At 40.0% G+C, this 64,756-nt stretch overlaps 3 protein-coding genes across 5 annotated transcripts; 1 reads left to right on the top strand and 2 right to left on the bottom strand.

The window, feature by feature from the left end:
- Nucleotides 1-5,569: 5,569 nt before the first annotated feature.
- gak (cyclin G associated kinase) lies at nt 5,570-37,741 on the top strand. Of its 2 annotated transcripts, none has more exons than XM_085426127.1 (29): nt 5,570-5,903; nt 10,235-10,296; nt 11,176-11,235; nt 11,657-11,771; nt 12,193-12,335; nt 12,549-12,674; nt 15,686-15,775; nt 15,942-16,077; nt 16,530-16,642; nt 18,402-18,480; nt 20,465-20,582; nt 29,156-29,205; nt 29,345-29,493; nt 29,725-29,847; nt 29,957-30,090; nt 30,196-30,390; nt 30,502-30,619; nt 30,710-30,789; nt 30,964-31,157; nt 31,343-31,504; nt 31,627-31,793; nt 31,936-32,197; nt 32,294-32,488; nt 32,607-32,744; nt 32,860-32,946; nt 33,047-33,313; nt 33,705-33,853; nt 35,027-35,203; nt 35,388-37,741. In XM_085426127.1, exons 1-29 carry the CDS (start codon nt 5,762-5,764, stop codon nt 35,487-35,489), a joined length of 3,933 nt encoding a protein of 1,310 aa, XP_085282253.1. In that variant the 5' UTR covers nt 5,570-5,761; the 3' UTR covers nt 35,490-37,741. The 2 variants fall into 2 exon arrangements, with proteins under 2 accessions (XP_085282253.1, XP_085282252.1); XM_085426126.1 differs by having other exon boundaries at nt 32,860-32,958.
- Nucleotides 37,742-38,466: 725 nt separating this feature from the next.
- Nucleotides 38,467-51,484, bottom strand: LOC146657799 (uncharacterized). 2 transcript variants are annotated; one of them, XM_085426129.1, is made up of 12 exons: nt 51,210-51,484; nt 48,483-48,914; nt 43,150-43,197; nt 42,126-42,170; nt 41,554-41,928; nt 41,277-41,309; nt 41,075-41,125; nt 40,848-40,952; nt 39,902-40,000; nt 39,677-39,790; nt 39,409-39,508; nt 38,467-39,321 (listed from the first exon to the last, which is right to left on the bottom strand). In XM_085426129.1, the coding sequence occupies exons 1-11, from the start codon at nt 51,252-51,254 to the stop codon at nt 39,446-39,448; spliced, it is 1,410 nt and encodes a 469-aa protein (XP_085282255.1). In that variant the 5' UTR covers nt 51,255-51,484; the 3' UTR covers nt 38,467-39,321; nt 39,409-39,445. The 2 variants fall into 2 exon arrangements, with proteins under 2 accessions (XP_085282255.1, XP_085282254.1); XM_085426128.1 differs by having other exon boundaries at nt 38,467-39,309; nt 51,210-51,483.
- A 9,468-nt stretch (nt 51,485-60,952) lies between these two features.
- Nucleotides 60,953-64,251, bottom strand: LOC146657798 (uncharacterized). Its single transcript, XM_085427043.1, has 4 exons — nt 64,209-64,251; nt 62,721-62,817; nt 62,215-62,479; nt 60,953-62,101 (listed from the first exon to the last, which is right to left on the bottom strand). Exons 2-4 carry the CDS (start codon nt 62,747-62,749, stop codon nt 61,988-61,990), a joined length of 408 nt encoding a protein of 135 aa, XP_085283169.1. The 5' UTR covers nt 62,750-62,817; nt 64,209-64,251; the 3' UTR covers nt 60,953-61,987.
- Between the last annotated feature and the right edge of the window lie 505 nt (nt 64,252-64,756).

Genomic DNA, 64,756 nt, shown 5'->3' with positions numbered 1-64,756 from the left:
GATCACCTGTAACACATCATCATTGACTGACTGTATTTATCAGATTGCCACGGTCCTTCTGCTGTTGTTCATGCTTAATCATTTACATTATTGTGTTGATATTTTTTAATGATGTTTGCAGACAAAATGTTGATACTTAATGAGATGATCAAGGAGGCCGAAGAAAACCATGAGAGGTGGAGGTATGCACTGGAGAGGAGAGGAATTTAAGTCACCTTTAGACAGCCAGTCAAAGATCCAAGGATTAAAATTGGTAGAAAAATTATCTTAAAGCCATTAATTCCACCATTCAAAGCAATAGACAGCGCTGAAGAGGGATACTGAAGAGACAATGGACAGGGTGGAAGATGAGTGTCAAGGGGGATTTGTGATAGAAGGATAGCACCAAGGGTGAAATGGAAAGTTAACAAGACAGTACTGAGACCTGCTATGGTGTATTGTTTGGAGAAAGTGTCGCTAACAAAACGACAGGAGGTAGAGCTGGAGGTGGCAGAGATGAAGATGTTAAAATTTTGTTGGCTGTGTGCAAGACTGAGAGAATTGAGTATGTTAGAGGGACAGCTCGGGTTGAGCAGTTTGGAGTTGGAGAGGTAAAGCTGACCACCACCACTGGCCCTTTATGCCTCTTTTCATTAAAAGTTATCATTCTTTAACCCGCGCACAAAAGCTGCAGTTGCAGAAATCTTGAACATCTCCCGCACGCAAAGCGAAGGCTTTCGATTGGTCCTCAGGGCACTGGCTCCACATCAGCCGACAGATCGCTCTATGTGGGAGGCGCATAGCTGTCAACGGACTGGCTTCTAGGCGTCAAGGGAAGGCTGTCTTTTAGGTTCACGATGTGGTTTCAAAAGCATTTGAACCAGTCAAAGAGCAAGAATGTTGGGGTCCGGTTTGAGGGGTGTGCCCAATTAGAATCGAGAAATAACGACACTCCTTATTGCGTGGTGGTGTCATCCAACCTTGTTTTCATTAAGTGATGGAAAAGCTACTATATAGTTGTATCATGTCCTGACTGTTCTAGTCTAGATTACATAATATACCAATAGTTTTTTTTCTGTTACTATATTAATACTAATTTGTATATTGATATTAATCCCCAAGCCCAAAATGAATTGTAATCCACTGATGTCAATCTATAGCCTTAAAATATCCATGTACACATGATAGTAAGCATGAAGTGAAAATCTCTAGTTTCCTAGCTTTGGAGTCCAGATTATAATACCAAAGGCCTCATGGCCATTCTACCTGGAGCCAACAAAGACAATAAAATACTTGAGGAGCTCTGAATAGCCCCAGTGTGTCTTTTGATTTGTTGCATTTATATCTCAGTCTCTTAGCAACATGCCTTGAGTATACCTTGATAAAAGGCAAAAACAAATAGGGAAGGACAACGAATGTGTCCTTGTGTGTGTGTGAATACATATGTGTTTATAAGTCTGGTTAAAGGACGTGTTGCTGAATTTACACATTTTGAGAAGCATGGATATTCATTTTTTCCATGGCAGTTTACAATTAGCAAATGGAAATTTTCACATACTTTGTCCATGCAGGCCTGGTTAGGTTTGGATAGATGTGCGCTTTAAAACTGCATCTTGTATTTACTTGGGTTGTCTTTGTCTAATATTGAAATTTGTTTATTGATCTGAAACATGTAAGTGTGACAAATATGCAAAACAAAAAACCAAAAGAAAAATTCTTTTAAAAATCAGGAAGGAGGGAAACTTTTCACAGAACTGTATAAGACTTAGATTCAGCTTGCATTGTGGTTGTATAGAAATGTATTCGTAAACCTACAAAGTGCTTTATTCACATGGGGAAAGTACATGAATCAAAGCAACAGCATAACTTATACAAACATTCTGTGATCAGGGGTTGCTATTCAGTTGAACATATTACTGGTTTGGGAGCTTGACTGTAGTAGAATTAAATGCATAAATGTCACTGCATTTGGAGACGGTTGTATTTAGATGTAACTTTTTCAATATTTTCCTAATAGATTGAAAAACTGATGTCTAAAAACCCATATGAAACATATACAGTGGGGCAAAAAAGTATTTAGTCAGCCACCAATTGTGCAAGTTCCCCCACTTAAAATGATGACAGGGGTCAGTAATTTGCACCAGAGGTACACTTCAACTGTGAGAGACAGAATGTGAAAAAAAAATCCATGAATTCACATGGTAGGATTTGTAAAGAATTTATTCGTAAATTAGGGTGGAAAATAAGTATTTGGTCACCTCAAACAAGGAAAATCTCTGGCTCTCACAGACCTGTAACGTCTTCTGTAAGAAGCTTTTCTGTCCCCCACTCGTTACCTGTATGAATGGCACCTGTTTGAACTCATCATCTGTATGAAAGACACCTGTCCACAGCCTCAAACAGTCAGACTCCAAACTCCGCCATGGCCAAGACCAAAGAGCTTTCGAAGGACACCAGGAAAAGTATTGTAGACCTGCACCAGACTGGGAAGAGTGAATCTACAATAGGCAAGCAGCTTGGTGTGAAAAAATCAACTGTGGGAGCAATCATCAGAAAATGGAAGACATACAAGACCACTGATAATCTCCCTCGATCTGGGGCTCCACGCAAGATCTCATCCCGTGGGGTCAAAATGATCATGAGAACGGTGAGCAAAGATCCCAGAACCACACGGGGTGACCTGGTGAATGACCTGCAGAGAGCTGGCACCAAAGTAACAAAGGTCACCATCAGTAACACACTACAACGGCAGGGAATCAAATCCCGCAGTGCCAGACGTGTTCCGCTGCTGAAGCCAGTGCATGTCCAGGCCCGTCTGAAGTTTGCCAGAGAGCACATGGATGATACAGCAGAGGATTGGGAGAATGTCATGTGGTCAGATGAAACCAAAGTAGAACTTTTTGGTATAAACTCAACTCGTCGTGTTTGGAGGAAGAAGAATACTGAGTTGCATCCCAAGAACACCATACCTACTGTGAAGCATGGGGGTGGAAACATCATGCTATGGGGCTGTTTTTCTGCCAAGGGGACAAGACGACTGATCCGTGTTAAGGACAGAATGAATGGGGCCATGTATCGTGAGATTTTGAGCCAAAACCTCCTTCCATCAGTGAGAACTTTGAAGATGAAACGAGGCTGGGTCTTCCAACATGACAATGATCCAAAACACACCGCCCGGGCAACAAAGGAGTGGCTCCGTAAGAAGCATTTGAAAGTCCTGGAGTGGCCTAGCCAGTCTCCAGACCTCAACCCCATAGAAAATCTGTGGCGGGAGTTGAAAGTCCGTGTTGCTCGGCGACAGCCCCAAAACATCACTGCTCTCGAGAAGATCTGCATGGAGGAATGGGCCAAAATACCAGCTACTGTGTGTGCAAACCTGGTAAAGACCTATAGTAAACGTTTGACCTCTGTTATTGCCAACAAAGGTTATGTTACAAAGTATTGAGTTGTATTTTTGTTATTGACCAAATACTTATTTTCCACCCTGATTTACGAATAAATTCTTTACAAATCCTACCATGTGGATTCATGGATTTTTTTTTCACATTCTGTCTCTCACAGTTGAAGTGTACCTCTGGTGCAAATTACTGACCTCTGTCATCATTTTAGGTGGGGGAACTTGCACAATCGGTGGCTGACTAAATACTTTTTTGCCCCACTGTATGTTCCATAAAATCTGTAATATCCCTCATTCATTTTTTTAAATAAATGATATCAAATCATGACCAATGACGAACATTTTCATTCAGACTTAAGAAAAGTCTCCCAACTTCTATGTAGTTTTTCTTTTCTTCTTTTCTATTTTTTTGTTTGTTTTTGTTTAAATTGCTTGTTTTAAAGGTCAAAATCCACGATCAAGTGGATTTTGGCTTTGAAAAGGATTTTGTCCAGTTGTAAAATATTGTGCCAAGATATGAGATTGCCTTAAAGACTTGAAAGAGTTGACCTTTAGGTAGCTTGCTTCATTGTTAGTCAGACAAACCTTCTGTCACTGAATTTGACCCGAAATGGACTCCTGTCATCACGCCACAGTCAGTGTTTCCTTTATCTACGTAATCACATTTTGGCTCTGTATGTCTAACATGGTCCAGCCATATTTTGTAACAAGCTATGACCACATCTGTAATTTTATTTTTAATTATTTCACAATGACTGGTCTTTGGATTGTGCAACATAAAATTTACAAGTAACACATTCCATATAGTTATAGTTAACTACAGCATAACCAACCCTAATTTTGAAAATATTTTTTGTCAAGTTAACCAGCTTAGACTGACATAGGATGACATAGTGTATGTAGAGCTTTTACAATGAATTTTCTTAGAGTGAAGTACAAAAAAATTGTTTGCTTTTTTCATGTGTAATCTTCAGGTTTAGCCATGTGATTTGGCTGGTTTGAGTTGCATTATGCATGTCAAGTGAATATATTATGATAAAACACCTTGAGCATTTAGCTTTTGGATTTCAAACTGTTAGGTCTTAAATTTGAGTTTATAAGCCTCCTTTTAATGAATATCACGTTCCAAAGTCCACTTGGATTACAAGACCTTGGACAAACTGAGCAGCATTTAGTATGCTGCCAAAGGGCAGTTTGAGGTTTGTTACATTGATTTAAAGTTCAATTTGAAATCATTTTATAAGGATTAGAACAAATGTTTGAGACTTGTAGTCAGAGATAAGAGCTATAGGAGTGCATCATATCAGTGAGAGTCATATGAAAGAGAGAAATGTCCAAATTTTCATTCTTTAGCTATTACAAAGGTAAAGAAATATCTGCACAATGCAAATTGCACGTTCAAGAAAGTGCCCCTCTAACTGGAAGCATCAAATTCTCCCACCTTATTCTAAAATGGAATATAAATGCAAAGAAGTGCCACCTATTGGCCAGAAATAACACGATGACAAAACAACAATTGTCCAAATTACATACAGAAACCAATGGGCAGTAAAAAATAAAAAATAAAAAAAGCCTTTTAATAAGCCTGTTTCACGTAAGGTTGATTTCCCATAAACTGTGAACGAATACAAAATACTTTATTATCTTAAAAGACATTGCTCCAGTAGATGGCAGACTAATATCATGAAGTTGTATCCAGTGATAATCCTATTATTGTTTGTGTGAATAATATTTATATATTCCTTCATATTCATTTATTTATACATTTTCCCCCGAAAATAAATGAACTTAACAAAGGCCTGTTGTGCATACAAGAAGAAACATTCTAAATGGTTTGCTTACAACGAGCGTAAATAAGATTACTAATAGTTTTGTTTGTAATAATTTTTTGTTTAACTTTTACAGTTCCCCCCCTCATTTTGGAGAAAGCTACGTCTTTTTATATGGCCGCTTCATTTAGCCTACTCAAAATTGTAATTCCATTCATGCAGAACGTTTAGGGACAGTTTTTTTTTTAAACTGATTTATATGGGGATCTCAAAACAAGATAATATAAATATTTTTTCCATTAAAAATTAAACAAATGTTAATTTTACCAGTTCTTAAAGGTTTCTTACGACCCTTAAAAGTCAAACCTACCTTTATTTTCCTTCTACGTCATATGACTGAATCGTGTCACGACGTCATCACCCTTCACGGAAGTCGGTGCGGTGATGATGGTGTCCCCGTTTATGTAGCAGCAGGAAGAGGATGTTTGCTTCCATTGAAAGAATAATATCACCTGCTTATACATCTTTGTAACGTAGTGAACTGCTGTAGAGTCTTTCTGCGGACCCGGTGAAGATTTAGACAGCTCACTCCCTCTCCCGGAGGCGGCCCGAAAACATGTCTCTATTCCAGTCGGCACTAGATTTCTTAGCCGGGCCCGGCTCCTCCGGAGCGGCCAGTCGGGACCAAAATGATTTCGTCGGACAAGTCGTTGAACTCGGTGACATGAAGCTGAGAATCAGGAGGGTGATCGCGGAAGGTGAGATACGTGCGCATCACAACAATAAATTTTGGTCACGTCTTCAGCGGCTAGTTATGCTAGTTAGCTGAATTTGCTAACATGTTAGCATTTGTGAAATACCTCTAGTGGAGTAAGTGATAATATAGTTAGCAAGTGCAGGACAGTGAGCCACCGAGCAAACGCCAGGTGATAATTTGGTTTGGACTGTATCTAACAAGCGCTAAATCAATTTCCAGAATTAGGTACTTCAAGGAGACGGAATAGACATTTCAAAGTTAAACTTGACGTGTCTGCTTTGTGTTACCGCTTTACACCTCACTGAATGCTGTGTGTGTGCAGGCAGAGCTGCGCTTTACGTGTCCACCTTTACCGTCTGTCTTTCTTGGAAACACGGCACTTTTTGCTTCATGAGAAAGACTTGATAAAAGTGTGAGTCAGGCCTGCCGGGCCCGAAGATATGAGTGATGACGGTGTTGTTGATTACCAAACCAATTGATTATCTGTAACAGGGCAGGCTGGAAACTCTTTACAAGTTTCAGTCGAAACAGAGCACTTGAAAAATTCTGCTGGATTGTTTCTTCTGACGTCAACAAGAGCGGCATTCCTGTGCCAGCACTGGTGCCTGCTTATTGAATTTTTTTTTGTTAAGTATAAAAATATCGTCCCACGTTTGTGGTTAGGGCTGCAGTAGAAACAAGTGAATATCACAGATGCCATAAGGAGAAACCTACTGGTAGGTTTGTGACAGCAAGGAAGGGTCTTGCTGCCTGGATTACTGCTTTTTGAGCGTGTAATAAATATATCAGAGTAGACCAATTATGTACCAATTTGGACTGATAGTTTAGCATTACAAAGCACTTAATTTGGTAATTGTCAACAGTTTAGTGTGATCTGATTAGTCGATTAGTTTGGTTTTTTTATTTCACAAACTAAATAGAAATTGTCTTCCGAGGCAAAAAGGAAAACGCTGATCTGGTGTTCCTGATTTTTAGAGGTATCACTGATTATTTGTTTTTGCTGTGTCTGGAAGTGGTATATTCTGCTTCTTGAGAGCAGGTGAGAAGAGAACATGGCATACCCTGTCAGGTTACACAACATGATCTACTCCAACATTTCACACAAACAGTCAAATAATATATTTAGATCCATGATTACTGATGTGATCTCCACCTGGTGTCTTGCAGAAAAGTGCTTAAAATTTTGGCTGATTATAGCTTCAATCTCCCAACTGTATAACTATAACCTCCAGTTGGAAAGCCAGCATATCATTTCTTCCATAGCAATTTCCCAGACATCCAAAAACCCTTAAATCTACATAGGGCATCTTTTTATTTATATTGAATACACTTTTATATTCTTAAAAGTGTCTTGGAACACATCTCTATATATCTGTTTTAAAAACCTACTCTTTGACCTACTCTAGTAGAGTGGTCATGGTATATTATTTTATTTTGTATGATGCTCCCTGAAAGCTGCTATAAATTTAGAAACTGTGGAAAGCAGTTCACTCTGAGGGTTAAGGGTGGGCTTCAAATAAACATGCTCCACTTTTCCTTTAATTATCTTTTTCTTTTTTTGTCTTGCCTCCTGTATGGTGTGCACCAGCAAACATGACTATGTTGGCAAATAAGATGGCATTTACTATTGTCTACGGCTGATTTCTACGTGTTTTGTCACATCGATTTAAAGTTGACTGAATATGCAAAGCTAGTGTGATAAAAGACTTTAGTTAAGTCGTAGTTTGTCTTGTTTTTTAATAGAGAACATGCAAAATTCACACAACCAGGAGTCCTCTGGCTGTGAGGCATCATTGCTAACCACTGTACTACTGTTCTTCAGATATACTATCAACTTTCTCTCTTTATTAGTATAATTAGTATTGTGATTTCACTTCCTGGTCCACAATAGTTCGATTCAAACAGGTTAAAGGAAACGCACAAGACCTTCCAAATGAAAGCAAATGGAGTGGAGATCATTTTACACTAAAGCGCTGCCTGTTTCAAACTCCCGTCATGCAATTTCAAAGGTGTCTTTGTTGGGACCTTTTGCTGAGACAAAAACAATGGATTGCTGTAACCAGATGGTTCTGTTTTTTTGTTTTTGTCTACTACACCAGTTATAGTCCTACAATTGTATAACCCAGGCACACATATTGTTTCAGAGTGAGATTGAATAAATTAGTGTTTGATAAAGAAGGATTTAAGGTATTTTTAAATACCTTTCTGTATTTTTTTCTTAGACTCGTTTGGAAATTGGAGCAGAGAAAATGGAGCTTTTCAGCTTTCAGTCTCTTACCTTCTGTTTTACAAAATTGTGTAAGACATTTAATCTCCGCAGGGAGGTTATCAAAATGAGTTGCATAACACAACATAACCTGTAAGGAACAACACGCTTTGTTGCGGTATTTTGTGTGAGTTGAGAGTTGAAGCACAGGCAAATAAATAAATAAATGTAGGCAGGCACGAGGTCCCTGGTGAGAGTCCCAGAAAAAGAGGTTTTATGAGAACTGGGGAAGTGACCACCATACGCGCATGGACCTATGCAAAGCAACCTGTTAAAGATTAGAAGGCTGGTAGTTGATTTACTCATGTCTGTGGTAATCTTGGCATTTCCTTGTTTGGCTGAGGCTTGGTAAGTAGAAGTATTTGAGACACACACACCCAGACTGAAGTTTCTCCTTTACTAGTCACAGTGACTCGGGGAAAAGAAAATCAAAATAATGCAAAAATCCCCCCCCCCCCCCCCCCCCAAAAAAAAAAAAAAAAACATTGTTCCACAAGTGCATCTGCTGTTTAGACAGTTAGCTTTTATTAATCCCAGATTGATAATGTTATGTCAGTTTAAGTGACTGGCTTTAAGCAGCACAGAAGTTTTTTGTAAAATATATTATGATGAGAATGGTGTTGTTCCCTATGACAGTAGTGTCTACAGAGCGGTATACTACGAAGGAAGTTCAACACCGTCAGGCTTTCTTAGCATTAGCTGGCTCAACAAAACCTTAAGCCATAGCTGGAGATAACGGGTCTCACAACAGTGGTTATCAACTTTCTCTTTTAAGCATGCTTTCCATTTCAGGCTCTGTGTGTGCTCACATAAAAAGGAGTGTTTTCATAGGTCACAACTCCTCCACACAGGCAGAGATCCTATCAGATAAAATGATAATCTAAAAAGAACAGCAATAGGCGAACAGTAAATTGATAGGATAAGATAAAATAAGATAAACCTTTATTAAGTCCCACACATGGGAAACTTTAAATTGCAACACTCTTGAAAATAAGACAAAGTATTGCTACTGAAAATCATTAATCTGGTGACTTTGCCGATTGTTTCTAACATGAAAGGTGCTCTTTAGAGCTCTGATAGTTTAAATTCGATACTTTTAAACATTAAATTAGGTTATTTGACAAAATCAATTTGTCAGCACATCAGATTAAAATACATTTTCTTGATTGAATACGTATTCTTGGTGTGTTCTCTGTTTTATAATTGCTGCAATTCTAGCAGTGTAAAAGAGAGTTAGCAACAGATTAGAATCAAGGATAACAAGGTTTAAACATTTCTTGCATCACCAAATGAATACATGTTCCAGTGAGAATGCAGGTGTCCAGTTTGCATTGCTTTAACTTTACAGCTGGGCTTCATTTGTGATCTTACTAAGTTGCAGCTTAACAAGCTGCAGAAATGACACATATTCCCATAGGAGAAAATCTATATTACAGTTAAAACTTGCTGTAAATAAAAGAATAAGTAAAAACTTTAGACCAAAACTCTGAATGTAACCTGTGCCACTTTTTGTAACACAGAAAACTCATAGCTGTTAATGTTTTATTAATTGTAATTTATAAAACAGCCCTCTACTGTGTATATATGGAGAGCGATTATTATAGAAAAATGGATTTGACGACATTATAAGCAGTCAAGGTTTTAGCTGCATCTTCAATGAACAGGATACCCAGTAGGGCTTACAGTCAGTCAGTATTGCATGAAATCAAGTGGTGCATGTTGTAATGGTTCCATTCCCAAGTTAAAAAGGAAAACAAGCACTTGAACACAGCATTAATACAAAAACTAATAATGAATTTAAATATTAAACATGTCTTCCCACGTGGTTTATTAATTAATTATTAAGTGATTTTGTCATTTTAATTTCAGAATAATTTAAACATAGACGTTTGATAATAATCCAGGACATCAACTAGACAGTGTTAGAATATATCCTGGTCAGTATCACAAAACTCTTTCAGTATCCTGAACATTTGAGAATCGTCAACCCAACACTAAATCATAAAAAACTGTAAATTAAATCCTCATCTTCTTCTTTTTTTTTTTTTTTTTTTTTTCTTTTTAAGGTGGATTTGCTTTTGTATATGAAGCCCAGGACATGAGCAGTGGTAAAGACTACGCCCTCAAGGTAAGATGAGGTGTACTGACCCATACCCTCATTGTTAAAAATGTTCCACTGTTACGTTTTGGCTGTGTTGCTCATCACTGAGCATGTATTCGTTAATGTGCGTGTCATTGTGTGCACTGTATTACCCAATGCATCAAATCAGGCACATTAGCTCTCCTTACATTGATTTTTACATTCTTCAGCACCTGCTTTTAATATGCAAAACAGACAAAGTACTGCAGGTTATTAGTACATGCACTTGTCAGCTTGTGTAATGCATTATTGTCTGCATTACACTGCTGAATCAAAACATGCCATTGGACGCGTCCCTTAACAGAAAGATTTTCCCTTTTTATCTATACAGCTGTACTAATGAGACAGTAACTTAAAAAAAATGTAGGCTTAGCAATGTGGACGGCCGCTTACCAGGTAGTTTGTTGTTCATATGCAATATGCAATTATTGCAAGTCATTTTGTACAGAATGATGAAGCTCCAAACAATTATGTTTGCACCGTTTCCTACTTACTCAATTCTGTTCATGCTCTATCATATATATATATATATATATATATATATATATATATATATATATATATATATATATATATATATATATATATATATATATATATATATATATATATATTTATATTTATTAGCTTCTCATTTAAGTATAAAAACCTCAAATGCTGAACAATTAAATTGTCCTTTGAGTGTATTTATCAGATAACCACATAAATTATCTTTAAAGTAATTGTAATTTTACTATTATTAATATTTATTTTGTTTGAAGCTAATGCTTTATAGGCCGTCTATTGCAGTATGCTAGTTCAGTCCTGTTAGGCATGTATTATGTTGATCACAGAACAAAGCAATGGTCTGTATGCATTTTTTTCCAGAGACTGCTGTCTAATGAAGAAGAGAAGAACAAAGAAATCATACAAGAAGTCTGCTTCATGGTATCCTTTAATTATTAATGAGTAAAGCACAAAAGTGTTTCTGTAAAAAGTTTTTTTTTTTTTTTTTTTTTTTTTTTTTTTTTTACTTCACACCTAATGTTAATATATAGCTGACACTAAACACCCATAGATCATCTGCCATATCTCTCTATTCAGGATTTCCTTCGTCATCACATCTCTCTTAAAATGCATCTGGTTAATTTTTTTCAGCTTTTGAGTAGTTTGCTTTTTGGACACCTGCTGTAATCTAAAACTGCGGATAGCTTAAACAAAGTAGGCTGACATGCGACAGGTGAAAACCAGCAGCTTCTGCCACTAGAAACTGGTTATGATTGTGATTTATGAAATGGCAAATTTAAGGCGAGGCTTGTCACAGCAGCAGTGTTTATTCTGTATGTTCCTTCACCTGCTGGCTCTATAGAAAAAGCTGTCCGGTCATCCAAATACGGTTCAGTTCTGCTCTGCAGCCTCCATCAGTAAAGAGGAGTCAGACACCGGGCAGGCTGAGTTTCTGATCCTCACTGAGCTGTGTAAAGGTAAAAACACACACTGCTACACACAGAAACGCACTTTTCCCAGTTTTGTTTCTTTAGTGCTGAATCAGTTCTTACTCATTCATGAAATGCACATGCAGTAATTCAGGGGTGCTGGAACTGTTTCTGAGTAACTCCCACTGAAAGGCATTCATGATGAAAGTTTCCTGTCTGTAGCCTTCGTTTCCTGCTCTGCTTCCTTTTTGTGTAGTTACAGCAGACAAGGTTTTTTTCATTCAGCAGTTTTTCAGCTTTCTGAGCAAATACCTTACTGCTTACCACAATAAGTATGTTAACAGAAATAAATCACTTGTAGGATGTGTGCAAAGCACTTTTTCTTTAATTTTGTAATTTTATTACTAAATACAAGACTTTTATCTACAGTTTCACATTCTTTTGTGTTTTTGTACCTCTTTCACCTCAGGTCAGCTGGTGGACTTTATTAAGAGGGTAGAGCAGAAGGCTCCTCTATCATGTGACACTGTGCTAAAAATCTTCTATCAGGCGTGCCGCGCTGTTCAGCATATGCACAAACAGAAGCCTCCCGTGATACACAGAGACCTTAAGGTTTGTCTGCCTCTGGTATTTAAAGGATGACTGATGTGTCAGAGAGGAGAATAAAGAAAAATGCACAATATACAGTGCAGTTATTTAGTTGGTGCTTTTACTTATGACCACGTTTTCATCATATCATGTGCTGCTGCCCTTGTTCTGTCTCAGAAGTCTTACTTATGGCAATTAAATGAAATGCTAACTCACTGCTTGGTTGATGTGTTGCAGATTGAGAACCTCTTGATTAGTAACCAGGGCACCATCAAGCTGTGTGACTTTGGCAGCGCCACCACAGTGTCACATTATCCAGACTACAGCTGGTCCGCACAGAAGAGGTCAATGGTGGAGGATGAGGTACCTAAGCATGCAGACAGTTCTTGGTGATCTTAACAGTGACCTGCTTATACACAGTGTCGGGAAGGTTACTTTTAAAATGTATTCCACTACAGATTACAGAATACATGCCCCAAAATGTATTCTGTAACGTATTCCGTTACGTTACCCAATGACAGTAACGTATTCTAAATACTTTGGATTACTTAATATATTATCATGCTTTTTACAACTACGTGAATGTACTATTGCTGTGTGATTTATTACTATTACCGAAGGTCCGCGGCTCCGAACCGCAGTAAAGGGACCTCTGACTAATACGGCAGGTTCCATGTCGGGCTTGTAGCCGAAAAATAGCTTTACTTTGTTGTGTGGGTCAACTTTGCTTGCGAGAGACAGAGAGAGGCGTTGAAAGACTGCTCCAGCGGAACTTATTGTTTTCGGAGGAAAACACAAACACAGTGTACAGTCGAGTCTTAATAGGTGCAGTGGTTATTATTATATTTACATGCTTCCAGCTCCCGTTTTTGCTCGGTGACAGCTCGTACTTTTCCACTATCCTTTTTTTTTTTTCCCTCCTCTTGCTCACAGACACATAATGTGTATGGCGGTCCATTCTCCCTGTAGCACGGACTACACTGCCCATGAGGCTACGTTCTTTAGAGCTATGCCCGTAGCATTCTGCCTATTAGCTTAGCACAACAACAACAACAACAAAAAGGCGCTCTCTCACCCAGGAGGCACATAGTCGCAGAGAGAGAGCCTCGTCCTGTAACCATGGCAACCGTAACGCTGCCGCCTGGAACAACAGAACGTAGCTGTCAAACAAACCCAAACAATCCTGACCCACCACCGCAGTGTAATCCATTTATTTCAACAAAGTAACTGTATTCTAAATACCACCTTTTTAAACTGTAACTGTAACGGAATACAGTTACTCATATTTTGTGTTTTAAATACGTAACGGCGATACATGTATTCCGTTACTCCCCAATACTGCTTATACAGTACATGCGGTGTTAAGCTGTATTGGGTATTATATGAGATGATATTTTCTGAGTTTCATTAATATTGAAGTCTTATCTAAGATTTTGAACATATAGATGGATTAATATATGAATTCTAAAGTTATTTGATTTAAGTCACTTATTATAAAGCAGATTTAAAACAACAGGAGGAGGAGTCACCTCTCATTTCCTGAAATTTTGTTTCCATGGTGCCAGACTTTCTTTTAATTTTTTTAAGTGATCTTTAGCAATAGTTCTCTACAATAGTTTTCCAGGCTTTCTGAAGGTCTGTCTTTGGGCATTGGCTCCTTTCAATCGGAAATATATTTTTAAGCCACTTAACACTGATCTACAAGTCATTCATGCTTAAAAAAATTACTTAAATATAACATAACTGACAACTTAGCAAAGAATCAACTTAGGCAATTTGTTACCAGCAGCCTGTCTCAATAGCACATCATTTGTTCTCATTTCTTTCGTTGACAAAAAAAAGTAAGAAAAAACCAAAAAGCTATCTTCAGGAGATGAACAGTATCTCAAAGTTGTGTCCTTGAGAAATAAGAAAAGCCCTTGCACAGAACCTGAGAGATGCATCTGTCTCCTCAGTTGATCTCTCTACTGTTCGGTCTCAGTGGAAGGGTGTCTGTCAAGAAGCCATTCTTAAGAAAACCAGGAGAAAATGGCAAATTAAACAAGAGCTAGATTGAAAATCAGTTATGGAATGAAAAGGCCAGAAGAAAGGTACAGCAATGAGTGTCTACAGTCGTGTGTAAAACAGTGCAGACTGTAGGGGTCTTTTATAAATTGATGGAATTATGAAGGAATAAAAGTATGGTCAGATTTAGATTCACCATGTAATACCATCTGAAAAAAACATGCACTATAACTGGAACACTATCAGTCATAGCTTGGCCTCCCCAGAGCCCGAACCTTAACATTATTGAGGCAGTGTGGGATCTTTTTGACAGAGAACAGAACAAAAGGCAGCAAACATCTAAAGAACTTTGGTTTTCCAGGTTTCATGAAGGAGATTCCAATCTTGAAGATTTCCTAATGAAATTGCAAGAAAACTTGATAGCATAAATAAAGGTGGTCATAATGGGAAATGCACGTTTCAATAAATTGCTATTCAAACGTGCATTTCCCATTTTCTTAGCAATGCAAAGAAATGAGGGAAGCTCAAAATATTTGCACAGTACTGTAAATAAGGAAAGGAATCAAAAGTATCCATAAAGTTTAAAATTAAAAAAAAAACATGACAGACAAAGAAAAATGCTATTAAAGATCCTCAGAGTGAACTAAAAGCAAGAGATAAGCAGCGAATGAAAACGGTAAATAGTAATTTCATCACTGATCACAAGATTGTGTTGATACCCTTGAATATGTGATTAGAGATTAAAGGTTGAAATCTGCTTCACAGGTAGACATTTTATATGGTTTTAATTTTTTAAAGAAAACATAAAAGGAAAACCGCAGCCACTTTGATTTCATTTTGTTTCCTTTAGTTGCTTTGTAAAAAGTAGGATGATTAATTGAGAAGACAAAAATACACGTACAAAGACAGAGTGGGTCAGTGGCAGTATTGATATGGTGTTGAGCATAAACCAGAAACCTTTAATTGGATTAATAGCCAGAGGTCCAGGAAGCCCTAAACAATCATGTAAATTATATTTGTACCATAACCACACAGCTGCCCACTTACACACTGGAGCTTTGCCACAGATGAATTTCGAATGCAGAACACCAGAGGTCTTGGCTTGTAAATCTAATAGACTTCTTGTTTACCAGGCACATGTTGCACATAATAGAATAGCATAGAATAGCCCTTTATTGTCGTTGTACATCTACAACGAAATTATGGAGATGTGAGTAATGTACTCATCTTGTGCACTTCTTGTACAGCGCACATGGCTTTTTCAGTTCTGTCTAATCGGGAGAAAGAATTTTACAAAGATTTACAAACATATGACTTAAGCTTGATATTTGCTTTCATGTCAATTCATTTTAAAAAATGTTTTTCTGTAGATAACAAGGAACACCACTCCTGCGTACCGAACGCCAGAGATGATCGATCTCTACTCCAACTTTCCCATCAATGAGAAGCAAGACATCTGGGTCAGTCATTTTCAGACATTAGTGTACCTCCATTTATAATTTAGACACAACTGACTTTCTCTTCTTCTGCCTTTGTTTTGATTGTCTTTTGATGCATGTTTTTGTGTTTTTGCTGTAAACAAAGGAGTTTGATTATTGTACTGATCATGTGTCGTCTCACATGCAGGCTCTGGGATGCATCCTCTACCTGTTGTGTTTTAAGCAGCATCCATTTGAGGATGGAGCCAAGCTACAAATTGTCAACGGAAAGTACTCCATGCCTCAGAACGACATGAAATACACTGTGTATCACGACCTCATACGTATGTACTGCCCGTCAGGCACCAGTCCATTTATTAATCGATACCAGCTAAATGCCTACAAGATAAATCTGATGCCTTAAGCCACATTATACCTTTACCAGACTGCCAGATGTTTAGCACAATAGCATTCATGTAGAAATGTCATGCAATTCAATGCAGTACAAAAATGCATTAGTGATTTAAAAACTTTTAACAATGTTAGTTTGGTTAAACAGTATACAGTTTAAAGTAAAAGTCGGATTCTTTTTCTTTGTTCACCTTAATTTCTGTGTATGTGATTGATGACCAATCGGTTATTAATTAATTTTAATCAGCTTTCTGCCATTTTTATTAATATTTTTACAATTGTGTTGTCCACAAACATCAGTTATGCTATCATAAATTTTTATTTGTATCTTTTTTATAATCATACTAACTTCAACCCACATTCTACCCATTCTCCTCCTCTTCAGGTTCCATGTTGAAGGTGAACCCAGAGGAGCGTCTGTCTATTACAGAGTTGGTCAACCAGCTCCAGGAGATAGCAGCAGCACGCAACGTCAACCCCAAGTCCCCCATTACTGAGGTAAATGCGTGTTCTAAAAGTACCCTCGTCATTGATGTAAGATGTGATAATACGGAAAAAAACACTGCACATTTACAGTAGTTATGGTAAGGCTTGCATGTCTAATCCTTTAATACGTGTAAAGTAGCTCTTGAATCTTCATCTTGAGTTCATCAGACGAGTTGGTAGCAGTTAAAACGTTTCTGCTCCAGGTATCGGTTTTGAATTGTTGACAGCTTTCACAAGTATTTTAGAGTAAACAACATGATTGGTTAAGGGCACTGAGTCTCATCCTCAGTGTGTGCCAGCCTGTGAAGAGGCTATTGACAGGCCAACCACACGGCTTCTTCCTCTGTGTGTGTTTGTGTAAATGTGCACATGTACACACACAACTTGAACACTCTCAAATTGCTGATGCGGTTACATTTGCTAAGCCTCACATACACCACACACAGACGCACAAACACACAAGCACAAAGGAGTCTGTATTCTCTTTCCCAGCGGCCTCTCTTGCCAGCTGGTAAGGTCTTAATGGGCCAAAAAAGAGGGAGAGAGACACACAGAGGTGAAGACTGAGAGAACTGAAATTTAAAGCAAACATGAAGTGATACCAACAGTTCAGTGGTAACACTGTGTTTTCATTGGCATGGTCGGTGTTGCTTTTTGTCACCTGCACCACAGTAGCTAATTGAGCACAATCAGATTTAAGATTTAATCAGGGTTTTGGAATAGAAATCGTTTTACGCTGCATGATGGCTGACCATATTCAACCTATCAGCCCCAACTCATTATGATTCTTACCGCAAATCCTTAAAAATCCAGGTACTTATCACTAAATCCTCGGTCATTGTTGTGATTGACATAAAGCTGCTTTCAGTTTCAACATTTGCCAGGTTTACACTGATTTCATTGCATTTTCCTTGTTTTGTGCTGAGTTGGTCAGTGTCAGTATCCTGAACTAAATTTATATTAAAGTACCGTTTAATCATTAGGAAATTAGCAAATCAAGGCAGATAGACTTTTTTTTACATTTCTACAAATTTCTCTCTAAACTGAATCCTGATAAGGCTGGTAAGTGTGTGCAGAGTGAAGGCAGATTTGGCGATTGCTGATCTGATTAGGGTTAAGAAGGGGTTTCCCTGCTGGATGTAAGGAGATTATAATCCTCGGACTTCTACTCCTCCTCTTCCTCCTCTCCCTGCTGCAGTTCAGCACAGACATATGGAGAGGCTGAGAGGAGGGAAAGGAGAAAACTTGTGAGGGAAGTGAGACACTGAGATGGAAATAAACAAGACAGTTACGCAGAGGCTATTTGGCTGTTGAACACAAACCCCAGATCGACAGCGATCATCTGGCACAGCCTGTTTTTAATTTGTTGTAATTTATCGACTTTTTGGAGTTACAGATTTGTATTTTATTGTTTTGTTTTGTTTTTCATTCAGGGACCTGACGTGTGCTTAACACATTTTTTTTCCTCCTCCTTTGTTTAAGGCGCTCTGACTGTTCATTTTCTATCAAGTTCCATTTTTATTTTATATATTTAAAAATTGTATATTTTTGGATTTTTTTTTTTTCTTTTTTTGGATATTTTCGATGATGTTTTTCTTTCCCGGGGTGGTTTAGCCATTGTGGGTATTTTTTTTTTTAAACACAGACAGTCCAGGTCACAGAACATCTTTCTTTCATCATAACTTTTTAAAATATTGTTGACCTGCTCGTTGCAATGTTAAGTACGTATTACTGTTGGCGTCCAGTGTATGATGGATATGAATGTCTGCAGCTGCTGGAGCAGAACGGAGGTTTTGGCAACAATGGAGCACAGCCATCAATGCAGATCCACAACAGCCATAACAATGCAGGTAAATTGTTTTTTACATTTATTTTTCTTGTTGTTGTTGTTGTTGTTGTTGTTGTTGTTGTTGTTGTATGACAGGGTTTGGGGTCAGTGTTTGTTAGTTTGTGTTTTTATTGTGTTTATTTGTTTCAGGTGTTAACACTAAAGTATAGGAGACTAATACTGAAGTTCTTGAAAACACTATTATCGATATTTTTATATTATTGATATTTCATTCTTTCCTAAATGGAAATGTCACAACATCTTTATTTGCACATTTCATATTCATGATCTGTATAACCAGCTGTGCAGTGCATTTTAGTAGAGTTGCATTATGTTTCGAGAAACTGCCTACTGCTCATTTACTTAAAGTTGAGTTCTGTACCACATAATGCAAATCAGTAATGACCTACATACGTCAACATCTAGGCAATCCTCTAAACTACCTGTTGCTGATTTTAAAACAAACACAGATTGAGCACCTGCGGGGTTTCTATAAGTCCTTTTTTTAAAAATTAGTTTAAAAAACAACTCTGGCTGGTTTGTTTTTCGGATAGACGTTCACAGGCAAGCCAGTTTATTGGTTTCTGTTTAAAATCCCTGCACAAACAGCCCTAGCACAAATGTACTCAGGTCTCAGGCCTGATTGTAGAAGGCTGAGAGAAAGAGAGAGCACCTGTCAGTCGCTGTTTGGTAGAACACCAGTCAAATGTCTATTGGTGAGAAAATGCGTGACTCCTTTTGTTGAAAAATGCCCCTGTGGGCAGGTACCATTAGAAACTGCTAAATCCACATCTTTCCTATAAAGTTTATCATTGAGCTGTGATTGAACATGACATTTAATTTCTCAACCGTATCCCTGAAAGTCACGCAATAAACACGGTAAGCTGGTATGTTAGTCACCATCCAGCTGTTGACACATTTCATACACATGCCAGGTCTTGCATATACAAAGTCCTGTGAGATCAGTAAAGGGTTCCTCTTTGTCTGAACGAGGGCCCAGTATGATGTACTGTCAGGAAACCAGCTATTTTTAATGGTAGAACAAATCCTCTTACTTGTTACAATATCTGTTCAGGTTCCTGGCATAATGAGTCAGACAGTCACTATAAATGTTTCTCAACAATATTTTTTTCAATCTGTAACACACTAATTTTGATGTATCATTAGCCTTAACCTGCTAAGAGCCTCTTGTGTAGTATAATTAGCAATGTTTATATCACGGCTGATAGTGGTGTGCTCAGATTTCAAGTTGTTTTTTTGTTTTTTTTGTATGTGAATCTGTTGCAAAAGATAATTTGATTCAAATGCACCTTAGGAAAAAAATAAACATTACATATAGAGACCATGCATTAGTATGCAACAGTGTGACTGTCCCACCATACAATAACGTCTCATTTAAATGAAGTAAATCATGAAGGATATAAAAATAACTAATTTACGTGTTGTTTTTTTTGGAAGAAGATTTAGATTATTTATAGCATAAGCTCTAAGTGCTCGTTGGGAAAATTATATTTGTGTCTGTCTGTTTATCTCAGTGAGCATAATAGGCTTATTTTTCACATAAATATCCACACAGACTTGTACGCACACAGACACACACACAGACCTGCAAGCTGTCTCCTGTCCACTCACTAAGAGGATTTCTGCACTGCCTGTCAACCATCTGTCGAAAGGCAGAATATGTTTGCTCTTTCCTGTGAGGAGTGGCTCCAACTGCCTGTTGTTGCACCTCGGCATCAGGCAGCTGCATTGCAGCTAAAATAAACTGATTTTATCTGAAATATTAATTGGTAAAACGCTTCCTTTTGAGCCCTTTTGATGAAGCCCAGAATGTAATTAAGTATTTATATGTGCATGATCATTTGTCACAAGTGTCATTCCTCTTGCAGCTAATAGGTGCTGGGTGTGCTTTCACCAGCCAAACCGATTGTAAGTGCTTAATCTCAGGCATCGCTCTAAAGTCATTATATTTACCATATTCTTCTTTTCCTCACCATTTCTTATAGGTGTATATGACCCCGATCAGTCTGGCAGTGGCCTGTTTGATATCTTAAAGGGAGGAACAGAACGCTTTTTGACAAACATAAAGGATACTTCCTCCAAGGTCATCCAGTCAGTAGCTAGGTAAGAAGCCTCTCGTTATCGGGAGTATTATTGCTACATTTATTTATTTTGCACTTTTGTCATATGTCTTTCAGTTAATCTTCATCATTATGTATGTATTTTTTATTTTGGGAGTTAACATACATTTCAGTTAAACTTTTCACATTTGACATTGGTTATGTTACGGGGTCCCCTTCCAGACCTCTCCCGGACAAACACAGGCGTAGTCGGTAAGGTATTAGTGTGGATACTTTATTTGAAACGGCCTCCCCAGTGCATAAAAAGATGGTTACAAAGACATAAAACTGAGATCCGCGCTACACAGCCTGTATGTTACAACACACTCCCCTTCATATCCGGCTCGCCGTCTCTTATATCCCGTAACCCCTCCCCCTTGGCGTCACCACCAATTCTTTATTCTAACTTTAATCCCCGTCTCCCTCCCCCAGAATTTCTTTTTCATTATACACTCACAAAACATATACATTGATACAGGCTCTCAACTATTTCCCGGAAGTCTACCCGACTTCATATACACATTAACGGCCCACGTAATGAGGCCATTCTCATGACGGTCCAGACCCACGTGAACTCATTATTTAAACCCCACACCCCCATACCATCGGCTTGCGTCACCCTGCACGATTGGCGATCTAATGGTGGCGGTGCCATACTCAGCGGACTCTGCCTTGAGACGGGTCACTCCGTCACATCATCCCCTTCCCCCTGGAGGTTGGCGATGTGCGGCAACCTAGAGAGGTAATCCGCCACCACATTGAGTGTACCTGGTCTGTGCCGGATGGCGAACCTGAAAGGTTGCAGTGAGAGGTACCAGCGTGTAAGTCGGCTATTATGATCCTTCATGGACTGGATCCAGGTAAGCGCCCGATGATCAGTCTCCAACACAAACTCTCTTCCCAGTAAGTAATACCGGAGTTTCTCCAGCGCCCACTTAATCGCCAGAGCCTCCTTCTCCACCGTCGAGTAATTGGTCTCCCGCGGCAGCAGCTTGCGGCTCAGATATAGGATCGGGTGCTCCTCGCCCGGGTCCCCTTGAACCAACACGGCTCCCAGGCCGCTCTTGGAGGCATCCACCTGGACCAAAAACTGCTTCTTAAAGTCCGGACTCCAGAGCACGGGGGTCGAACACAGGCAAGTTTTCAGTCCCTGGAACGCCTGTTCACATGCTGCGGTCCATATGACCGGATTTCGTTGGTTCTTCCCCAGTAATGTCGTCAGCGGCGCCGCCATTGTCGCAAACTGGGGCACAAACCTTCGGTACCAACCAACCAGTCCCAGGAAAGCCCGCACCTCCTTCTTGGTGCGAGGCCGAGGACAATTCTGGATAGCTTCCACCTTATCCAGCTGCGGTCGCACCTCTCCTCGTCCCACCTGGTAGCCCAAGTAGCGAGTCTCCTGCCGCGCCCATTCACACTTCGAGGGGTTCAGAGTCAGCCCGGCCTTATGAATTCTTCCCAAGACCTCCGACAGCTGCTGCATATGCTCCTCCCACGTGTGGCTGAAGATGACGACATCATCCAGGTAGGCGGCGCTATAACCGTCACAGCCCTGTAACAACTTGTCCATCAGCCTTTGGAAGGTAGCCGGTGCCCCATGTAGGCCAAAGGGCATCACGGTAAACTGGAAGAGCCCGGCAGGGGTCCTGAAAGCAGTGTACGGCCTCGACGTCTCCTCCAGTGGCACCTGCCAGTAGCCTTTGCACAAGTCCAAAGTGGTGATATACTGGGCAGCCCCAATCTTCTCCAGTAAATCCTCAATTCGCGGCATGGGGTACGCATCAAACTCGGAGATGGCATTTAGCTTTCGAAAGTCGATGCAGATGCGTAAAGAGCCATCCTTTTTGAAGATAATGACCACCGGGCTGCACCATTCGGAGCAGGACGGCTCGATCACTCCAAGCTCCAGTATCTTCTCCACCTCCTGTCGCAGCTTCTCCACCAAGTGTTGCGGAACCCGATAGGGCCGTTGCCGGATGGGCTGTCCCTCTTTTAGCCGGATCACGGGTTCAACCAAGGTAGTCCGACCTGGGTTAACGGAACACAGCGAAGGCGTCTCCTGCAGAATTTTCAGTAGCTCCGCAGCCTGCTGTGAGGTCAGATGAGTCAATACCGGAGACCTTGGATCCGTAGCCTGCTCAGGTTCACTCTGTCCTCCTCCTTGCACCACCCTGGCCATCAGTGCCTCCCTCGGAGCCGGACGGGGCTGCTCCACCCATTCCTTCAGGAGGTTCACATGGTAGGTTTGTTTCGGTTTCTTTTTTCCCGGATGATGGATCTCATATGTCACTGGTCCCATTCGGCGAAGCACGATATAGGGCCCTTGCCATTTCTCCAGCAGTTTACTGTTGGAAGAAGGGAGAAGTAACAGCACCTTTTGTCCGGGCTGAAACTCACGTTGCCGGGCCTGTTGGTCATACCAGATCTTCTGGCTTCGTTGAGCATCCCGCAGATTGGCTTCGGCCTCGGCCTGGTACCGCTCCAACCGCTCTCTCATCTCCAGCACAAACTGCACCACCCCTTTCTCATTTGGAGCCACGGTCGAAGACTCCCACCCCTTTCGAACGAGATCAAGCGGCCCCTGTACCTCCCACCCATAGAGTAACTCAAAGGGGGAGAACCCCGTGGACGCCTGTGGAACCTCTCTATACGCGAACAAAAGAAAGGGTAACCACTGGTCCCAATCTTTTCCCGTGTCTGACACAAACTTCTGTAACATCCGTTTGAGAGTCTGATTAAACCTCTCCACCAACCCATCTGTCTGTGGATGGTACGGTGACGTCTTGATGGCCGAAACGCCTAACTGAGTGTGGAAGAGCTGCATTAACTTCGACGTAAAGTTAGTCCCTTGGTCGGTCAAAATCTCATCAGGTATCCCCACCCGAGAAAACAACTGTATCAGTGCGCGCAGAACATTAGGGGCTGTGATTGCTCGCAACGGAAACGCCTCTGGGAAACGGGTCGCGTAATCACACACCACCAATATGTACTGATAACCCCGACCACTTTTTACTAACGGACCCACAATGTCCATAGCTACCCTACGGAAGGGGATAGAGATGACCGGCAAGGGTTGTAGCAGAGCCCGATCCGATTTGCGCGCTGGGCAAGTTTTCTGACACACCGGGCATGCACGACAGTACTTCTGTACATCCGTATACATTGACGGCCAAAAGAAACGCGTACTAACCCGTAAATAGGTTTTTTGGCGACCCAAATGGCCTGCCCAGGGGAGGGTATGAGCTAAATGCAGAATGAGAGGTCTACAACTAGCAGGGATCACAAGCCGCTGGTGGTCCCCATCAACTGCATACAACACATTTTTCTCAACCACAAACTTCTCTTTTCCTCCCCATTTCCCTGTTCCCCCTTCAGGCACATTAGCAAACAACACTTCCAACGTCTCATCCTCCCTTTGCAACACAGAAATATTTTCAGGTACATCCCATTTCATGTTCTTATTGCCCGGTCCCTGGGACCATAGCTGCTTCTCAAAGCGGCGTTGGCGACGAGATTTTCTCGGCCCTTTCGTGCCACCCTCGCACAGACTACTGTCCAAGTCTGGCAGGGGTTGGCATCCCGCCTTCGCCTGGGCCCTAGTGACCACTGGGCCTAACACCTTCATTTGAACATTCCCCGTTTCCCTCCCTTTTGTCTCTGTGTCCCGCTCTTCTTTTTCTTGCAACAAATCCATCAGCACAGGCACATCCATCCCCAGAATAACCTCTACTGGCAAATTCTGTACCACCCCAACAGACAATAAATATGGCTGGTCATTAATAGTCACTGTTATTTCCACCTTTGGGTAGGGATGTTTGTCACCATGCACACATAACACTTCTTCTTGTCGACTATAGTCCACACAGTTCACTGGTACCAAGCTTTGCTTAATTAATGACATAAAACTACCAGTGTCCAGCAGCAGTAACCCGCTGCCCATTTACCATTACAGTTTTATAGCGTTGCCCCTCAGCTGGCTGGACCTTTGTTGGTTCCGCCTCCAGCCGAGGTGCATAGCAGGCCCCAGTGACTTTGGCCTTCCGGATGGGGCACACCGAGGCTTTATGGCCTGGCTGCTGGCAGTAATAACAAAGAAAGTCCTTACCCGCTCCTCGTAGAGTGGATACCTTGGGGGCCCCGGATGGCTCGGGGTTACTCTCCCGCTTCAGCAGACCCGCGGATTGCGGGGACGATCGCTGTGGCGTCCCAGCTGAGCGGACCGGGGCCGCTCCTCTCCGCGCATTGAAATACTGCGTCACCAACTTGGCTGCGGCCAGTCCGTCCGCGGGCTCATGCTCCCTCACCCAGGTCCTCACCTCCCCTGGAAGAACTCGAATTAGCTGCTCCAAAATAATCGCTTCTCCCATCTCGTCCTTCGTATGCTGCTCTGGTCGAAGCCAGCGCCGGTACAGTCCTTTCAGCCGGTAGTAAGTCTCGGTGGGGCTCTCCCCAGGTGGAATAATATTAGAGCGAAACCGCTGCCGATACGTCTCCGGGGAAATGTCAAATTTAACTAACAAGGCAGCTTTTAAATCCTCATAACAATGGGCTCTTTCTTCATCCATTGCGGTATAGGCCTCCAACGCCTTCCCCACTAGCAACGGAACTAGCCGACAGGCCCATTCATTCTCTGGCCATCTCCAGGTTCTGGCCACCCACTCAAAGCGCAACAAATAGTTCTCAATATCTTCCCCCATCTGGTACGGTGGAATCTTTGGCCCCTCCGATCGCCTCCACTCTCCGCCCGTCTGGTCGAGGCTGCTTGTCGTTGCCAGGGACTGGCGAGCCGGTTCCTCCAGTAACGACGGCCGGTATTCTCGCTGCCGGGCCGGGGTAGGCAGCACCATCCTGGGGCTACTCGCTGTTACCGTGCTCTGTGTAGCCGTAGCGGCCGTAGTGCTAGCTCCCGCTAACACTTGCCCTGAGCTTTGCTGACTAGCTGAATCCGCAGGCAACAGCGCATTAGGAGAGGGAACGGTCCTCAGCCCCCTGAGTTCAGCCAGGAAATCCACCTCTCTCCTTTGCTGTCCCGCCAGGAAGTCCCTCATCATCTGAAGCAGCTCCCCATTAGGGTCCCGTGCCGCGGTCGACCCCGTGGCCACCTCGGGGCCACCCCGGGGCCACCCCGGACGGAAACCACCTCCTCCTCCGCTGACGACGACGACGCCGGCACCGTTTCCCAAGCCTCCTCCTCTACTGTCCGCTCCGTCAGAACCTCAGGCTGCTGGGACCGCAGCCCTGTGCGCTTAGCGGGGAGACGCGATTTCTTCTTCCGACTAGCCATCCCACTTCTGACACCATATGTCACGGGGTCCCCTTCCAGACCTCTCCCGGACAAACACAGGCGTAGTCGGTAAGGTATTAGTGTGGATACTTTATTTGAAACGGCCTCCCCAGTGCATAAAAAGATGGTTACAAAGACATAAAACTGAGATCCGCGCTACACAGCCTGTATGTTACAACACACTCCCCTTCATATCCGGCTCGCCGTCTCTTATATCCCGTAACCCCTCCCCCTTGGCGTCACCACCAATTCTTTATTCTAACTTTAATCCCCGTCTCCCTCCCCCAGAATTTCTTTTTCATTATACACTCACAAAACATATACATTGATACAGGCTCTCAACTATTTCCCGGAAGTCTACCCGACTTCATATACACATTAACGGCCCACGTAATGAGGCCATTCTCATGACGGTCCAGACCCACGTGAACTCATTATTTAAACCCCACACCCCCATACCATCGGCTTGCGTCACCCTGCACGATTGGCGATCTAATGGTGGCGGTGCCATACTCAGCGGACTCTGCCTTGAGACGGGTCACTCCGTCACAGTTATTATAACTTAAAATAGTTCCACTACGGTATTTACTTTGGCACTGACAAATTTGAATTTCCCGTAATGAAAGTATGCACTTTTGGTCCTATAACAAATTTTTAATTCAGACATCCAGCAAATGGCAACCATTTTTAAGCAATACTGTTTCTCAGTCATGTCATCATCTGTTATCATGTTTCATCATAGTTGCAAAGGCCTAATGTGAAAGCAGTTGTCTGCGTATGTCTCATTCTCACTCATACCCTGATCCCAGATTTACCTTTAAAAGGAACATTTTGTTGTCTGCTGGTCAAAAATGTGGTTCTACACTCAGATTTCATGTGTAAGGTCCCAGGAAATGACACACCGTTCATCTGTCCTCCCTTTATTGACCATTGCTATACAAGCAAGTCACTGGATTTTCTGGGCTGCTACACTTGGCTGCACTGGCCAGTGAAAATGGTAATGATTGCTGAAGGTATAGAAAGATTAAACAGCAAAGTGTTCCTTTCATAGTCCCATTATCCGCATCTTTAAAGATTTGCCGTCTCATTTGGTTTTGCCATTGACTTTTTTTGATGATTTTGTTTTGTTTTTTTGTTTTGTTTTTGTTTGTTTTTTCTTCCTCTCTGTCTCAAACCCTCATGGTCCCACTATGTGTCCATCTCCTAGCAACCCAAGGTAAATATGGGTCAGCGGAATGCGTCAGTCCATGCGTTACTCTGTGTTCTGTAGTGTGTGCTTGATTTAGTAGGAAAGAAATGTTGCACATCTTCTGTTGCTCAGTGCCCACCATCCTAGCTTTCTGATCCTAACATCACACATTCAGTAATTCAACTGAGTGAATGCAGAGCATGATGTGAATGGACAAATTCCCATATATATTGGTGAAATAACTGGAAAATTATATCAGCGAATGACACAGTAGGGCAGACTCACTGTCCGTGAGTTTTCCAGGAAACTATTTTCTGCAAATGTAAACTCATTTTATGAGAACTTTGTTTAAAGATAACTAGAATTGGTAGCATAGCAGTGATGGCCTTCGATTAAAAGGGTAAAGTACTCATTAACTTCAATTAAATGGCCCTTAATATAGCAATCATATTTCTTGCTATAAAATTTAAAAAATATGCATTTTTCTTTTCTGTCTGAGGGAAACAACAACAACCTTTTGATTTTTGCTTGTTATTTTTGTCAAATCAAGTGTGATAGCTCATTTAGTTCAATTGATTTCTTACTTTTAGATAACTTTTATCTTATAACTCCACTAACATATCCATAAAAAAATTCACATGTTAAAAATAATTTAATTTTTACATATCTGTATAAAACTGATGTCATGGACTTAACATTAAGCAGTAATTAAACAAACAATATAGAGCTTAAATGACTTGTTAAGCCTGAGCCTTCGTCTCTGATTCTTCAAACCATGTGACAACACTTAACTATGGACTTGCTGAGTAACTATGTCTGGAACTGAAGATAATGAATCCATACAAAAGTAGGCCAAAAGAAGCATCCAGCTTGAAATATTCAATTTACTGAAATGTAATGAAGAAATGACAGTTACAAGGAAGGTAAAGAAAACCATCCAATACAACTGCATATTTGCTGGAGAACAAATGCAAAGTCACATGACTGCAGGAAGCTGTCGTTTTGACACTGGAGTTTTGGTGCAGCTTGACTCAGCTGTGCTTTTATGATCTACATGGAGAATCCCATGATATCCAGTATTACTTTTAATTTAACTTCAGCTCAAAAATCAAAAAGGCTATTTAATTTACATTTGACTGTTTTCATCTGTTTCACCTTTTTATTACATTTCTCTTTTCAAACCCGTTTTATCTGCTATCTGAATCATCACATTTAATTAAGTTGTCATTCAGTTGCATGTTTTGCTATTGCTTTTGTTTTTTGGCTGTCTTTTTCCTTTTAGGGTTTACCTTAACTCAGAATGTCCATATTGTTTTAATTAAAGTAGCTTCGGCATGGGTTGCAAATGTATAATTGCAATCGCAACTTTATATGTAGGCTGTGGTATACAAGTATGAGTGACTGTTTGACTGAATGTTGGAAGTTTTATTATGGTTCCACTACTTACCTAATATCATTTTCACTTATGTCTTAATTTGCATCATCTATTTATCCTAATACTGATTAATACAGATGAATTTAATCATCATAGATGGGCTAAGCAAAGAAACTGAGCTATGGTTTGTTTGTCTGTCCTAAACTGTGCAGTAGAAATCAGGCTGTGTTCTTTTACCTGTTGTCATTGTTCCAGTATGATTGCATGTGCAGTAAGATCCAATGAAACCTAACTACATAAGTTTTTACTGCCAGTATTACTTAATACTCACTATTTGTAGTAATGAAAGTTGCTGTAATGAATGCTGACAACAAGCATCTGCCAAATGCTTGTGCTATAATAAAGACTCAGCGGAAGGATAAACTGGGGACTGTCTTAATCGATTTTGCATAATTATTGAGGCAATATTCATTAAAACTGTTTAAAACTTTGTACTGAATGGCTGCTCTGGCAGAGATTAATATTTTCAGTTAATAATATTTCAACATCTGAGATTCAAAACCAGAGTTGAAAAGTTTTTGTCCAGCTTGCATCCGTTGGATTTTTTTTTCCAGTCTCCCAGACATTAATCACCAGTTTAATTTCCTCTATTTTCTTAAATGTATCATTTATGCTTCTAACTTTGTTTACATACTGCTTTTATAACGGCACTTGTCATTTCTGTTACAGCTATGCCAAAGGGGACCTGGATATTTCTTACATCACCTCCAGAATTGCAGGTAGGTAAAGTGCCCGAACACTTTAGCATTCAGTGACTATTATTTGATTGTCAAGTAATTTAATATTACAGAACAAGCATAGCATCACTGGTTACCCGATTCATACATGCCTGTAATGAACGTGTGTGTGCGCGTGCAGTCATGTCTTTCCCAGCAGAAGGGGTGGAGTCTGCGATAAAGAACAACATTGAGGATGTCCGTCTGTTCCTCGATTCACGTCATGCTGGCCACTACGCTGTGTACAACCTCTCCAAACGATCATACAGGCCTTCTCGATTCCACAACAGGGTATGCACTTTGTGATACAAGGTTGTGTTGGTGTGGGAAATAACTTAAACCAAGGCTAAATTATAGCTTTGTGTTATACTTTGTTTACTCTCAATGATCACAGGTATAGTAGTGTTTCTCTGTGCTTTTGTCATGCATAAGCTTATTATTGCCACAACAGTAGCTATTGTTGAAGCATGTGTCCTTGTTGCGTCACTATTTCAGTAATTTGTATTATTTGTGCACGCGCAGGTTTCAGAGTGTAATTGGCAGCTGCGTCGTGCCCCTAACCTCCGCAGTCTCTACAGCGTATGTAAGAACATGCATCTATGGCTCAAACAGGACCAGAGGAACATCTGTGTGGTACACTGTCTGGTAAGTAAGTCAGTCCTTTGAGCCTGCGCTTGTAGAGAGGAGTACATGGTGTCAAATTGAATGGAGTGTCACCTGTCATAAATTTAATGTGTACCCTTTCTGTGTGCAGGATGGCAGAGCAGCATCAGCAGTGGCAGTTTGCTCCTTCCTGTGTTTTTGCCGCCTTTTCACCACTGCTGAGGCAGCAGTCTACATGTTCTCAATGAAACGCTGTCCACCAGGCATAGCACCTTCACACAAGAGGTATTGAAAAATATTCAAGTTAAAATGTGTAGAAAAGAGGACTGGTGTGTGTTGGTCATCCTTAGTAGGTCATGTATCAAATACTACATGATCTCAATTTTGCAGGTATATAGAGTATATGTGTGACATGATGGCAGAGGAGCCCATCATCCCTCACAGCAAGCCTGTAGTTATTCGCTCCATCATCATGACACCAGTGCCACTGTTCAACAAGCAGCGTAATGGGTGCCGGCCATTCTGCGAAGTCTACGTTGGGGACGAGAGGGTGCTCACCACATCACAGGAGTATGACAGGATGCAGTAAGTTTTTTTTTTTTTTTGGTTTGTACAAGGATGGCCTGACAAGTTTCCCTTTATTTTAACAATCTAACATGTATATTACTCTTTTCCTCTCACAATCTCATGTTTCAGGGATTTTAAGATGGAAGATGGGAAAGCGGAGATTCCTCTCAATGTTACCGTTCAAGGAGACGTGCTGGTGGTGATCTATCATGCAAGATCTACGCTGGGAGGACGTCTGCAGGCAAAGGTATAAATACAGACACCCTTGCTTAAAGCCTCGAGGTGGCAATGAATATGAAGAAATGCACTTTTCAGAGCATTTATAATTGTCTTTCAGATGGCGTCCATGAAAATGTTCCAGATCCAGTTCCACACAGGCTTTGTACCAAGAAATGCAACGACTGTCAAGTTTGCCAAGTACGTATGTTGTCTTGATCCATAACATACTGCTGCAGGTTATATTTTCTTATTATTTATTAACAGCTGAATGTGGTCTTCATTGTTAAACTTTTACAGCTGCACTGCTTGTAACAAGTAATTTAAACTATACTTTCTTCATTATTTCTTTTTTATCTGCTTGTTGTTTTTCAGGTATGATTTGGATGCCTGTGACATCCAGGAGAAGTACCCAGACTTGTTCCAGGTCAACTTGGACATTGAGGTTGAACCCAGGGACAGGCCCAGCACCAAGACTCCTCCATGGGAGGGCTTTCAAACCAAAGGCCTCAACCCCAAGATCCTTTTCTCCTCTCGTGATGAGCAGCAAGAGATCCTCAGCAAATTTGGTACATGGCTTTACTTGGCCTGAATGTTAGTTTAGTAGTGGAGAAGCATTGGTAAAAAGTGTTGTCATCTGTTTATTTTATTTGTATATTAGATGTTTTACTTCTTACGTGGCTTTAAGGTGCTTTTAAGTTCTTCTAAGTTTGCTTCTACAGATGAAATAAACTTGGATCCTTTATCACTGCAGGTAAGCCCGAGTTGCCTCGTCAGCCAGGTTCTTCAGCGTTTTATGACTCAGAGTCGGCCCAGCCAGCTCAAACCCCAGACAGCTCCAGTGCAACAGAACCAGAGTCTCCGATGAGCAATGATACTAATTCCAGCAACTTTTTCCAGACCCTAGACTGGGAAGGTAATGTACTGTCATATTCTGTTCTGTTAATCTGTAATGTGTAATTCTATTAATCCGTGTAGCATTTTCTTACAAACCTTTCTCTCTGGAAAATCTCACTGACTAGCTTCCTGTGATTATAGATGTACGTAGCGCTCAGGATGCCTCAGACAGTCAAGAAGGAGGATATATGAATGACCAGGAGGATCTGAGTGATCAGTCAGAAGGAGAGTCCTATTCTTACTCTGCCACCAGTGGAGAGCCAATGTCACGTGACCACAGCGAGCCGCTGTTTGATTCTGACTTTCAGGTGCAGAAAATCTTTGGCTGGCTTGTATTATTTTATCAATAAACTATTACCCCGTTTATCACACTGTTAATTACTACCAAAATTCTTTATTTCTTGCATCCATGCATTTCTTTATTTTCTTGGTTTCCTTGTCTCCTCTCAGACGGCTTCTCCTGCAACACAGGAGGCTCCTCCTGAAGACACAGCTGACCTCTTGGGGTTGAACTGTGACCCTCAACCTCCAACCATGTCCTCAACTTCGTCCTCTGCTCCACAACACGGAGATCAGGGAGGAATGAAAGCTGCTTCTAGCAACAGCGACCTCCTCAATGACTTATTTGCACCTCCTGCTGGTCAGACTGGAGCAGTGCAGGAAGACTTGTTCTTCAGTGGGCCAGCCAGTGGAGCCACACCAGACCAAAAACGTAAAAGCTGAGGCTTCACACATGCTTACTGCATTATTCTGAGATTTCTTGGGTTGCACTTAATAAATATTTCCTGTCACTTTGCCTGTGTTGCAGCCATGGGGGATCTTTTTGATCCGTTTGGGATGGGGTCGGGTTCTGGTGTTGGCTCCAGCGTTGGTTCATCTCGACAAGCCTCTGGACCAGACCTGTTTGGAGACTTGTTGGGTTCTGATAGTTCAGCAACCAGTGGATTTGGTTCAGCTCACAGCAACGCCACTCCTGCTTCCAACACCAGCCTCTTCAACCTCAGTAAGTACATCAGTTCCTTGACGTCCAGCTGGATTTCATATTCTTTCTTCTGGTAACATTTTGTATTTACACTGGAAAGAGTCCATTGTTGACACTTAGGATGTTTGTGTTATTACAGATAAGCTTGTAAATGATACCCCTAAAATGACATCATCAGCCAGCCAACCAGACCTGCTGGGTGGGTGGGACAGCTGGGCAAAAGGAACCACTGCTGGAATGAGCACCACTGCCAGTAAACCAAGTTATACCAACACAGGTAGGAGAAACCTTTCTTACAGATCTTTTGGTGACTGAAAAATTTTGAGATTTAAAGCCAAAATCAAAATTGAAACCAGATAAAAGTGTTGACTTGTATATTTTGATCATTTTAGCTTCTGGTATGCCATCCATGTCAAAGGCCAAGTCTCAGACCTTTGATCCTTTTGCTGACCTAGGAAACCTGAGCTCCAACTTGCCAGGTAGGAGCTCAGGTAAGCTGAGGAGTTATTTCCATAAAAGAGGAAGACTGTCAATCTTATAAGCCTTTACATTTATCTCATCTCCATCTTTTTCCTATAGGTTCCTCCAGCAGTAATCTTTCTGGGCCATCCTTCAGCACAAAGGGTCCTTCTTCCTCTTCTTCCTCTGCTAAGCCTCAAGCTCAGCCATGGCAGTCTGCAAGACCCACCTCAGCCCAGAACAAACCTTGGATATCTGGATCTGGCCCCAAAGGGTCTTCAGCTTCTCAGCCTGCAGGAACCCAGTCCTCTAAACCCAACTACAACCTTAACTTCTCCAGTGTGATCGGTGGGAGAGAAGAGAGAGGAGTTCGTGGGCCTGGATTTGGTAAGAGAGACATGATTACAATACTAGTTATCTATTTTGAACAAAACAATAGCGGTGATATTACAAAGTTAAATTAAGTTTTTATAATTTAGAAAATTAAAAATGAGTAGAAAACCGATTGATTCAGTTAGTTTGTCCAGAATTTTGCCTTGCACTGTATGTAATTAGCAGTAAGCAGGGGAGACCATCAGCAGCTTAAAACAGAGGTTGGAAACTAAAAAGATGGAATTTGGAATATTTATGTTCATTACTTTGCTGATTTTCAGTTATTATTTTATATTTCCCTGGTCTTCTCATAAAAGGCTTCTCATTTTATGACTAACCCTAATAAATGCCCATAAAATTTCCATATCATAAATAATTTCGTTTTATCTGTGCTGCTGACACTCAGGGCCCAAGCCAAAGGTAAAGGAGGATGATTTCGGGGATCTGCTCTCAACTCAGGGTTTTGCTTCTAAACCTGACAAGAAGGGACCAAGGACCATTGCTGAAATGAGGAGACAGGAGATCACAAAAGACATGGATCCTCTCAAATTACAGGTAGGTAGCAAACTGAACACATATGTGAAGTCACTTTTATTTATATGCCACATTTAAAAACAGAAGTGCATTAAGATATAAATAAAATCTAAAACTCACATAACCATGACTGCAACCATAAGAGTTAAAAGGTAAATGTGCTAAAAACATGGTTACAGTAAAAAGGAAAGCAAAAATTAGAAGTGAATAAATGCATTTACAAAAACATTCAAATATAATAGAATTAAATTATTAAAAAATAAATGAATGCATAAAATTGGAAACAGTAACCAACTAATTAAGCTTTTATAACATCAACAAAAATGATAGAGACTTGTCTAAAGGCAGCAAAAAATTGGCAGATCTTTAGAAATGGCTTGAAATTTTCAGCTGTTAAATATGATTTATTATGTTTCATCTGTTTCATGTCTGCAGACAACAATGAAAGTCACTTTTTAGGCAGTAGTGGTGGGCTAACAGGAGATGATGGGAGGATGAGCTAAGAGACTTGTGGCAGAATATGTGAAGGGCATGTTGGACACTTACAAACACACAGTGTGTGGCCCTGGAGAAAAATCTAATCCTTGTGAAAAGAGTCACCATTGTCCACTGACACAAAAAGCCAGCCAAGGATGACGACCAAGAATCTCGGTTTCATAGAAAAAAAGAGTCAAGCAATGATAATGTCAAAAACAACCAGATTTTCCAGTGTTTGCAATGTCATCCCATCTATATGCAATATCTGTTTATGAACTGCAAACAGCAGTGCACTACTTTTCTCCAAATCATCATTCAACATGCCTGGGCACCCAGTGAAAATTGTCCCCTTACTGGTGACTTTTCCATCTTTAGCCTGTGCTAATAATGCGGTGTGTACTGTGAGCAATCAACTGATTTCTTGGAAACGTGGTAGAGTTGTCTTTTGTTTTTTTTTATTACAAAATCTGTTTGCATTGTTATTAAAAAAGAGTGATTCAAAGAATGGTCAGAATTGGACATCTCTGAGTTAATGAACATTTTGGGCTTGGCCACGTTTTTGCATACTGCGTCACACATGTAGCAGGTGATTTTACTAAACAACAATAAGATTGGGTACAGCTAGGATGCCTTTTGGCAGGTTAAACTCTGCTTTCATCAGCTCACTCATACAGTAGCCTCCAAGTAGTAAAGATTTGTTTTGTTATCATGCTGTAGATCTTGGACTGGATCGAAGGGAAGGAGCGAAACATCCGAGCACTGCTGTCAACTCTACACACAGTGTTGTGGGAGGGTGAAACGCGCTGGAAGCCTGTGGGCATGGCAGACCTGGTGTCAGCTGACCAGGTGAAGAAATACTACAGGAAGGCTGTGCTGGTTGTCCATCCTGATAAGGTACAGTATCAAATACTGTGAAAGTGCTTTAAAACTTAAAAAAAGGTGCAGCTCCTCTGTTTGTGAAACAACAGGAAATGAGATGAATCTCGAGTATGAGTTTACGGTCTTCTTTCAGTATGAATGCTCTTGTTTTTCTGTTTTTAATTCAGTATTAAACTCCAAACCTTTGAATTCTCTTCAGGCAACGGGCCAGCCTTACGAACAGTATGCGAAGATGATCTTTATGGAACTGAACGACGCCTGGTCAGAGTTTGAGAACCAGGGATCCAAAGCACTCTTCTAAAATCCTGGCCTGGATTCCAGCTAGACCAGACCAGACCGGACCAGGCCGGACTGGATTTGGCCTAACAAAACAGGAGACTGGGCCAGATTGGACAGGACTGAGCCCACATTGGGCCTTAGGGGCAAAAAGCCTCTGAGAGGTGTCCTCTCTTCCATTCCCTCCCCCCTCCTTTACTTTCTTCTGTTTCTTCGATCAAAAAAAAAGACCTTTTGCCTCATGTCTGGCTGTAATGAAAGTTTCCTTGCTGGTCTATAAACAGCCAGTTAAATAAACATTGTGATCGGTCTTAAACTCACTGCCTACCTGCATGACTGCCTGAGTGGTGCTGCAAACATCAGGAGGAAGGATTAAACAACAATCACTGAGAAGACAAAGTGGGAACAAAATCAGATAATACAAGGACTAAAATTATCAAGACGACTATCATGATAGTGATATTCAGATAAAACACCCCAACACTAATACATTAGCTGTAGCTGAATAGTTAATTCATTTGTGCTCGACACTTGTGCAAACAACCGGTCCTTAGCTGAGTGGCAAACCTGAACTGAGTGTGGCTGTAAAATAGCTAGCATGTCAGCCAACATGAACGTTTGCAAAATGTTGTCCCGAAAAATAAGTTTTTATGTTTAGTTGCCTCAAAAGAGCCAATGCTGCTGCTGAATCATACTTGCTGTAGCAGGGATTGGATTTTTTTTATAAAGATCCTGCAGTAATGCAGAAGTAGGATTTAAATCTCCCCAGGATTTTTAAACATAAGATCTATTGAAAATGACCTGTATTACCTGTACTGCTGCACCTTCAGGGGTGAAGGCTTCTTTGGAGTTTGTTCTCCAGACAATTGCCTGCTGAACACTACTAGTGCTGCTTGTACCATTCTAATTTATTTTGCTGCACACACTCCTGAGATTGATGTTAAATCATGCTATAAACTCAAGTGGGCAGTCTGTTGTTTTTGAAGTGCTCTTTTAATCCCTCCCACTCAAGCTACACCATGTAGCTAACTGCATGCTCTCCTACACCAGACCTCTAAACAACTTGAGGTAGTATGTTTGATTTTTTTTTTTTTTTTTTAAACCAGGGTAGTCCACATGGGCAGCAGCTTTTCTTCTTTTTCTTTTTTTTTGGATGAAGTGCTCTTTTTCTTGTAGCAGAAATGGAGAAGGGATCTCCATCGTAACTGTCATTAAGCCCTCTCTGTCTCTTTAAACTTCGCCCACCTCCAGCATTTAGTTTTGTTTTTTGCAAGAGGAGTAACTAAAGGATCAAAAAAGAGAAAATGGTGATTTAACCTAGTTGCTCTGTGTTTTCTTGTTTTTTTTGGGGGGGTCCATTCTGTGTCTGTGTCTGTTTGTCGATTAATCATCACTTCAGTGTAAATATGAAAGTACTATCCATCAGGTGGTTAAGAGAGCTGGTTTTTTTTGTTTTTTTTAGCTTCATGGCTGGTTGTGTGAATGGTTGTGTGTGGGTGTGTGGAACATAAAGAAACCTTGTTGGATAAAATGCTTTCTTGTCTGCAACCACATTTTTCTTCTTAATTTAATTCTCAGCCTGTCCCGCACTTTGTTATTATTGTTGGTTCACAACTCTTTCCAACTCATTTTACCTTGTTTTCCCTTTTTTTTTTTTTTCTTTCTTTGTATTTCACATTTTACCTCATGGACCAATCAAATCACCTGTTTTCTTATTTATTACTATTTTTTGGGGGGGAGAGGGAGGGAGGAGGGGTTGGTAACATGTATTCGTGCATATTAATGGCACAAATTGACCTAATATATATATAAGTGGAATGTGATGAGTTGAAATGGGGAAAGTGGTTATTTGATCACAGTGAGCCTCTTTGTTACTGTCATTCCAAAGTATCAAATATCAATACGAATGTGCTTTTACAAATATATATATCCTCTCAATTGTTATGTGCTTATCAGTTGTCCATTCATTTGCCTTTTTTTTTTTTTCTCTTAAAACAACTTTTCAAATTTTTGCTTCTGTTTTCCATTTTGAAATTTTGTTACCATTCAAACAAGGGGGCCAGCAAAATGAAAAGAGGTAAAAGTTATTTTGATGCTTGAAGTTTACTTGAGTCTCTCATCCACAATATGACATAACAGTATAAAGAGTGTTGATGGCAAAAAAACAAAAACAAAACTACACATCGCATCGGCAGTGTGCTGTACCAAATTACATCCTACTAATATGAATGTAGATTTCATTGCAAAAACAAAAAAATTAAAATCATTTTGACCTGAGGCAAATATTTGGTTGTTTTCTTTCTTTTTTGGTGGGGTAAGCAGAGCCTTCACATTCAGAACCAAATAGTCTTCTAAATTAGGAAAAGCTCATAAGTAACTTTAATTAGGCCTGGGCATGCATCCAGGATGGAGCTCCAGGAAACACAAGTGAAAGATATTTAACTGAAGCCAGGATTTTATCCGGTTGGAAGAAGCCAACAACAGAAGATAGAAGAAGGGATCCAGGCACGATGGATCCATTGTTTATGCCAGATTTTACATGTTGCAGCAGAAATTGAGATTCAGCAAACCAGGAAGTGTTTTTTCCAATCTTCTGCTATCCAGTTTTGGTGACTGTAACCTGTTTCCTGTTCTTATTTGAGTTACTGTTGAGTTACTGTTGCCATGTTCAAAGACGTGCAGCTCAGGTTGAAGTAGCTTGCAGACTTCATGCTATTTATTGCAAATATTCTTTCACATCTTCTGGCCCAAATGCAATTTCTGAAGCTTTAGTCCCTCTATTATTTGTCTTTTTCAGCTGCACTCTCAAGAGATAAAAAAAAGAAAAAAGAAAAAAAAAAAGAGTTTTACTAATAATTTTCTGGAGAAAACAGGCATAAAGTTCTTTAACAGTCACAAAATAAAACCCTATACAGACGTTTCGTTTTTGGAAGATTTTAAAATTGAAGTTCTTGTCAGTCCAGCACTGACTGATTCTCTGATAATAAAGTAAAATGCAGACATCCCAATCAGGTACAGCTTTATTTCAAAGTTTAGGTATGCCCATCAGCAGCCCAACAGCAACCCAATTACATTTCCCCTCCAGAACACAGACTTCAACATGAAACTGTAGCACATCATGTTGTCTAAATACGATGAATTGCAAATAGGAAAAGGTGAAAAGAAAAAAAAGAAAGAATCAGAAACTGACCTCATCCACTCAAAATCTGCCAGTGGCCAGTAAACCTAAAACTTCAGGATGTAGTTTTAGCATCACACTAACCTTAGTGCTGGCCCTTACTTGAGACAGAGACAGTTCAAGGACAGAGAAAAAGCTGTATGTATATATCACATATGGTGGAAAAATACTACTAAGCAGTAAGTCAGTGATTTTGAAACAAGTAACAAAAAACAACACGTTTTGAAAATGGGCCTAAGGAAAAACTGGAGGTGCATTCTTAAATGCTACAGTATTTACATGCATGTGTGGAAGCAGATGTTCTACAGAGATGGAGACGTGCTGACAAATATCAGAGCCTGTCCAGTATGATTTGAGAGAATTATCACCGCTGCGGCACTTCTGCTTCCACTGCTAAAACAAAATCATTGTACGTGGTTTTGGGGGTAAATGCTGTATAAAAGGAGCCACAATATGTTTTATTCTTCTGCTCCCTTGAATGCAGACATTTTTTGCATGTTGACATCTGGTTTGATGTTATAACAGAAACCAGGGCAGGAAAAGGCACTTCAAAGTGTGGATGTCTCTTCGATTTCCTGGCAGTCCGGTCTTAAGCCTTAAAAAATGAAAAGGTCAGCTGGTTGTCTCCCTGCAAGCTTCGAGTCCTCCAAAAGAAAAAATGGGGACTCTGAAAGAGACACTGAGTCATTTGAAGATCAGAAAGTAAAAAATAAAATAAAAAGAAATAATAAGAGTCCAGGTTAATGATGTACTTTGAGAGACTTACAAATAAAAATAGATCTTCTGATCTCTGTGATGTGGCTCTAGCCCTCGATAGAGACCTCTGGAACAATGTGTGCATTCAGCGCCGTCTCCACTGGCATCTCCTGTTGATAGTATTGACAAGACAATGTCAACTAACAACTAATAACTAATAACATTAAGCTATCGCTCATCTCTGAATACCTTAGAAAAGCCATACTGGAAATGTCTCATTTTTAACTTTAATTCTACTCAGTAAATTTACAATGCTCCTTAAAAAAAAAAAGTATTACCACTGAACTGAGCTGCACAGACTCCACAGAGATTTCCATCTGACATTCCACATCACGGATTTCTGACTTTGACGCTTCCGACTGCCTGTCCAGACATTTTGACTCTGCGGCATCCTGTAAAGGAAGAGAGAGAGAAAAACTAAGGGAAGTTCCCAAAATATATGCTTAAGAAGACAGCGTTCCATACAAAGCTACAGTATGTGAATGTTAAGAAAGTATAATTACCGTGTGTTCTGCAGGTGCAGCAGCAGGTTCAAACTCAGAAGTTGTCACATCCACGGAGTCTGTTTGGGCACTCAAAGTGTCATTCACGGGTAAGATTTCCTAAATGCCACAGAAGAAGGGTATGTTAGATGGCTAAACAAATTGAGCTTCTGAATGAAACACAGTAAAATCCTCCTGCCCATTCCATTGAACAGACTAAAAGAGAAAAATTACTTACAATGAAAATAATGCATCAGGATGGAACCAGCTACCCAAATAATTTAAAACTCAAGTTCAATACACTCCAACTGGGCACAATTTTAAATAAAGGAAGAAAGCATCCTTGTGACATGGTGTTCAAATGTAACAACAGGAACAACGGCAGTTTTTCTGTCTTTATCATGAACATTATACTGCAGGTTTTTGAGCAACTGCTCATAATAATTAACAAAAAAACCCAGAATAATTTTAACGTTTTTAAAAAAAAAAAAAATCCTTGTATTATAATTTAATGTATCATTTTAACCATATATTTTTATGTTCTTATTCCTTATTTGTTTAATTCTGTAGTCTCAAGTGTGTAGATACGATTTCAAGAAAGACTTAAATCGGACCCTAAATGTCCACAGTCTGAAAATCTAATTTCATTACCTGGAACTACACTTAATTTAGCATCACGCTATAATAATACTACTACAGTACATAAGCATTTAAATATTTACTACAAGATACATTTAAACTGCACTCCAGCAATGAGATTGCTTCATATGATGGAGAAACATATCCCCACCTTCTTTACCATAAATAACACCCAGGATTAGTCTATAAATGTTTGCCTTTCCTTCTTGTGTCAGTCACTTGTAAGCCTCCTTTAATTTCAGTTAATTTATTTGACCTGATCAGCCTTCAGTGATTTTCTGAACGGTTCATATGTACACTGGTAAATTCCTGTTTGCTTAGCTGTCACCTGCTGGACAGCAGCAGACTCAGTGGCAACTTCTACTGCCGAGACGGATTCTGTCACAACAAACTCATCAACTGCTGTGGCATCAATCAGCATTGCCACAGCATCCTGAATGTCAAAGGAGAACAAGATAAGAGAGAAAACTGTTCTTGTAAAATAATTAAAATAATGGTTTTTAGCATATGAGCAGTACATTTCTGTATTGAGGATTACATTTAAAATCTTTTTACCTCTTTGGGTTTAGCCTCTTGTGCTGTAGCCTCAGGGCTGGTGTCAGGTACCTTGTGAAACACAGGTGCTGATGTCATTGCTATGTCATATATGGAGATTGTACTTTTTTTTCCATGCAAAAGCTGCCAAATAATCTAAAACACAAGTAATAAGGGAATTTCTACTTTACTTTTTTATCGACAGAGAGGGAAAAATACTCACTGCAGCCGCCTCCACAGAATCAACAGGAGTGTGCTGATGTAAACAAACAAAAAAACAAACAGGACAGAGTGTATCTTTAGTCTTTGCTATTAAATTTTGGAAAAAAAAAACCTTACCCTTGTGATCGTTTGTTCTGCTTATGACAAACCTTTCATTAATATATAGGACACATGCTATACAAACAGAAGATGGCTGCAAAATGTGAAAAAGTCAATGTATTCTTGTAAAGACTAAAAACACAAAAAGAGAAGAAGAAAGTATTTTCATCAGGTGTCACCTCTGTTTTTATAGCAGTCTCAGAAGGGACTTCGGGTGCATTCTCCTCCGCCAACACCTCTTTACCATCTTCAGCAGCTGGGGTTGTAGGACTGACAGCCGCTTCAGTCACTCGTTCGCTCTCAGGTACATCTGTGACAACCTCCACCACTGATTCAGCAACAGTCTCTGTAACCACCTTGCCCAGAGGAGGCTCTCCTTCAGCAGAAACTTGGCCACCGCTAACTGCATCTCCCACTGTTTTTTCAGAGGCTCGTGTCACAGGCTCTGGTACGGCAATATCTTCTGTGGCAGCCACCTCCACTTCGACCTCAGTCACAGCACCTTTCTCTGCCAGGGCCTCAGCTTCTTCCGGTCTCTCACATTTATCCTCTGTCTCCATGTGCAAAATCAACACAGAGCACATTAAAAAACATAAAACACGACACCGGAGAGAAGAAACAGTGACTCTTGGTTTTTTTTTTTGTCAGTTTAAAGAGTACAGTTCATACAGAACAAAAGTACATTTACTTAAAATATACCATCATTTTTGTCGTTATGATGATGCAATTTTAATGTCAAGACATGTTTTACCTCCTGCGTCTCAGTTTTTATGATCGCAGAATCAACTGTGTGAATCTGGAAAGGAACCAAGAAAAGGACACTTAACAGCCAACTTTCATTATGAATGACTGACAACTGAATTAATCAGAACACGGTTAAAGGTTAAATCTATCACATTTATCATAATGTTTACTCCTGCAGTTCAAATGAATAGTTACAACTGCAGTGTGTATGATATATAAAAAGCCCGAATAACTGTAATCTTGGGTTGTTTTGATTCCCATTTTCTCATTTCTCAGTTCATTTATATCGTTCGTATATTAAGCTGTTTGCAGATCAATGAAACTGTAAAGAAAAATATGATTCTTTTCTCTGAAAACTTTTGTTCTTGAGCCAGATTGTGATCTGAGTGCTTGCATAAGAGGAAATTGTCCTGAAGGAAAAAGCGTAGCTGCTATTTATTCGATGTGAGGCTTAAGTCACAGGAGTTTTCAACACCTTTCTGTTGAAAGAATTGTTTCTTGTTCAGTGACTGCTGCTATGAACTTGTAAAATATGAGTGGAAACTGTGCGTCAGACTGTTTTTATGCATGCCATCATTTCTGCAACTGTTTAGGAGTCAGCAAAACCAGCACATACACAGATCTATGTGTCTGTAAAATGTAAACTTTGTATTTAATCTATGCATTTTACTTTTTAAACTATAAATTTTTGCAACTAATTAACAAAACCAGTGTGCTTTATTTGTCTATTAAAAGTTGACAGAGCATGTTTGTGTGAAAAATGCCTCCAGGGGGACCTTTAACCTAAGAATTCCATTTCCATGATGTGCCAATTCTTTTAGCTCCCACTGAAGAAAAATGTTCTATAGTATCTACATAAGCAGCTCAAAAATCAAAGTCTAGCTCACTTGTAAATCATCAAGTTCAGCTTTTGTTCAACTGTTACATGATTAGTCTGCTTCTGGCTTAGCCTAAAGATATAACACACTAGTGTTTGGTTTAAATGGAGACAAAAGAGGGTGTATGTGAATAAAAATACACATTTGATTTACCTCAGTTTCAGAGGCAGCAACCACTGAAGCTTCAGATGAGGGTGTGACCTATGAGCACAAGAGGTTAAAGAGTTTATTCACAAGTTAGCAAAACATGAAAATACACATGCTTCATCCAACAAAACAGAGTGTAGATGGAAAAAAGAACATAACCTGAAAAAAGGCACTCTGGGATACGTTAACAAGTATATCAGGCAGTTAAAAATATGTGCCTCTTGTTGCACTGGAGCCAGTATTGACTTTTTAAAGGTTGAGCTTTGGGAGGGGCACACACCCATATGCAGCAGTACTAAAAATGTGCCCAGAGCCAAATAATCTTCTATAAAACGGTTCATGTGGCAGATCTGTAGCTGTGATGGGCCTGAGGATAAACTGCAGCTCGAGTCTTTTCTGTACCCAAAAATGGAAATATTTACCAAAATTAGAAGTGGAATTTGGACTGGCTTTCTAAACAAACACAAACACAAACATACGCACTCCCCTTACACTTTGTGTGAGCATAGCTGTAGCTGGGCAATTACAGGGGTATTACAACCCAATGCCATGAAAAACAGTTATTCCCTCTTTTTGCTTCCCTCTGTATAATCCTGCAACAGAAAACACATTCACATCATGAAATCTGTGTTCTCCCTCAAATCCTTTCAATACAAAACTACTAAAATTTTAAATATTAAAAATGTTTGGTTCCATCTTTTTATTATAAACTACATACTGTGAACATGTTGCCACTGGAAAAACAATCAGATATTTTTAATACTGAAATGTGTTTGAATGATTACATGTTTACCAGAATACAATAAATGTCTTGCAGTTTACACTGATTTGCAACCATTTATTATTCACATCACAATATTGTTATATTACTCATAGGCGCGGTTATTTTCCAGACAATGATTCACCAAACAGCTCACATAGTGATAGAATTCATCCATATTTTTCCATCTTGCAGCCATGCTGCCAATGGCCAGTGGCACACCAACTGTGCAACCAAGTGTGTTGAGCTATAGTGACAATCACAGAGAGCGGCGTATAAATATTTTAAATCTTCATAGTCTGACTCAATTATTTAGTCTGTCTTGTGCCAGTTCTTCTTCAATATAGGGCAAAGTCTACTGCAGGCTGCTAATCAGCAATATGAGTGTTTTTTTTGTCCAGAATCACTCAAACTGATCTATTTGGACATTGAGTGACACACGACAACCTGATAACATTCAAAGATATCTTACTACCTCCACGTTTTTCTCCATCCTCCAGGTACTGTCATTTCTTTAACTTTAAAAAATTTTTTTATTTCATTAAAAAATAATTTTGTACATTATACATTGCTAAGTGTATAATTATGTCCTTAAAGAAACAGATGCATGCTCATGAATTCTGAATGTATCTATTGAAAATACAAGGGAACTGGCACCGGTTTTTGGAGGTCGCCATGTTGCCCCGCCCGAAATGGACATCGTGTTTCCTTCTAATTTATATATGTGGCTAGAGACTGGCCACATATGTCGTACGCTAAAGACAGAGGAGAAAAATAACTCGTATTGGTTTGTGCACCTTCAAGGCAAATTTTAATTCATATTTCTATCTTCAGACTCAAGATATGAAGAATCGTACCTATCTTTTACCTCTTTAGAAGGGGTCCCCTCCACCAAAGAAGCGACAAGATGACCTGCATAAAATGTCAGACTTCTTTCTCATCTCAAGCCTCATCTCCTGAACTGGCCAGCACTCAAACGCTCAAAAATGTGCATTTTTATGTGTGCAGATATTATAATTACTTATTGTCAGCAGATTAGATGTGTGACCCTACTGTCTGTCAATAAGCCAGGTAAACAACAACAGCAGCTGGTTGTAGACCAATATTATCCAAGTAATGTCCAACAACAAGTCCAACAATCATAGATCCACTTCAAACAAAATTCCACTAACAGTGGCAAATACAGCAATGCTAACGAACAGAGAAGTTCATGTTCATGCTAACTCACCTCAGAATCATTATCATCAGAGAGGAGTGAGCTTCAAGTCATATCGGACTCCTTTTACTGCCTCCTCCACAGTAAACAGACATAGGCACCAGCAGAGGTAAACAGGGAACTGACAGCCTATGCTCACTACAGATGATCTACTGCCAGAGTTGTTTGTCCTACAGTGGCTACCATAGCTAGGATTATGCATTTGAACTGGGAGAGGTAAGAAAACAGAATTCAGATGACTTCAGTCTCCATTTTACTGACATCTTGGGAGATTTTGAACACAGTAACTTTAACAATTTTTTATTTAACTCTGATAGATTATCAACCTAGCCTCTGAGGAAAGAAAGCAGTGGTTGCACAGTGTCTATACATGCCGAACAATTTCTTCCAGCAACAAAACAGCAAGTACTAAATGGATTTGCACAAAGATCAAATTCAACAGTCTTTCTAAATCAATTAGAAATGATTCATAACAGATTATTTTTATTTTTTGGAACTGTGAACTATGCAAAACATCACTAGTGATGGAACGAAAACATGAAGTTAGAATTGAGCATAATAGGTCCATTTACAGGGGATGGGATATTTGTATGTACAATATTTTCTTCATTTTAAAGGTCAAACTACACACATATACAGACACACTTCAAACAGACAAATTTCCTCCCAGCATTGAATTAAATATTCAGTATTCTCCAGCTCTCAGCCCACCCAGCAAAGAATCAATTAGACATGGAACATGTAAAGGTTCAAATCACACGAGTTCATAAGGGATCAAGCTGACACAGAATACTAACAGAAGTGAGGAGAAGCAGCATGCAGAAAGGAAAGGAAAGAAAATGAGAAGGAGAATAGAAAAGGCAGAAGAGGATGAGAAATAGTCATAAAGAAAGTGGTGAGAGGCTAGAAAGTGTAGAGGCAGAGCAGATTTATGAGGAAAAGAGGGGTAGCAGATTGGACAGGAGAGGAGTGGAAGAACATAGGAGAGGAAGCAGGTACAAAATGTTCAGCCTACACAGAGGGTGAGTTGCACTGACTGTTGCTTCAGGCCACAAAAATGTAAATGCACTCAGTCAGTCTGTAGAATCCGCTGTGAGTTTATACTTTCTGCAGCCACATCCAGAGGTGGTGGGGCGCCTCTTGGGCCCAAGGGGCACCTGAGTTAAAGCCCCATTAAACCTCTTGGTCAGTCAGCTGACCAACTGTCACCATCTGTGGACTTGTGATGTTACAGATAAAAGTCATAGTTTTAACAGTGCAAGTGAAAAAGTTGTCTGCGAACAAACGTTGATAAATCTCAACAGAATAACTTGCAAATTGTCTCAAAATGTAAAAAAGTTCATAATATAGACATTAAATATTACATTATTAGAATGACAGTCAATGATGATACATTTAAAATTTTGCATAAATGTCCAGTTTTTGTTATCTGACCTGAATCTGGCATGGTGAATGGAAGCAAAGTCCTGAGACAGTGGAAATGACCACAGCACTACAGTATAACTACACAATGGCAGGCAGTCATTCTGTAGAGATGTCTGTATGCTGCCTGTAAGGTTCAGTGGGCATAACCCATAGAGGGTTTACAAATAGAACTCCTAACTGAATGGCACAAGTGAAGTGAATAAGATGGACCCACTGGAAAACTGGGAAACAGTGTAACTCTGAGTGAAGTCTTAACAAAAGGCCATGCTATAAATACTGTAGCACTGCCTCTCTCCTCTTATTTTAGGCTAGGCACACATGTGAGCATATACATGTACACCATTGGTTGTTATCTATCCAGACATTTTTTTAAAACTGCTTATCTAACTAGGGTAGAGTAGGGCTGAAATCTAGCCCAGTTAATACTGGGGAAAAGGTTTTGCTCAGTTGCTGGAAGAGAAGCCGCACAGATTTGCATGCATGTGCAATTTACTGACTAAAACAGAACATCCTGTTCACAAAATATGTGCAAGATGGCTACAAGGCACAAAGCTCAACTTACAATTTAAAACTGCAAATAGTAAATTATAGATGAGCTAGAAACAATGTTGAGAAAACATTACTGCATAGAGGAAAACTGCAGAAAAATTGCAACTATTTAAAATTAACTGACAACAGCCATCCATATACTGTAAGCTTTATAATTGTATCCACAATCTTCTCTGACTCAAAACCACATTATGTGATGGCAAAGATAAAACGAATGCACACGATGTAACGTTTTAAAGATTTTCTCACAACACGATAGTAACCAAAAACAAGTAACTGATAACAAACTCAATATCTGTGATAACAAATAAGCCTGTTCAAAAAACAACAACAACAAAAAACATGCATGCTCAGAGTCACTATTTTGTTTTAGTGTAGGTGATAATGGCCATTTAAAAAGTTGTTCCCAGTGTTTCAGTCTCTCTCCTACTTTCCACCTTTTTGCTAAATAGAACATGTTGTTCCCTTCGCTTCACTACCTCCAACAATTCCAGCTCCCTTTTCCCATAAGGCCCCAAACACAGCAAATACTATTTGACCTGGCAACATCAGAGAAATAGAGAGAAACCATCTACAAAAACAGCCTGTTTCCATATAATCTCATACAAACAATATGTAATTTTGATCCGAGTGACATTCATTTAAAGGAAGCATTCATTCACCTATGAGTGGACCTCATTCACTCATATGTCCATAGAACTATATTTCTGATGAAACGTGCACACTGGTAAATTTGATTCTTACTGCAACTTACCAGGCTTGTAGAAGATGTTGACAGTTGCTGATTGCTAAAGCCCCATTCACTCAGACCTAGAGATTGGTCAGCAGCTCCCAGACAACTGCTGGCCTGTAGGGAAATCTGTGTGTTCTGCAACCAGTTGGCAAATGGTTGCTGGCAATGGCAAAGAGGTATATGGTGCTCGACCAAGATTGTTTTAGTCCCTAGCAGATTGTCAAAGCTACTAGCAGTGTGCATGGAAAACGATCACTTGTTTGTAAACTACTCACCAAGCAGTAGTGAAACTAAAAAGTACAACACAACCCATTCACCTTTATAGTAAAAGTTTTAGAATTAGCAACCTCCAGAAATCACTTTCCAGGTCGTTAAACACAAATTTCACCCAAAGTTGCCAGAGGGTCTCGAGGGCTTTGTGACTGAAGCTTAATGTATAATGTCTGACGTTAAAACCAGAAAAGACAAACGATCAATCTTTCCCTAAGGTGGGATAGCTGCAGTAGCGGAGGCAGTGATCCCCATGCCGGGTGAAACATTAGAACTGTTGACTCTGGCATGTGAAATGTTGGAAATATTTGTAGACATGATTTAAGTTTAGATTTCTGCATACAGAGGCACATGGGAGACTTATGGCTGCGATATCTGTTTCTTACCTCAGTTATTGGTTCTGTTTCAGGAATCTTGGGTTCAGGCTCTTGCACTACATTAGCTTCAACTGTAGAGGGCTTCACTGATGGAGTCTCAACAGCTCGTGCTTCTACAGTGACAGGTGTTGGGATTTCAATCTCAGCTGTCACTGGAGTCTGCTCCAACAACACAACCTCAGGCTCTGGTGCCTGTACTTCATCTGGAATGGGCTTTGCAACAGGTTCTGCTTTTGGTTCTAGTTTGGGAGTTTCTACAGTAGGAACAGCAGCAGGAATGGACCGTGAGATCTTTTCTGGAGCAGGAGCAGGAGCTGGAGGTGGAGCTTTAGCCGCTTTTTTTGTGGTTCCTGCAGGGGGTGCACTCACTGCAATCCCCCGGCTGGCTTTCACCGGCGGATTGGCAGCATGTTGTTCTTCAAGTGCTCTTCTCTGGGCTTGCTGCAGGGCAGGAAAGACACAATAACATCTGATTACCGTTCTGATAGTAGTATGAGAGGCATTATTTAAGTTTTTGGGCATACAGTTATCTTAACCCTGACATGTAGTTGGCTCATGATAACATGAACTGATATTTTCTCTCAAAAAAGTGATTATTGGAAAATACAAAGTTTGCGAACATTTGCCTTTCCAAGCAAAACAAAAGTGACACTTCATTTATAATGGCTTCAAAGACATGTTCAGTATGTAAAACAAGATAATAAAAGATAAAAGTGAAATACAAAGAAAGGCAAATGACAGTGTATGAGGTATAGATGTTCTTGAGGCTTTATCGTGTTCAGATACTGATGTTATTGTCACTTTAGCACCCAGGAATACCAGGCATGCCATACCAGCCATGTCCAACATATTTTTTAGCTTTGGACAAAACCCCCTCAGGCTTTGATGGAGGTTTTAGTAGTACAGACCACTAGAGGGAGGGGGAAACTGGGAGTAGACACAGCAAAGCTAGTTAGATAATGGGAGCTAATTAGTTGAATCAGACCGGTCCTGACAGGTTTGGTGAAGCGGGAACGGAAACCGTGCGAGTCAGCAGCACTGATGGGTGCCCCGCGGGCCAGACAGTGGGGCTAATCACATCATAATCAGGTTATAATCAGGTTACAATCACTCCCTGAAAATGCTTTTGTTAGGCTGAAGGCCAGTAAGGTATTTGCAGTGCTGCACCCATGCTGTAAGCCAAAAGCTCATGTGTATGAAAGCGCATATATCTCTGAGTATCTAGCTAGACACAATCAAAACAACTTCTGATTTTTGCCCATAAATCACCTGTAAACATCCCTATGACAAAGTAATACATTGTTTCCAATGATAAAAAGTTTTAACCATATTTCTCAGTCTTTGTGAAACTGACACACATATGCACACATACAAAGGCATATGTGACCTGAGTATCATTCAGCTATATGTCTGAAAGTTCCAAAAACACGTTCGCTTCCTGTGCTCTGATACCTCTGAGGTAAAGCAATGATAAAATTGAATTGTGAATGACTTTAAGGGTCATTTTCATCTGTCACTGCCAGACTGTGGAAGAATGAGAGAGACAGAGTCCACTCTGGCTAAAGTGGGGCAAGACATTCCTTCAGTCAACACATTACCAAATACAGATGTGTGGTGTTCAGAGTCATGCACTGGTCAGCCAGCCAGAAGCTTAAGTTTGGTGGGGGTTAGGGGCAGAGGCAATGAGGAAGGATGCCAGAAGAAGTCTGCACTGAAAAGGCTTACCAGAGCTGGATGACTGGGCTTCAACAGTGTATCAGTGCATGCTTTTATTTTTTAGTTGTTGTTGTTGTTTTTATTAATATACATTGTTAATGATTAAACATATGCTAAAGAACAGTATTGGGTTATGGAGTATGGCGTCATTGAGCTCCCTCCACACCCACCCCTCCAACACACACACACACACCCACACACACCTTTTCTGTCACACCCCTTTTCCTCTGGGCACTGAATGTTGAAAAGTTACATGTCTCCAGTCATTCGGCTGAATTAGCGTACAACTGGCAAAGCGAATTCATCATACTGAATTACAAAGAGCAGCACTGTATTGAAGTACACTGTGTACTGCACTGCATTGTGTGGCTTACTGTATTTTTGGTCCAGAACATGAAAAACAGGCAAGTGGTCATTTCGTAGTATATTTAAAAAATACTAGAAAATGGAACTTATCGCATTTTATGATAAGAAATTCAAGATGTGCATAAACGTTTAATCTCTATCCGTAACCTTAACAGAGCGCACCGAGAACATCCATTGCGCACAGGAGCTGAGCACAAAATCAACAATTTCTCTGTCTCTTTCTTCTAATATAGAAACCAGAAGCATGCTCGTCAAAATTAAAAATATGTGTGAAATTTATATGTTATTTATTTAGGTCCAGTTTTGGTACCTTTTTGGTACGGTCTTTTGTCGTTGCCAGATTTTACGCACGGGTTACGGAGCGTCTGAGAGAAGCAACGACAAAGTGGAAATCTGCCAAACAATCACCAAACTGACTTAAGTATAACAAAAATAAAATAATGTGCAAAAAAGGAAAGAAAATGTAAACGAAATTTGTTTTACAATTTAAGCACTCGCTTCATTCATTTTTTCACAGAGGCAAAAAGGCGTATTTTACATTTAAATCCATGTTTTTGCAGACCATTATTTTACAGTGAATTGAACAAAGAAATCCCATAATACTCTATACTTAATTTAAGAATAAACGCCTGACGTGCGCATGCCACCACTTACCACCCTTCTCATACGACGCTTGTTCTTCTTTCTCTTGCTGGGCATCTTGGTGCGTGCTGAGGAGAACGAGGATAAACCAAAGAAATGGAACAAGCAGAGAGGCAGAGTGAACAAAGTGGATGTTTATAAAGCCGACTGTCTTTCTGTTACCTCTGTACCGAACCTATAGGAGGACTTGGATGAAAGATAGGGGCGTGGAGAAAGAGAGAGGAAAGAGAGAGAGCGCGCGCTCACGAGAGCTCAGTCAGTTGTTTGTATTGGAGTTGGTCTGCCTAGCTGGATGTCGAGTTCTGTTATGTAACCACTCCATCAAAGCAGAGAGAGAGAGAGGTGCGAGGTTGTGCGGTGCCACACCCCCTCCTCTCGATTTGTTAGAAATACTTTGACGCAAATGGGAACACCGACGCACTTGATCTATAGTTTTCTGTCCTGTGAGACTTTTAATGTGTCGCTTCTGGAACAGAACATAAACATAAAAAGAACAAAAAACATCAACAATCATTATAACCTAAAAGCCATATTTGTTGACAGAACAACCACAAGAGGAAAATACAGTCAGGCTTGTGCAGAAAACAGTGAAAACAGCCTCTGTCAGTCTTTTTTGAATACATTAAAATCATGAAGCCAAATAATAGTGTTCATTGTGCTCGTTTTTCATGCAGAGAATAAAGAGAAACAAAGCTTGTACATGTGTCTATGCCCACCACCCCCCTGGTCCCTGCATCAGTTGTGAGAACCCATTGTTTCCAGTTCCTTGTGTAGCGTTGTGCCAGTTATTGTCCAATTTAATTAAATGCATAAGTTCCATAAACATATTTTATACTTCCCGTATGTTTTACACTGATATGGATGTTTGCGTTCAGTTTTCTTATCTGAGAACGATTTTAGTGTTTGGCCGATGCTAATAAACTGATAAAGCAATTTGACAGCATACACTGTGGCAGTTTTTGCTGAAGCCTTGCTGCTTGAGTTACTCCTCAAGAGTGTGCAGAAGAGTGCAACAGGCAAAAAATTATTTTATTACCAGAAGCATGCCTATGCTAATATTTCCATTCAAGTTGCTGTAGCTCTGGAAAACCTCAGTCAGTAAGGTGGATTTTCTCGACCTTTGAACAGGAACCACCAACCTAACAGCAAATCTTACAATAATCTGAGATTATTAAGTGTAGGTGAAAGTTTATTACATTGACTAAATTATATATATATTTTTTTAAAAAGCCCAAGGGAATAATAAATATACTGTGCTTTTCTTGTATGTTTTATTTTAGGCTTCTTAGCTAATTTGTAAGGCAGACATGCAGTCAAATATCAGTAGATTTTAGGTTACGGTCCCATTACCACTGGTCAATTGTTGTTCAGTCTCGACAAGAAAGTGATGAAGTAGGCCGAGTATTTCCAGACAGCATACAGACATTTTCTCTCTCACCCCTTAGACAACCAAATGTTTCTCAAGGGAGAGAGTTCATGAAGATATTGTGGATCAGCTGCCTCCAGCTCACCCTATCCCTGGCATCCACTTCTGTCACACCAGTCTTCTACATCTCCTCCATCACTGCATCCATGAACCTCCTCTGTGGTCTCTTCCACCTGCTCCAAATTCAGCATCCCTTGTCCAATATATCCTCTCTCATGTCCAAATAACGTCAGCTTTGTCTTTATAACTTTGTTTCCAAACCTCTCGACCTGAGCTGTTGTTCTGATCTACCTGCATGGTATTTGCATGGTTGATCACAGGTATTTGAACGTCCAGCTTCACTTTCTCTAATACTTGCATCATCACCTTTCCACCTGCCTTCATCTCATTTGCACGCATGCATTCTGTCTTGCTTCGTTCCTTTTTTCTATTTAGCACACCTCCACCTTTCCAGGCTCTAACAGATTAACAAAGACATGGTGACATTTTGAAGACTCTGCATTTCATGACCATATTTGGATGACAGGCTTACTGTTACGACCCTCCCACACTCATTAAAACCATGGTCTGCTGTTGATTGGCTGGCATGATAGGATCAGCTAATTTGTGTCACCTGTGTCTTACAGACTATACAAGCTGGCCCAGATAACCTGCTTAGTCTCTCTCTTTCACTCCACCTTACATCAGCTTTGTGTCTTGGTTAGGTTATCTTTAACAAGTTATTTTATATTTAAGTGAATTTCTTGTGTGAACTCCCTCCTTGCCACCGACTTTAATCCACTATGTAATACAATTTAAATTTTATTATTTAACCTTTATTTAATTTATTTAAATTATTATTTAAATTAACTGTGTATGTTATAAAGTAACATACACATAAAATACTCATTAAAGCCATAGGACAGACTTTTTGGACAGGCTGTTCTTTGTCTATAGTTTTATTAAAGTAGTCTGCAGTTTTTCGGTACTTCTCCAATGGCTGAAGTCTTCAGCCTTAGAAGATGCCCTTAATTTAAGTGAGCTGATTTTAGTTCCAAAACCTTGCAGTGTCATCCATAGGCATACTATGACTGCAGGAAAATGGGATGGTAACTCTCCGTTAAGGCAGATGGAGCCCCTCAACAAGGGCTGACACACTTTAGCTATCAGCTGGTCAGAAGTGAATCACCATCTTTAAATAGATTCACAGTGTTTACCTGGGATAAACTGGGTTATCATGTCAGCACATGCTTGAATGTTGTGCATCAACAACACCCCTCCGAAGCTTGGCTCCATGGTTACCAGTCCTGTACTATTAATGAAACTAACGCATACTCACATGCAGACACATCAGAGAAAGACAGCCCAATGCTATTTTTAGGTTTGGGAGTTTCACCCACGCCCCAAGAGATATTTTTGGTTACCAGTTAGATACAATAATGCAGAGTTATGTACAGATACTTAATTGAAGCATTCATATAACATACAAATTCATTTCAATTTAAATGGGATCCAACAAGGATTGCCATAATTTGTTCGTAATTATGATTCTTTAATGTTGTATTTGATGTAGAACAGAGAAGATTCATTTTAACAATGAAGATAGTAAATAAGTAGCACGTCAATAACATAACTCACAACGTTTCCCTTTCAATTGTCAGCAACTGCAAGGGAATTTCAGAGTTTTATAGAAGTGAAACTGAAAACTGAAAGTTCATGACAGACATGTTGTATATAAAAAATTCTGTGTTGGGTTGTTATACGTATAAATATTATTTTTGTAACTGTCATGGATTTCACGTCTATTATTTTAGGGTCTTTACCTTACAGTATAAAGCGCCTTGAGACAACTGTTGTTGTAATTTGTTGCTATATAAATAAAATTGAACTAAACTGAACTGAACTGATTGTTAATTTTGTTTAAGGTGTGACTTCAAATGCAGGTTAGGTTTGGTTACATATCAGCGATTGGTACAACAAGTAGCACTCTGGAGTTCTGAAGCAGATCCAGTAATGAGTGTTTGCCTGAATCTGGTATTTTAGTATTGTTGCTGTGAACAAGGGCAGTTTTATCATCTTGTTAATCATGAATTAATCATACATTCACAAGACTACTGGAGGAATTCCATATTAGCTGGTTTTCCCTTTGTGAAGCTTGTTTTATTCTTTTGGATTTTTTTTCTAACTTAGTTGGACAGTGAAGTCATTTTTGTCATCTATTTGTTCAGTGATGTAGCATAGCAATACAAACTCAGAGTTTGTTGGTAAATTTGCTAAGTCCACCTTACAAACACGGGTTAATCTCACATGAAGAAGAATACAAACACAACCAGAAGTTTGGCAGCTGAATTTAAAAAGATGAAAAAAGAAAGAAGCTTGAAAAGGACAATGATCTCCTGCAACTCAGTATCCTGGATCGGAGGTGGCATGTGTCAGTGCGAATGTCAGTTACTGTGATTAGCAAACGAGTTCACAGATAGTGCAGGGAGTGTTCATTAAGAGTTACAGTCCCCTGATGACAGAGGCCAGACAAAGATAGCAGCACAAGGAAAGACCTGACAGAGCAATGCCAGGGACTCTCCAGTGCATGTTTGAGAAGCAGCAGACAAAGAGAATGAAGCAGGGGGAGAGGGATACTGTACACGACTGTCAGTCATCACAGAATATTTTCTTTCATTTCTTAGCAGTTCTCTTGCTCTAAACTTCTGTTCCGTCGCTGTCACATTCACATATCTATCCCCATGCATTCCTTTTTATATTATCTGCATGCTCCTCTCTGTCTGTGCAGCCTAAAGGGAGTTTCTTTCTCGAAATCCATCCCACAGTTCTCTTTCAGAACAAACAGGGTGAAGACGTAACACAAGTGGACTGAAACAGTTTTAGCGGATTTCTTTGCAGTTTGGCTGAAGGACCAACCTCCAGAACTGCCCACATGTCAATTTAATCAAATTCTTTCAGTTCAGTTTTATTTATATAGCACCAAATCACAGTAGAAGTCACCTCAAGGTAGGCATGTAGCATGTAGGGAGGCTAAGAATTACTTAAACCAGCAGCTGAGTTCCTTAAATTGTATTTCAAAATTGTTTACTAAACAAGGGAAGAAAAAATACTGCATTTCTCATTGTCTTTCAAATAAATTAAATGAAAGCTGAAGGGCACATTATATTATCAAACCCCATAGGAAGTCAGCCTTGTGAAGCTTCAGTCTACCGCAGGGGTGAATTCCCGCAAGTTTCATTTATACACTTCTTCCAGTGTTATACTGGGAACAGATAAGTCAAGTCAAGTCAAGTCAAGTCAAGTCAAGTCAAGTCAACTTTATTTGTCAATTCTGCCACATGTACAGGACATACACAGAATAGAAATTGCGTTACTCTCAAACCCTAGTGATTAGAAAAATGCAAATAAAATAATTAAAAAGTAAAAATTTAAATAAATACAATACAATTTTACGTATAACAAAAAAAAGCTATGCAATATACAATATACAATATTCAAGTAAGAAGGCATAGTGGTGCAAAATAGGCAAATAGTGCAAATGGGGATTTAGTAGTGTACGGTAAGAGATAGTGTAACAACAGAGTCTTATGAGGTCCAATGCTTAAGCAGTCCAATGCTCCACAAAGTGACTGGAGCAGGCCAGTGAGTGCGTCAGAGAGTGAGTGTGTGTGTGTGTGTGACAGAGTTCAGTGAGACCGTGGTGGAGAAGAGGGGAGAGGGGGGCAGAATCGGGAGGGAGTTTAGCTTCCTGACAGCCTGATGGATGAAGCTGTCCTTCAGTCTGCTGGTCCTGGCCTGGAGACTCCGCAGTCTCCTCCCTGACGGCAGCAGCTTGAAGAAGCTTTGCATTGGGTGCGTGGGATCAGCCGCTATGCAAAGGGCTTTTTTAGTGAGACGGGTGCTGTAAATGTCCTGGAGGGAGGGGAGAGAGACACCAATGATCCTCTCTGCAGCTCTCACTATGCGTTGGAGGGATCTATGGCAGGACGCATTGCAGGCTCCAAACCACACAGTGATGCAGCTCGACAGGATGCTCTCGATGGTGCCTCTGTAGAAAGTGTACATGATGGGGGCTGGAGCTCCTGCTCTTCTTAGTTTGCGGAGAAAGAAGAGACGCTGCTGTGATTTCTTGGCCAGTGCTGTGGTGTTGTACGTCCAGGAGAGATCCTCTGTGATGTGCACACCCAAGAACTTGGTGCTGCTCACTCTCTCCACAGACGCTCCGTCAATGGTCAGAGGAGCATGTTGGGTGTGCATTCTCCTGAAGTCCACAACAATCTCCTAAGATAAGTGTGTGACACTCTTACAGAGAAACAGTTAGCTACATGATGTACTAGACCTGATTCTAACCAGGGGTGGCATAATCAAAGCCATTTCTTTACACACATACAGGTGTTACATTCTGTAATATGCACTATATATGGCTAAAAATATGTCAAATTCAGCAGGTACAAGGTGGTACAAGATATAAAACTAGGGTGGCACTAGGGGTGGCAAGAGAATATTTTAAGGTGGCAAATGCCACCCTTTGCCACTGCGGTAGATCCGCCCATGATTCTAGGTGTGCTTTGGAGAACAGTTAGCAGAAGAGCCACAGCAAGGCCTGAGAAAAGGACAGATTAGAGCTTACTTCAGCTTACTGAAAAGAGTGTTGTAACTTTAATTTCAGAGAGTGTTGCATAACTTTAATAATTTTTCTATCAGAGGAGCATAGAGAGTGCTTGGATTCAAGTTTCTTTGTCTTGTTTACCCCCTTAGGCAGAGTTAGTATTCAGCAGACAAGTCATTTATCCTTTTAATATATATTTCACAAATAAGACAGAGAGATAATCGTGTAAATATATTGCAACACGGAAAAAAATCCCAAACAACTTTGCTCTTATGTATTTAAACAATGATTGGATCTATACATTATTGCTTTTTGAATGAAGAAAATAGTAAAACATGGTATTGTAAGTATAAAGTAATAAAGGCAATAACAGAGACAGAGAAAAAGAGAAAAGGTGGGATTACGTACACGGTGTAACAGCAGGAAGAGAAGCAGAACTTTTTCCATTTGTGGAGGTTATTGTTCTGACTCCTATCAAGGCTGTCAAAAGAAATGTCAAAATCTCCTCCTTTAGTTTATTTCTCCTTGTGCAATCATGTTTATCACTCCTTTAAAGAGATGTGTCAGTAAGTGAACGTACAGGGTTTTATTTTAACAGTCCATATAGTCTAGCATTATCCCAGCAAACACGCCTTAGCAGACCTAACCATGGGTGAACTGTGGGGCTGTGTGAGCAGGGCAAATCCACTCTCACCCATGCAGGACTCAAGTAGATGTGTCCACACAAGGGTCAACAGCAGTTTTGCCTTTTGGGGACCTTGTAAGAGCTTGACAATACACATTCCAGGTGTTAATCCGAGACTGCTTCCTTCAAAGTCTTTAATAGTAAGAGGCTTATTTAATACTTCTAGTATGATACTTATTCACAAAATGTAATGTGGTTGTGCAGGAAGTAAAAATAACCAGATTAGAGTAATATAAACCTTTAACAGATCTGTGACCATGTTTTTAACAAAATTATATAATTATAACAAAACAGATAAATGTACGTTTAGCAAAGTAAAGAAAGAACTGGAAACTACAAGATGACAACAACAAAAAAGCATGAGTGTCTACACGCTTGGAGTGCCCCCTGGTGTTAAGTTTGGTCACTGTTAGATTGGATCGTTTGACGAGACACTCCCTATGTGATATTATACTGTCATGAAAGAAGGACTTTGGCTTCTCCTGTGATTAGTCATTTTGCTATCAGGAAGCTGACAGAGAATAGTTCGTGCAGCAGGTTAGTGGGTTGTTGCTGTGAAGTTTTAAAAGCTGACATAAAGACACCATGACTGTGGTTGATATGTAGTTTTATATATAAAATAAGCATAAGTGTAACGTATTAAAGGATTCATTGACAAAAGTGAACAAAACTACAATTGTCAGGCAAAGTTAGATACATAAGTATATGGACAATGGCACATTGTCTATGTACACCACACAAATGGATTTTAGATCAAACAATCAAGATGTGAAGACTTTCAACTGTAATTCAAGGGGCTCATCAAAAATAACTGTTTAGGAATTGCAACCATTTTTACACATAGAACCCCATTTTCAGAGGCATTCCTGTTATTCTGTGAAAAATGAGGCAGATGAAAGAACCTGGAAATGTGTTAAATGTGGTAGTTTTTGACTGCAACTGAGATCCAAAGACATGTCAGTGCAAGTGACAGGAAGCCATCATTAGGCTGAAAATAAATAAACCTGTCAGAGAGCTAACAAAAACTGTAGGAGTGGGATAAAGAATAATTCTTTCTTTGGTTAGAAAAAAAAAAACATTCACAACATCTAGCAAAATCAAGAAACGTTCTCAAGGAGGTGAGTGAGACTCTCAAGAGATGACTTCATGAATAGAAATGCAGTGGGTTTACAAGCTGTGCCTTTTGCCCCGTCTTCTTCCTCTTACCCCCATCTGGTCATGCAGACGGCTGCCGCTGTCAGGGTTCTTGGGTCGTTGACCCAGTGTTTTCAGTTCGTTCATGTTCAGTTTATTTCTCACTCGTTCACAATTCCTGTCTTGCTGTGCCAGTTCCTTTCCTGTGTGTCGTTAGTTTGATTAAGTTCAGCTGTGTACTCACCGGTCTCTCATCAGTCTGTGTATCTAAGTCCTCAGTTTCCACTCGCTCATTGTCTTGTCATTGATGTCGTCACTGCCGTCGTTCCCATGTGTGTTTTCAGTTCAGCCAGCCATTCAGTCATCCAGCCAGTCAGCGTTCGTTACTGTTCTGTTCATCCACTCACTACACTAAACACCCTTGATCCTGCACCGTGAGTCCTGCGTTTGGGTCATCTCTTCCTCGCGTCCACACGTGACCCCTGACAGCCGCTCCCTGAGCTTGTCGGAGGTTTTCTCCTGTTAAAAGGTTTTCCTTCCCACTGTGCCAAGTGCTTGCTCATAGGAGGTCATCTGATTGTTGGGATTTCTCTTTGTTATTGTAGCATCTTTATCTTATTATATAAAGTGACTTGAGGCGGTTGTTGTTGGGAAAATGAAAAGATTGAATTGAAAAGTTTACAACGACAAAAAAACAAAAAACTAATGGCTACACTCAAGAAAAGTTGTAAAGGACCAGCTCTTTGTTCAAAGCATACCATATCATCTGTCAAACACGATGGAGGCAATGTTATGGTCTGGGCTTGTATGACTGCTCAGATTCAGTTTATTTATTTATTTATTTTCCCGCCTGTCCTGTTTGGTTCTTTTGCCATCAGAATTATTGTCTGAAGGCCAAGAAAGATGTCCAACGGATTTACTATACCAAGTGGACCATCCCAGCCTTGCCGTATTGGTCCATTTGATTGACCTTTGTTTTTATTGTTTATATTTTTTTTATTTTCAGTTGTTACATACGGGACAGACATGAATGGGGGAAAGGAAAGGGAGAAAGAAAGAGAGGGAGGGAAAGAAAAACAGAGGGGAAGAGGAACAGTGATAAAGGCCACACCAAAAGGGGGGGACAAAAATACATATACATCAATCACCTGGATCACCTGTTGAGAAGAAAGAAAAGAGAAAACAAACAAAAAAAAGAGCGCAATATAATAAAAAACATCATCGCGAGAATCTATGTGTATATAACAGTAAATACTAAATACTGAATATTATTGTGCAGCACGTAAGATCGACAGCACACAGTGTGCTTTGAGGTAGCAGCCAAAAGAGGTGTAGTTTGTGTCTGTGAGCACCCGTGTGTACACCTGTGAGCATGAGAATCCAAAAGGTTCCTTCATGTAACGATCTGCTAGAGGGTGTGGGGAGCCATAGCCCCGCCCCCCAGGGCATGAAGCAGGTATGGAGGAGATCCAGGCTCTAGACATCCAGAGACCCCATCTGGATGTCTAGAGCCTGATCATCTGTCAAACATGATGGAGGCAATGTTATGGTGTGGGCTTGTATGACTGCTCAGATTCAGCCAAATGTTGCCAAACTAATTGGATAACCCTTAATGGCACTTCAGAGGATAATGACTAAAAACCTGCTGCAAAAGCACCTCAAGAGTTTCTTAAGCCAAAGAAACTGGAAATTCTTCAATGTTTTAAGTTGCACCGAAGTGAATCTTTGTAAAACATTTCAACTTTTATTCCAACTTTGTTAAAATTTATGACAAGCTTGATTTAGTGTTTTTCTTTATTTAAACGTATCCACAATATGTACATGTGATACAATCATTATTATGAACATACATTTACATGAAAAATTTCCTAAACATTGAAATCTTTTTCTAACCTCTGTTTCCAGGTTCATATTACAGACTTTGTTGGAGCGTTCAGTCTGTACAGAGAACTTTAAGTAGACCAGCTACTATAAATATCATTCACTTTTTTTTTCCTGAGAACAATTTGAACAATTAATTTGCGAATTTTGTCTATTTACACATTTCATTTCAAGTAAAGTGACTGTTTCATTAAAGTCTTAAAGCAAGTTCTCAGAAATCACAACAGTAATTGAATGGTACGTGAACAGCTGTAATAAATAGCACTAACTGATTGTTCGGCCATAACCAACGGCTGAACAATGAGTTACACCTATGCAGTCCCTGTCATGAGTGAAAAAGGCCTCTTCTAGCACAATATGAATACAACATCACTGCAACCGTGCTATTACAGTCGCATAAGTTAATCAGCATACATATATGAAAATACATGCTTGTCAGGCACACTTCAATATCATGTACTTCACTGTATGTGCTTGTTTAGAACATCACTTAAAAAGCAACCAGAGAATACATGCTTTCCAAAATAGTCACCCAAAGCTAATATTTTGATGAAAGAATGAATAGCGAATATCTAAACCATTTTAGTAAATATACAGATTGTGAACAAGCAAAATGCAACCATTTCAGTTTCTCACAGTGTTATTGTAAATGCCATGAGTGCCATCCCTTTACTGTCTGTTGAAATGAAGTCTGTAAAAGTGGTGAAAAAAAATGCATCTCGTCCTCAAGATGTTGAGTGCAAACCAAAACAACGTGTATTTCAGTTTAGCTCTGCGCTAAACGTAATAAATACCTGATACCTGATACACTTCTTTGATATCCTGCTAATAAACACAAAGAGAACAAGCTGAAACAGAAACACGTTTACAGTGTTGTAACTTTAAACCTTTTCCATTTCCGCAACTTTGATTCTCTTCGTGCCAGCATCAACTCCCTTAAAACAATAAAGAAAACAAGTCTAACAATAAAACCAACCCTTAAAAGATTAGAACTTCTCGTTACTTATGTCCACGAGGCAGTGCAATATCGTGAGTGTCCGTAACCTCGACACAATAATGATTTTTCCTTATGGTTGTTACTGTGCCTGTGGTTGAACCATGTCTGGGCGAGGCGGTGGGGGTGTTATGGGATACATAGAAATGCTTTGTTCATTGTAAGCAGGTGGGAGCTCATCAGGCTTAAATTCCAGCTGAAGATAGAGAAAAAAAGAGCTATAATTTAGCAATAGCCTAAATGTACTGATATATGGGTGCATTATTTTGTTAGCGCAAGAGAAAGAGATGCAGAGAAAATCATAATCACCTCATTATAGGCAGGTGGGGGTCCTGAGTAGACTGTTGTGCTGTATCGTGGTGGTCTCATGGCATCACCACCTTGATCTTCGCTGTCCTGCTGTGGTATGCTCCTGGGGAAGGGAATGAAATATATGGACTGCGGGAGCCTGCCCTGGTCACTATGTCTTATAGACCTCCGTGATATAGGGTCATCCCTTTGGCGATGGCATAGTCTGCATATAGTGGTGCAGAACATCATGGCGAGACCAAAACCCAGGATGCCCAGGAAGATCCTTGGAGAAAGACGAAGATGTGGAGAAAGCAGAGAACAGGTTATCTAACAACTCTGGCACAGTTTGAAAACTCTCAGCCTTCCCTGGTGGTGGAAGATGTTACCAGTTTATTAGTTTGCTGTTTTAATAGAATAAAAGAAACTGAAAAAAAGGATTCTTTTTCAGCCAATAATACATAGTACACACAGCACAGGAAAGTAATTATCATAGAAAAGTATCAATGAAAAGAAATGGGTCTTACTGTAGAAAGACACTGTAGTCCGAAAACATCCTTAAATCTGGTGGATGAATTCTTAATGGGCCAAAATGACAGTGGAGTAACAAACCACTGAATGAACCTGAAAGGCAAACATGTAAAACAAAAAGAAAATAAATAGATTTTTTATTTTTTTTGTCATCAGTGATCTAAAAACAGTGCAGTTAAAATGTAAAGATCTTGCTTTCACGAGCTTATGTGGTCACCCTTTCAATGAAAATGTTCCATTTTTAGATCTTTTCGTATCAGTTGGAAAATGTGTACACTTTGAACTTTAAACCCAATGTTTTGTCATAGAAAAAATGAAATCTCCAAGGAGCTTTTATTGCCTGTCTTGATTGTACTAGGATAGATAAGATAGGATAGGTAGGTTCTGGAAGAAGATTTCTTACAAAGCAGCACTTTGTACTACAGTAGCCTCATATAATTTGCAGTCATTTAGTTTAACTATTGCTGTCAGTGATATTTCGCAAAGACGGGATGACTGCACTTGTTCCATGATGCCCATAAAGCAATCAGGTGACGACTTGAAATATTAAATTGATTACAAATAGGTATCAATTTCATAGCCTGATAGCAAATCAAATCTTAGCTTATTTTAGGCTGTTGACATATTAGTGAGCGTGGATTTCAAAACTGTGAATCAGAGAGGTGAGATGGATGAGTGATTCCACAAGTTACCAAATTCTGACTTGTGGAGTCATGTTAAATGAAGTAAATAAACCATGACTTACTCAGAAAACATGGTTTTTATACAACACGATTATAAGAATGAAGTGTCTGACAAATAAACCTTGAATTCAATTTGTGACAGTTCCTTTTTCGTGAGTAAATCATAATATTAGACCTGTTTATCAAATAATTAAGCATTCACTATCAGATGGAATGGAAAGACAGATATATTATCAAAGGCTTAAAAACACAAGATACTAATACAGCTGCTGCACCAAGCCACAAATCAAATCAAGGTGTCCACAATAAGAAAGGTCTGTTTAACTGATTCGCAGCCTTGAATTGAGAAAAGTAGGTCACTGTGTTAAACATGGCTTTTAAGGCTGGCTCAGTTGCCAAAGTTAGGGTTTTCCCAAAATTATATTTTTATTTTCTTAAATGTAAAATGCTGGGAAGGCAACAGATTACAAGATTTTCAACATAATGAAACTGTGATGGTAAAGCCACAAAAACTCTGCCCGTACTGAGGTGATTTAGCATTAAAAGTTTTTTTTTAAAAAAAATAAATTATTAAACAAAAGCGAACAAGAGAACCTAAAACAATCACATGAGAAGTACGCGAGGTGAGCACATGATCGGTAAGCACAGCGGGAAAGCGGCCTAGTCTGCGCTTCTAAAACAAACAGCTTCTAGTATTTTCAGATTATAGTTATTAGATTCAGTTTTATCAGCTTCCTGTAACTGAGCAGAATAGTCAAAACAAGGAATCAGAAGAAAAAAAATCCAGCTCTGTCCTCTTACCTTCGATCCAGCCACAAGTTCTCTCACGTATGAGACTGGGAGGGAAAACTCACTGGAGCAGAGTGCAGTTTTATTATGAGTGTCCTGATAAGAGGCGGTGTGTACAGTGTGTTCAAGCATGGGGGCGAGTGCAAAGAAGGCACGTTTAATAGCACCTGAAATACACTGAGAATTGTAGTATTCTGAATTGTTACCAGGGTTTTTCACCTCTGCACATCTTACACACACACACACACACACACACACACACACACACACACACACACACACACACACACACACACACACACACACACACACACAACAAAAACTTATATCTGTTAATAAAAGCCAGGGGTCGGCAACCCTGGGCACGCGTGCCACAGTCGTCACGCGAAGGGTTAAGTGATGGCACGACCATAGCTGGACTGGCCATCGGGCATACCTGGCATTTGGTCGGTGGCCGATGATTTTTTTTCTTTTTTTTTTCTTTTTGTAACGGTATATAATGAAAGTGGTGGATTGGCCAGATGCTGGTCGGTGTGTAAAAAACGAACTCAGTTGTTTGG

This window comes from Rhamphochromis longiceps, linkage group LG12, assembly GCF_057381845.1.
Source record: "Rhamphochromis longiceps isolate RC_006_pf linkage group LG12, R_longiceps_female_GT1.1, whole genome shotgun sequence".
Taxonomy (NCBI): domain Eukaryota; kingdom Metazoa; phylum Chordata; class Actinopteri; order Cichliformes; family Cichlidae; genus Rhamphochromis; species Rhamphochromis longiceps.
This window is presented reverse-complemented; position numbering and strand designations above follow the sequence as displayed.

Excerpts from the sequence above, each read along its gene's own strand:
- gak (XM_085426126.1), top strand. The coding sequence starts at position 5,762 with ATGTCTCTATTCCAGTCGGCACTAGATTTCTTAGCCGGGCCCGGCTCC. Across the intron at positions 15,776-15,941 it reads ATGAGAAGCAAGACATCTGG|GCTCTGGGATGCATCCTCTA; the intron begins GTCAGTCATTTT and ends TCTCACATGCAG. Across the intron at positions 31,505-31,626 it reads CCAGACCCTAGACTGGGAAG|ATGTACGTAGCGCTCAGGAT; the intron begins GTAATGTACTGT and ends CTGTGATTATAG.
- LOC146657799 (XM_085426129.1), bottom strand. The coding sequence starts at position 51,254 with ATGCCCAGCAAGAGAAAGAAGAACAAGCGTCGTATGAGAAGGGTG. Across the intron at positions 40,953-41,074 it reads AAGAGGCTAAACCCAAAGAG|GATGCTGTGGCAATGCTGAT; the intron begins GTAAAAAGATTT and ends TTTGACATTCAG. Across the intron at positions 39,791-39,901 it reads CTGCACCTGCAGAACACACG|GATGCCGCAGAGTCAAAATG; the intron begins GTAATTATACTT and ends CTTCCTTTACAG.
- LOC146657798 (XM_085427043.1), bottom strand. The coding sequence starts at position 62,749 with ATGTTTTCGGACTACAGTGTCTTTCTACA. Across the intron at positions 62,480-62,720 it reads GACTACAGTGTCTTTCTACA|GATCTTCCTGGGCATCCTGG; the intron begins GTAAGACCCATT and ends TCTTTCTCCAAG. Across the intron at positions 62,102-62,214 it reads CCCCACCTGCCTATAATGAG|CTGGAATTTAAGCCTGATGA; the intron begins GTGATTATGATT and ends CTCTATCTTCAG.